The 58,615-nt window shown below is 36.5% G+C and overlaps 4 protein-coding genes and 3 pseudogenes across 5 annotated transcripts; 4 read left to right on the plus strand and 3 right to left on the minus strand.

Moving 5' to 3' along the window:
• Positions 1–11,241: 11,241 nt before the first annotated feature.
• On the plus strand, positions 11,242–12,072 carry LOC137738704 (uncharacterized). Its single transcript, XM_068478178.2, has 3 exons — positions 11,242–11,386; positions 11,487–11,555; positions 11,788–12,072. Exons 1-3 carry the CDS (start codon positions 11,330–11,332, stop codon positions 11,866–11,868), a joined length of 207 nt encoding a protein of 68 aa, XP_068334279.1. The 5' UTR covers positions 11,242–11,329; the 3' UTR covers positions 11,869–12,072.
• A 4,311-nt stretch (positions 12,073–16,383) lies between these two features.
• On the minus strand, positions 16,384–18,238 carry LOC137738754 (phenolic glucoside malonyltransferase 2-like; annotated as a pseudogene).
• A 7,130-nt stretch (positions 18,239–25,368) lies between these two features.
• On the minus strand, positions 25,369–26,839 carry LOC137738965 (phenolic glucoside malonyltransferase 1-like; annotated as a pseudogene).
• Positions 26,840–30,935: 4,096 nt separating this feature from the next.
• Positions 30,936–32,516, plus strand: LOC137738643 (DUF1262 family protein (DUF1262)). The gene is made up of 2 exons (XM_068478119.2): positions 30,936–31,325; positions 31,485–32,516. Exons 1-2 carry the CDS (start codon positions 31,009–31,011, stop codon positions 32,341–32,343), a joined length of 1,176 nt encoding a protein of 391 aa, XP_068334220.2. The 5' UTR covers positions 30,936–31,008; the 3' UTR covers positions 32,344–32,516.
• A 168-nt stretch (positions 32,517–32,684) lies between these two features.
• LOC137738823 (protein translation factor SUI1 homolog 1-like) lies at positions 32,685–33,386 on the minus strand (annotated as a pseudogene).
• A 1,385-nt stretch (positions 33,387–34,771) lies between these two features.
• On the plus strand, positions 34,772–37,772 carry LOC137740068 (protein FLX-like 2). Of its 2 annotated transcripts, none has more exons than XM_068479865.2 (5): positions 34,772–34,957; positions 35,174–35,765; positions 35,869–36,014; positions 36,123–36,220; positions 37,027–37,772. In XM_068479865.2, exons 2-5 carry the CDS (start codon positions 35,221–35,223, stop codon positions 37,513–37,515), a joined length of 1,278 nt encoding a protein of 425 aa, XP_068335966.2. In that variant the 5' UTR covers positions 34,772–34,957; positions 35,174–35,220; the 3' UTR covers positions 37,516–37,772. The 2 variants fall into 2 exon arrangements, with proteins under 2 accessions (XP_068335966.2, XP_068335967.2); XM_068479866.2 differs by having other exon boundaries at positions 37,030–37,772.
• An 11,763-nt stretch (positions 37,773–49,535) lies between these two features.
• On the plus strand, positions 49,536–57,071 carry LOC137739527 (protein trichome birefringence-like 19). Its single transcript, XM_068479124.2, has 3 exons — positions 49,536–49,740; positions 52,749–53,643; positions 56,067–57,071. The coding sequence occupies exons 2-3, from the start codon at positions 53,134–53,136 to the stop codon at positions 56,889–56,891; spliced, it is 1,335 nt and encodes a 444-aa protein (XP_068335225.2). The 5' UTR covers positions 49,536–49,740; positions 52,749–53,133; the 3' UTR covers positions 56,892–57,071.
• The last annotated feature ends 1,544 nt before the right edge of the window (positions 57,072–58,615 follow it).

Raw genomic sequence — 58,615 nt, forward strand, 5'->3', positions numbered from 1 at the left:
ATTTTTTTTTTTTGGTTAGATATTTTCTCAGATAGAAAGTAGGATCTTTTGTATTTTGTTTCCGAAAAATCAGGGTCTGGAAAAGTAAGTGTATTGACTTTCCAAATAAGTAGTAGGATAACCAAGAAACTTATCTCGCAATTTAGGTGGTCTTAAATTTAGTTGGATTCATCACCTGCGATCTTCATGCAATGAATATAAAAACCTAAACAACCTAATTCCATTCCTCCCTTAACAGCTTGTTCGGCAACAATTTTCAATTATATAGTGGACTAAAAACATAAAACGAAAGACTTTTTGGAAAAATTTAGAAGTGGGAGGCTTGTATGCTAACGACCATTTTTTCTTTTTTTTTTTCTAATTAAAAAGAAGCTATCACACGAGCTTTACCTTTCTCTCGGAAAATACTCAAATGCAAAGGGACGGATACACTGAAATGTTAGCGCTTGAGATTTCTCAAAATTGGTTATATATGGCAAAAATCACATGAGCTAAGTTATGAGAAGTAGAGGGATTAAGCCAACCGGCCTAACTGATTTTTATATTCAGTTATTCCTTTTCTTAACCACGTTGTTCATACTTTGTTTAATTATTGTTGTTAGATGAACATTTTGTAAATGGGTAATGTCAGGAAGATTAAATTTGGAGACAAAATTTTAAAAACTAAAGGACATGGAAGTTGATGATTGGTTGATTACTCAAACGTTGATAAACATACTTATTCTTTATTGGTGACATATCATTTAATTTACAAATTTAATCTCCAAATTTAATCTCTCTAATATTACTCTTTGTAATTAGTGATTTCATTGAGTTGCTACATAAAACGTGCGAAACAAATATTCGATGTTTATCGGCCAATGGAAGGTTGTCTAAATCCCACCCACTATATTATATTTTTACTAAGGTTATAGTGCGAAATGTGGGCTAGTTTACAAGTATTTTTAGAACGATTTTTTTTTTATTCTAAAAGCATTTGAAGTGTTTTATACAAGAAACACCAATTATGTGTTTTTTGCATGCAGAAAGTACTTCAAATGTTTTTTCAGAATTCGCGTACTTTTTTTTGCTAAGAATTGGTTTCAAAAGAAATTTCTTCAAAAATGTTTTCAGTCATTACATAAGTACTTTCAAACAAGTCTAACATCACTACAATTAAACGGGACATTTATAAATAAGAAGTTTTAAGTTTGACTCAGATGAATGACGAGTTTGATCTGTTACATTACTAACTCATTGTGTAATTTCGCCGAACCATTTTTGAAGTCATCCCGATTGAATACTGTCCTTGTATTAAAAGAAGGGTAGTGCTATTCATACTCTTTTTTACCTCCCACATATCCTTGTTAATTTTTACTTCTTAATCTTCTTCAATTCATTTGATCAAACTATCAAAATTTAAAAGGTATATATATATATAAGGTGAAAATAATTACGTGTATAGCACCACCCAAAAGAAAAAAAATAGGGTAAAGTACAAAAAACTACCTCAACTATTGGGGTCACGACAGTTTCATACCTCATCTTTTAAAATTGACAATGTCATACCTCCGTCAATTTTTCTATTAGTTTTTCTGTTAAATGCTGACGTGACAAGAGACGGGGACCATTTTCTATTAATAAATTAATAAAATATTATTAAAAACTAAAAAAAATATTTAATATTTTTTAAATATTAAAATAATAAATAAAAGTAAAATTAAAAAAAAAAGGTAAAGTACAAAAAACTACCTCAACTATTGGGGTCACGACAGTTTCATACCTCATCTTTTAAAATTGACAATGTCATACCGCATCTTACGAATTTGTGATAATATCATACCTCAGTCAATTTTTCTGTTAGTTTTTCTGTTAAGTGCTAACATGGCTTGATTCGGGACCTACTTTCTTTTAAAAAATTATTAAAAACTAAAAAACAATTATTTAATTTTTTTAAATATTAAAATAATAATAAAAAGCAAAAAAAAAAAAAACAAAACCCTCATTTCGTCCCTCCCCTCCCCTCTCCTCCCTCCTCTCTCCTCTCCCCATCTTCATCTTCTTCCCCCACTTGCAAATCCCAACAAAAAAAAAAAAAAAAAAAAATCCAATTTGTCTTCCCCCCACACCTACACTCTTCTCCCTCCTGCAACCCAGAAAAAAAAAAAGAAAACAAAACCTAGATCCCGTCGGCGGGAAGATGGGTGAGTAGAGAAGGTGGAGGATGGGTGCGGAAGATGATGTAGAGAATGGATGAAAGTGGTGGATTTGGGGTTTGATGGGTTTTCAATTTTTTTTTCCTTCTTTTGTTCTTCTTCTTCTTCTTCTTCCGCAGGGGAGTTGATGGTTTAAAAAAAAAAAAAAATTTCCTTCCTCCTTTTTTTCCTCTTCTTCTTCTTCTTCCTCCTTCTCCTTCTTCTTCTTCTGCAGGGGGTGTTGATGGGTTTTCAAATTAGTTTTTATTTTTTCTTCCTCTTCTTCTTCTTCCTCCTTCTCTTTCTCCCTTCTTCTTCTTCCGCGCCGACAGGGGGAATTGTTTTTTTTTTACTTCCTCCTTTTTTTCCTCTTCTTCTTCTTCTTCCTCCTCTTCCTCCTCCTTCTCCTTCTTGTTCTTCCGCAGGGGGGGGCGTTGTTGGGTTTTCAAAATTTTTTTATTTTTTTTATTTTTTTGGGTTTGCAGGTGGGTGTAAGAAAATGAAGATGGGGAGAAGAGAGAGGAGGGGGGAGGGGGAGGGGAGGGGAGGGACGAACTGATGGTTTTTTTTTTTTCTCTGCTTTTTATTATTATTTTAATATTTAAAAAATATTAAATAATTGTTTTTTAGTTTTTAATAATTTTTTAATAGAAAGTATGTCCCGAATCAAGTCACGTGAGCACTCAACAAAAAAACTAACAGAAAAATTGACAGAGGTATGACATTGTCACAAATTCGTAAGATGCGGTATGACATTGTCAATTTTAAAAGATGAGGTATGAAACTATCGTGACCCCAATAGTTGAGGTAGTTTTTTGTACTTTACCCTTTTTTTTTTAATTTTACTTTTATTTATTATTTTAATATTTAAAAAATATTAAATATTTTTTTTAGTTTTTAATAATTTTTTATTAATTTTTTAATAGAAAGTGGTCCCTGTCTCTTGTCACGTCAGTATTTAACAGAAAAATTGACGGAGGTATGACATTGTCACAAATTCGTAAGATGCGGTATAACATTGTCAATTTTAAAAGATGAGGTATGAAACTGTCGTGACCCCAATAATTGAGGTAATTTTTTGTACTTTACCCAAAAAAAAATTATGAACAACATATTCTGTGCCGTTCATGTATAATGATGTTAATAACAGATTAAAAATCATACACCACCAAAACATAAGAGGATCCAGCTTTTAGTACTGTCTCTGAATTCTCTCTGTCATATGCAACTCAAGAAAATGACTGCCACTGATAGTCCTTCTCTCCCACCATGAGAGTCTTTCTCTCCACCCCCGTGAGAAGCCTTTTTAGTCTGAGTGCTGAGCCTTCTTGAGATGAAACCTTCTTCAGACTTCATCTCCTACACCGCCGGCCCTTGCCAAGCCCTGGATCGGTGGCTCTCGGGTTTAGTTCTCCCAGCAATCTTTCCGCTAATCATCACCAATTTGTGCTTTAATTTTCCAAATCCTATGCCATCAATTCCAATTTCTTTTCACCATCTTTCCCATCCTCCACCTCCTTGGCCTTCCTCAAACCCATTTGATTTCAGATCTGTAGCTACTTACCTTAAACGCGTTCTGACGTGATTATCTCGGGATGTGCGTAGAGTTCCGGTGCAGGTGATCACATGACCACCTCTCACGGATTGGGAAGTGCGTTTTGCTTCAGCTCGGGTGTTTACACCACCACCTCCCATGGATTTGTCTTTGACGGCTCTGTTGCCTTCGATGACTCTGTTGCTGATGAGTTCTCTCACCAGATTCCTTTGGTTCACTAATGATCCGTCATCTATGGTGCTTTGTGAAGGTTGTTGGAGTCGTCGTTCCATCATTTTTGTGGAAGTTTGGCTGGATTTTTGGCATCTGTTGGACGGATGTATTCCGGCGATGCATCGACAACGGTCGAAGGGAATCTAGGGTTTTCTGTTTCTTTTGCTGTTTTTGGGCTCAAACTTTTGGTTTGAGCTTTCTTTTGGGCGGCCATATTTTCCTTTGGACTTTTCTTGTAATTGAACCTCGTCCGTTGTAAATTTTAGTGTGTTTAGGTAATGTTTCTACCGCTTTTATCAAAAAAAAAAAAAGAAAATGACTGCCTCTATTTCAGCTTACTTTTAATAAAAAATGATGGCCACTGTTTCGGTAATATTTCTACCGCTTTTCTTGTAATCGAACCTCGTCCGTTGTTCTTATTTTTTAAGTTTTTATTATTTTATTAATATATTTTTATTAATTTTAAATATCCACGTGATGTCTTGTAATTATTTACGTGGATACTACGTCATCAGTTGACGGCAAACTTAATAGCAACCTTAACGAGTGTATGAAAGTGTCCTAAAATTATAATTTTATGTACCACTCTGAGATTAAAAAAACTTCATATATCAAATGTTAAAAATCAAAAAATTTTAAAATAGTAAATTGAGATTGAGCCCACTTTTTTATATCAATATTGTTATTGTTTATGAACCTAATATAATAAGTTTCTACTCTTATCTTATCCAACCATTTTTTATTGATTGTTTAGTCTTGTATCATAATTAAAGCTCCGCAGCATGAGAAACACACTATCAACATATTGTTAGTTTAGTGACTCCTACATTATTGGGCAATGAGGAAACATCCACGTCTCATCACACCTTTATCTCTCTCGCACGTTGGAGAGGGTAGTGTCGAAGTTTCAAAGACGTTTTAGTGGATTATTACTACTCACGTTATTATTGTTCTAACTTAATTATCCGCATAATTTGATAATTATTAAGTTCTACTATGAAAAATCTTTGATACAATTAGAATCAAAACCATTCAAATATTAAAAGAGATTTAACTTCATAAGATTTCCGATGCTAAAGATATACTTCAACAAGTGAAAAACGAGAGTGAAACAGCTGTGAATCACAAATAAGAGCTTCGTGCAGTATATGAAGAGACAATACCGTACTCTCATGCTTGTTTGTAATTTAGTATAGCAGAGAATGGAGTCTAAGACCTAGAATTAAACTAACTTAACTAACTTGAAGTGGCCTGATGAGTCAATATTATATTATATATTTCACCATATTCTTAGTATAATTTGATAATCATTCTGGTAGAATTTTGATACTTTGCTTTATATTTTCAATATAGGACATTCGACTTCCTCTGGAGCAAAACGTGACCAAACGGACGAATTTTGGAGTGATTCAAATTGGAGGATGTTCGTGTGTCCCTTAGCTTGTTCGTGTCAAAATCTCAGTAATTTCTATCGAGCAGTTATTTTCTGGAGATTAAATGAAGGAGCAGTGTGTATTGCTGAAAAATGACGTTTCTGGGCTTAAACTGCGTTTTTGGAGTTCAAGATGACCTCAAATGGGTTTGTGGCCTTCGGGAGAAGTGTTCAGAATAGTCGAAACTATAAATCCAACTGTTTTGGGCCAGTTTTGGAGTTGATATGGGTCCAAAACGTGGCTGTGTAGATTTCTGAGCGAATATACCAAGTTAATTTAGGATTATGTTTCTTATTTTATTTTAATTTATTTAGTTCCCTAGTCTTATTCTAAGACCTAGGGTTTCTGGAGAGGGTAGAACGCATGAAACTTTTGGAGAGAAGATTTTGGGCAAAGTTTAGAGATTTTCAGATTTTATTCTACAAGGTGTTTTCATTCTTTTTTCTATTTCAATAAAGACTATGATTTTTAGTATGAATATGTGTAACTAATTCTTTTTGCTAGGGTGAGGCCATGATCCTTAGCAAGAATATGTATTCTCTTTTTAATTTGCTTATGAATTTATGCATGCAAGTTTTGGATTGTTAATCACTGTGCTTTAAACTATCTATTTGTCTTAGTGATTCGTGGCCATTAGGATATTTAGAAAAGTTATTTGATGCAATTTTGGCGGAAGGTTGTCTTTAAAATTGACTAAGGCTTCTTGTGGTTAATATGTGTAACCTCTTAGGATGGATGACACATTTTAAGGGTTATATGGTTTTCTTAATAGGTTTTCATAAAACTTAATAAGTCTTGCATGTTCACATTCGATCTGGACACCACGGACGGGTTGCATGTTAGATATATTTTCTATATTGGAGGTTCCAAGTAGGATATACTCTAGGAAAACCTAACCTTCAAAATATGCATGTATGGTTCGTAAGTAATTTAGAAGAGCTACATAGGATTGTTAGGGTGATGGTGGAACCCTAGCACTTTCTCACACTACTACAATATAGGCTATCACCAGCGGACCAAAAACCGACAAGAAACCCCGATTTCTGTCGGAAATTTGGCAAAAATCCGACATAAAACACTGCAATGTCGGATTGGAATAGCGACGTCATTGCTACCGTCACTAAAGGGCTTCAGCGTCGCTTTGTTCGCTTAATCCACCACTACGCAGCGTCGGTTTAAAGCGACGCTGATGTTAACGTCGGTTTAAAGCGACGCTAGTCAACAATTAACTAAATAAAATATGCAAACTAGTGACAGTTTAAAGCGACGTTAGAGAACAATTAAATAAATAAAATATGCAAACTAGTGACGATTTAAAGCGACACCACCTTTGATAATAATAATTTAAAAAAAAGTCGAAATCTGTTTCTGTATTCGTTCTCAAATAATTATAACTCAAAAAAATTATATAATCGAAATAATAAATTTCAATTTTAGGCCAAAACAAACAATAATAAAAATAATTCAAAAGAAAAATAGTGCCATAATATACAAATGTTTTACATTTAACATTCCATATAATTTACAAAAATTCATCCTCCATGCTTTCCTGTGCTTGCCTTTGTCGAAGACCACATATTTTGTAGCTCCATAGTGCCATATATAATACTAGCAACTCCATGCTGCCATGCTTGCCATCAGATCAGTGCTCCAATACTTTACTACTTCAACATTAAGGCTCTAATCTCTATAGATTAAACTCAGGTTTTATACCTTTAAAAAATTATGGATCTGCGATTTCCAGTGTCCTTGCTCTTCAGATCCAACATGCATAAATACAAAAAAAACAATTAAAAACCAAGAAACAAAAATAAATTTTCAATTTAAGCATAAAACTATTTAGAATACAAAATAGAAACTAAAATTAATAATCATAATAATTTAAAAATGAACCACCTTCAAGCTCTTCCTCCTCGAATTGGAGTTCTTCAGAATGTTGATCTTCAAACTGGTGATCCAAAGCAAACGGGGAAGGAGTTGAGGAAAAAATGAAAAGGAGGAAGAAGGGGACGCACATGAAATGGGGAAGGAGAAGAAGAAAGTCTGAAATTGGGAGAGAAATGAAAGCACGGTTGAAATGGGAAAGAGAGGGGTTTAAATATGGGTACTTAGTTTGCGTCCGTTAAAACCGATGCAAACGTCTGACACTTTTTTTGAAATTCACATAGTGTCGCTTTAATGAAACTCGCGTCGCTTTAATGAAACTAGCGTCGCTTTAAACCGACACAAACTTCTGACAATTTTTGAAATTCACATAGCGTCGCTTTAATGAAACTAGCGTCGCTTTTAACCGACGCCAACTTCTGACACACTTTTTGAAATTCACATAGCGTCGCTTTAATGACACTAGCGTCGGTTAAAACCGACACTAAGTCTCTCCATCCATTCAAACAAGCGGGAAATTTCCCGCCTAATATTTCAAATACTATAATTTTATATATATTAATTTTATAACCCTAAAAATTACTATAATAATTATATATATTAATGTAACAATTTTATACCCCTAAAAACTATAATAATTATATATATATATATATATATTAAATTAAATTTTAAAAATTGGTGACCGTTGGATCAGTTTCAATATACATACCATTCAATTTCTTTAAGTGTTATACATACAAAATAAATAAATTTAAATCTACTTAATAAATATATATATATATATATATATATATATATATATACACACATCATTGAACTTGATGGGATACAAATTCTATGGAACTTTTCGATGGTTATAAAACGAAAAACTAATTTAAATCAATATGTCGCTTAAAAGCGACACTGGGTTTCAAAATATTTAAAAAAACTAATTTAAAGCGACATTGGATTTCAAAATATTTTAAAAAATAATTTAGTGTCGGTTATAAGCGACACTCATATAAGGGTAGGTTTTTGGGTGTGCAAAGCACCATTTTTGCACAAGTCAAACCACCTGGTTTTTTCTTCTAAAAAAGAAAACATATATTCCGTATAATACCTCCTGGTCCCAAAATAAGATCTCTTCAATTAATTGGAAGGATACTTTTGAGAATTTGTATTACACAAGAGCAAAAAAATAATAAAAGTTGAGGGCCATATTTGTGCGCTATACAGCACACACACTCCACACTCTGTCCATCAATTGATAGTGAAATTAGTTTGATGGTTGAGATCGTTGAAATTAGTTTCGGAGAATTCATATCCCATCAAAAAAATAGATTGACTAACACTTAGAGTTTATTTATACTTTCATTAAGTATAACATAAGATTTTGTGGTATCCACTTGTGTAAATATTTTAATTTGAAGATCGAATTCATTCATTCTATTCATAAAGGGTCAATGAGTGTAGCTGTAAAAAAATCATCAAAATCGGAGTTAAAATAACCGTTAAATCGTGATTTTTCGTTTATAACCGTCGAAAAGCTTTGTCCCGTTACTTGATCTCTGAATGTTTGTTTTTTGTGATTTTTTGCTGATATGATCTCGAAGCATATGCAAACAAGTTTGACGGTTGGGATTGTTGAAATTAGTTTCGGAGAATTCGTATCCCATCAAAACAATAGATTGACTAACACTTAGAGTTTATTTATACTTTCATTAAGTATAACATAAGATTTTGTGGTATCCACTTGTGTAAATATTTTAAATTGAAGATTGAATTCATTCATTCTATTCATATAGGGTCAAGGAATGTAGCTGTAAAAAATCATCAAAATCGGAGTTAAAATAACCGTTAAATCGTGATTTTTCGTTTATAACCGTCGAAAAGCTTTGTCTCGTTACTTGATCTCTGAATGTTTGTTTTTTGTGATTTTTTGCTGATGTGATCTTGAAGCATATGCAAACAAGTTTGACGGTTGGGATCGTTGAAATTAGTTTCGGAGAATTCGTATCCCATCAAAACAATAGATTGACTAATACTTAGAGTTTATTTATACTTTCATTAAGTATAACATAAGATTTTGTGGTATCTACTTGTGTAAATATTTTAATTTGAAGATCGAATTCATTCATTGTATTCATATAGGGTCAAGGAGTGTAGTTGTAAAAAATCATCAAAATCGGAGTTAAAATAACCGTTAAATCATGATTTTTCGTTTATAACCGTCGAAAAGCTTTGTCTCGTTACTTGATCTCTGAATGTTTGTTTTTTATGATTTTTTGCTGACGTGATCTCGAAGCATATGCAAACAAGTTTGACGGTTGGGATCGTTGAAATTAGTTTCGGAGAATTCGTATCCCATCAAAACAATAGATTGACTAACACTTAGAGTTTATTTATACTTTCATTAAGTATAACATAAGATTTTGTGGTATCCACTTGTGTAAATATTTTAAATTGAAGATCAAATTCATTCATTCTATTCATATAGGGTCAAGGAATGTAGCTGTAAAAAATCATCAAAATCGGAGTTAAAATAACCGTTAAATCGTGATTTTTCGTTTATAACCGTCGAAAAGCTTTGTCCCGTTACTTGATCTCTGAATGTTTTTTTTTTGTGATTTTTTGCTGATGTGATCTCAAAGCATATGCAAACAAGTTTGACGGTTGTGATCGTTGAAATTAGTTTCGGAGAATTCGTATCCCATCAAAACAATAGATTGACTAACACTTAGAGTTTATTTATACTTTCATTAAGTATAACATAAGATTTTGTGGTATCCACTTGTGTAAATATTTTAATTTGAAGATCGAATCCATTCATTGTATTCATATAGGGTCAGGAGTGTAGCTGTAAAAAATCATCAAAATCGGAGTTAAAATAACCGTTAAATCGTGATTTTTCGTTTATAACTGTCGGAATTAGTTTCATAGAATTCGTATCCAATCAAGTTCAATGGTGTGTGTGTATATATATATATATATTAAGTAGATTTAAATTTATTTATTTTGTATGTATAACACTTAAGAAATTGAATTGTATGTATATTTAAGCCAATCCAATGATCACCAATTTTTTAAAATTTAATTTAATATATATATATATATATATAAAATTATTATAGTTTTTAGGGATATAAAATTTAATTTAATATATATATAATTTAATATATATATATATATATATACACACACTTTATGTCGCTTAAAAGCGACACTAGTATTTAAAAATTATTAAAATAATGTTTACGTCGGTTTAAAAGCGACATAAACATTTAATAACGCTTATAAGCGACAGTAAATCCGACGTCATGTTCAGTTAGTGTCGCAACTGCCTAATCCGCTACTATATTAGATTAAAGCGACACCACCCTCCGACACTATAGCCCCCTTTTGTAGTAGTGTCACTTTGAATTCTAAAAATTGTTTCCTTTATCTTTCTTTAAAGTTGTGGTTTTTAAGTAATCTTTTTAATTAAATTCGTTTTTCTTAATTTAGGTCATTAAATCACCTCTTTCAAAAACTTTGTTTTAATTAATTCGTTGAGAATTGATTCGCTTTGATCTCTTTAAATTAATTCTTGTGGAGAACGACCTTGCTTGAGCCAATTATACTACAATAACCTTGTTTCTCTTGCAAGTATTTTATGTGTTTTTAATCCTTTTGCACAGGTGGTAAAAATCCTATCATGGCCTACTCTCTTGTTTTTGCCATGAGTAATTAAACTGTGCATGGAAATGTGACATTTTATTTTTACTCTGTAAGCTGCCTAGATTCTAGTTCAAAGTCGATAAATTAGGCCACAATTTAGCCTGTCTGCAAACAACCCTCTCTAAATTCGTAACTAATTAGCTTTGTCATGAGAGAATGACTCAAACCCTAATCAAAGGCAGCCCTGGTCTTTAGGCTTGAGTCTAAACTTTGCTCAACATGTGTCGAGCAATGAATGGAACTGAAAAAGCTATAAAATCCCCGTCACTAACCTCAACATTTCATCATCATAAGGAAGTTGTAAGCATTTTTCAGCTGCCTCATATTTTCTTGTGTGTGTTTGTGTAGAAAGAGAATTATACTTTATCAAGATGAACCAATCCCAGAACATGAGCCAACAAGCTGGCCAGGCCAAGGGCCAAGCTCAGGTGAGTCTAAAAGCATCTGACTAGAAAAGCACTTTGGTTAAAAGTTTGTTGGTCGTTTAGATGGTTGATGATCATGTGCTTTTTCAATTTTGATATACAGGAAAAGGCCAGTGGCATGATGGACCAAATGAGCAATGCTGCCCAATCTGCCAAGGAATCAGCCCAAGGGGTTTGAACTTCTTGTTCCTTTTGTTAATTCTACGTACATTACATCCGTTCTTTGCCAAGGAATGATTTTGTACCAATAACATGTCAATGTGCTATATTATTGACATGTTATGTGCAATGATATCAACGCCTTAACAATACTGTATCGACAATCCGTCATTTAATAAAGAATCATCGTCTACACTTATTATGCGTTGCACATGCATGTTGTAATTACATGTATGTTTTTGCAGGCTGGTCAGCAAATGATGGAGAAGGCACAGGGAGCAGCTGACTCCGTCAAGGATGCAGTTGGAGCCAACAAAAGAAGCTAAGGTGATGAGAGATCTCATCCGTCTGATTCCTCCAAAATTTTGTGTTCCTGTTTTTGTTTTGTGATTCTTTTTTTTTTTTTTTTGGGGTTGATCTTTTACTTAAACTTGCCATTTGAAGCAGGAACAAGGTCTGATCATGATCATGTAATCGCTTATTGTTCATTGAACATTACGCTAATAATTTCAATTATATTTGTTTGTTAATTTTTTTTTTTATGCCAAATGAAATCAGAAGCCATTTCTACTTAATTGCAAATCACAATACGACACATACAAAAACAATTCAACTGAGAGTATGCTCCTTTTGTGTCCCTGTGTTTTGTTTTGTGATGGTTTGTTATTGGGTTGATGTTTCTTAGACTTGACATTTGAAGCAAAAACAAGGTCTGACCATGTATGCTAATAATTTCAATGATTTTTCTCCATCACCAGTGTTTCTTCAAAGTGTTTGTTCATTTTTCTTATGACAAATGAAATCGAAAACCATTTTTATTAATCTGCAAATCACAGTACATACAAAATAAACCGAGAAAAAAAGAAGAAGAAGAAACTTGTGTTGAAACAAACTTTAGTAGCATACAACTACATATGGCTTAACTTTTCTTCAAGACCTTCAGCAAATAGATAAGCAAAAGCGCAAATAGATAAGCAAAAGCCTCCATATAACGTTTTTCCAAAACCAACCCAACCTTAACTACACCATCGCCATTCTTGCTCTTTTGATAAGATTTCGCCCGTGTTCCGTCTATCGAAAACTACCTCGTGCTTCGCTGCATCCTAAAACTCAAACCGGGGTGAACCGGCGGTGGTAATTGTTCTATCAATACTAGGCTGCAGTAGTGTATTCAAGATTCTTGAGACGCAAGTCTCTGCACCCTCCAAAAGGGTCTTGTCCAAACTTCTTATTTTGCATTCAAGGCCACTAACAGTCTAAGAAATTATTTGTTTTCTGCACCCTCCAAAAGGGTCTTATCCAAACTTTTTTATTTTGCATTCAAGGCCAGTAACAGTCCAAGAAATTATTTATTTTCTGCACCGTCCAAAAGGGTCTTGTCCAAACCTTTTAAATTGCATTCAAGGCCACTAACAGTCCATCTTCTCCCAGTAGGAATTTTGTTTTCGCAACTACTCCATGTCCATCCAGATACATTTTGTGAGGATCCTAGAGATTCACACATCATATATTATGCGATCAGAAATTATTTAACTTTTTTTATTTAAAATTAAACACAAATAGTATCTGACGAAAACTGGCGGCACGATATATGATGAACGATTAAGATATGGAGATCCCTATGATTCTCACAAAATGGATTCGGAGATGATCCTCTTCCTGCAAACATAAGCGTAACGGCTATATTTTTGATTGTGCGGTCCGATTTAACGGTTGAAATCGACACTATAAATACCTATGTATTTTTGGTTGATCCAATGGTACAAGTTCAATCGTTTTTTTTTTAGTTTTATATTTATATATTTATTAAATCTAACGGCTAAGATCATATATGATCAAATCTAACAATAAAAAAAAAGATCTAATGTCCCAAATTTAAATTCAATGGCTATAATAATTAAAAAAAATTATTTAACTCAAAATTCATTCAAAAACTCTATAAATACCTATGTATTTGTTCAAACATCCACACAAAACTCAAATTTCTCCTATAATTCTTCCAATTTTTCTTTCTACCATCTTCCAAAATCATTTCTATTGATCATGGTTTATTAGTGATCCAATTTAGTGATTTTTCCATAGTGCTTCATGAGTTTCATATGTCGATTTAGTGATTTTTCAATATTTATCGAAATTTAAATATTTAAGGTTAAAATGTGCATAAAATTATTTTTTGATAGTCTATATTTTTTTAAAGTTAATTTTAAAAAAATAGCCTAAATTTATTTTCTAATAATTTGGGCTAAAATTTTAGGCCAGAAGAGTTGGAGCAGAAAAGTTGTTTCTGAATTAAAACCTAAATTTTACTTCAACGGTTGGAGATGGTCTAACAGAGGTGTGTAGGGATCGATACTTGGAACCAAAAATCGAAACTGAAACATGAACAAAATTAGACTGCATTGAACGATACGGTTTTGCCATTTTGAAACGATTCCATTTCGAAACCGAATCGCAGTCTGAAAAAAGGTTTATTCGATTTTGAACATATGAAACCGCACCGCAAAACTTAAAAGGGTTTTTTTCTTTGGTTTTTATATTTGCGGAGCTTTTAATTTGGTCCTTGGGATTTTTTCTGGATTTGATCTTGTTGTTCCAGGGTTACAGCTCCGACCCTCGAATTAGTATTGCTTGCTGTTTTTCTTGTTTGAGTATTTATATGTAAGTGGTACCATATTGTAAGCAGTTCAATGAAACTCATTAGTCATAACTATATTAACTAGGTACTACGATTACAATACATTCAATTCATGCCGAGTATAATACCGCACATAACAGAAATTTATCACAAGAACACCTACTTGTATTCAACGCCATGGATGATATGCAAGTTAGTCTTCTTCTCCCATTACTCAATAGCTCCCTTACTATATGAATAAGTCTCAATAATACTTAGGGTTTTTTCACGTATGGGGGCATAGACTATAGCTTCATATATACACTGCTAGGGTTACACAACTAGCCTATTAACAGTTATATATCCTTATCATCTTAATATTGAATGAGTCCTATCATGATTCAATATCTTTGCATTTAATCCTTATCAGGATTCTTTAAGTTAGTTGCATGGAGCTAAGACTCCGTAGTCCTCATGAATTAAAGATTAACTATACCACTTGTATTATAAATAGCTCGAGAATAAAGTTAAATGTCATCCAAGTAATATCAACTAACACTCTTTGTCGTTCACTAGAACTTTACACATATGTCCACCGGCCTTAGGCTCTTCTGCGTAGTGAAGAAAACTCTGTAAAGTCATGTAATTATTGTTGCTTTTGTAGTTTTTGTTTAGAACTTTTCCAGATTATGAATCCCTTTGAGATTGCAGTGAAGCCACTAAATCACGACGTCTTTGGTTTAAACTGGTGTACAGTTTGGAATATTATTTGGATTTCAGTGGCAATTTGAACCCTTTGGATCGTATTAATGGTTAAAACATTTAGTTTGCAAATTTGAAACTGAAACTAAAATAATTTAAAACCGAATCAAAGCAAACCAAAATGGTTTCGGTTTTACGCAAAACCACACTGAACCAATCCAAACTATGCCCACCCCTACAGGGCGGCTTACTAACACATGAGTCTCACATCTGTTAAAGAAACATACAAATGATGATATAAATATATATTAAGAGCGTATGTTCATTTTTTTGAAATATTATGCTCAAAGGGTAATGCTAAGACCATCTCCAAAGGAGATGTCAAATATGCCAAATATGATTAAAAGATATTTAGGTGTTCTCAATGGATATGTCATATATGATGTGACATGTGAGTCATTTGACTCCTTACTTTCTAACTGTCTTTTTTGACAACAAACAAAGAAGAAGTCAAATATATTTAATTGATTTTTTTAATACATGGATCCAATTAACAACCAATAGAATAAAAAACTACAATTAATTTTGATTATTTTTTATTAGTTAATATAACTCTAGGCCCAATAAAATAATAAATAAATATTTAACACATTCATTGGAAAATAAGAGAATTTAGCATTTGTATTCAATTTGCCACATCAGTTATCAAATAAAATTTTGACATATTATATTTGACATCTTCTTTGGAGATGCACTAAGGGAGATCAAATTTTTAAATCAAATTTTCTAAACAAAATGATGTGACTGTTGCTGATTGAATTATTAGTTAAGTATTGATTAATGTGTTTATTTCCTATTGATAACATATCATTTGATTTAAAAATTTAATTTTTTTAGCATTATTCTATGCTCAAATGCTAATTATTCTATTTACTATCCTTATCCTTATGAGTTCACTGCTAATGGCTCGGTGTCTAAATCAGGTCAGGTCCTCTTGGTCCACCGCCAATGACAAAGACGACGATCTGGGATTCCAATTCGGTGCCTCCTCATACGCTGTCTTCTTTGTCTGGCAATGGTTTCAACAAGGTGGCAAAGCCTTGTGGAACCATTTTTGTGATTGGACCTCCGTCTACTCGGGTGGCAATGGTTTCAACAACGTGGCAAAGCCTTATTGAACCATTTTTGTGATTGGACCTCCGTCTACTCCGGTAATGGGTGGCTGCTTGGTTCAGAGAACATTACGCTAATAATTCCAATTTTATTTTTCTCTGGCACCAATGTTTCAGAGTGTTTGTTCAAATTTTTATTATTTTAATTAATGCCAAATGAAATCTGAAACCGTTAATCACAATTTGATGCATACAAAAACAACTCAATTGAGAGCATGCTCCTTTTGTGTCCCTGTGTTTTGTTTTGCAATTCTTTGTTTTTGGGTTGATGTTTCTTAAACTCGACATTTGAAGCAAGAACAAGGTTTAACCGTGTATGCTTATAATTTCAATGATTTTTCTCCAGCAGCATATCAGTGTTTCTTCAGAGTGCGTGTTCATTTTTTTTTTTTTTATATTCCAAATGAAATCAAAAACCATTTTTATTAATCTGCAAATCACACAAAATAAACCGAGAAAAATCACAGTACAACACACAAAATAAACCTAGAAAAATCACAGTATGACACACAAAGCTTTAGTAGTATGCTACTACATACGGCTTAATTTTTCTCCAAGACCTTCAGCAAATAGATAAGCAAAAGCCTCCATGTAACGGTTTTGCAAAACCAACCCAACCTCAACCGCACCATCGCCATTCTTGCTCTTTTGATAAGATATCGCCCCTGTTCCATCTATCGAAACTATCTCGTGCTTCGTTGGTCTTCCCCATCCAAATCTGCAGCATCATAAAACTCAAACTGGGGTGAACCAGCGGTGGTAATTGTTCTATCAGTACTAGGCTGCAGTAGTGTATTCAAGATTCTTGAGACCCAAGTCTCTGCACCCTCCAAAAGGGTCTTGTCTAAACTTTTTATAACTTCACTAATAGCATTCAAGGCCACTAACAGTCCATCTTCTCCCAATAGGTCTTTTGTTTTCGCAACTACACTATGTCCTGCGATGCAATTCCCGAAATAGGTTGGTGGTAGGGGAGGGTCTAAGCGCGACCGGCAGTCCACGTGAAGGATGAATACTACTTTCTCTGTCTTGATCTCTTCAGCCCTAACTAAGCAAACCCATGTATAGGCGCATGTTAGCAAATTTGTCGACAAATGCAATAGTTTTGAATGATCACCTTGTTCCTTCTTCTTTGTCTTCATAGTCCTCATCACTGACCGCCTTAACATTTCGATTTTAGCTCCTGTGAACTCGAAGGTGCCCCGAATTCCGTCTCCTGTACTTCCAACCTCCAAAAGCATTAAGCTTCTATTGTTTGGACCACCCGGTCTTAACCACTCGTTTGAGAAGATTGCTTGGAGCCCGGCAGAGTCCTTAATGACCTTTCTGTTGTAAGTTGGCAAGGGTGGCGGTCCTCCTCCTTCTCTTCCTCTATGTTTGCATAAGTGACCCCAAAATTTGAAAAACGAAAATGCAGATAAGCCATCAAAGACAGCCTTGTGCATGGCTGATCCAATCGAAAAACCGCCATTGGGAAAGACGGTTATTTGCAATGCCAGCACAGCAGCTTTGTCATGAGACACTGCCAATTGGGGTACAAGAGGATGGTATTCTTTGGCTTCAATGTCAAAGTTGTTGGTTGAAATTAGACGGTGGAAATCAGCATCAGACTCGGCGATTGTGAGCAAAATTGCATCGCCTTTGACATAACTGAGAAGGGGTATGGGGGAGTCTGGAGGCCAGGTGAGGTTTCCTGCTAGAGGTACAAAGTGTTGGAGGGTGGCAGAAAGCGAGGTTTTAAGTTTCGGAAATATGGAATCGAAGAAGTGTGATGGGTCGAAAGAGGGCATGTTGTAGAAGGAAAGGAATTGAGGCGGTGGGAACCTTAGCCAGCGGAGGTCAAAGAATGTTAGAGGAAGAGACACATCATCCGGGTGGGCGGAGTCCAGCGGCGAGCTTGGTTTGGGAGCTACCCTGCAAACCTCAATAACTTTGACTGAGCCTGGTTTTGCCATCGGAGATGGAAAAGAAAGCTGGACCCCAGAAACCGTGAGCTGAACAGAAAATTTTCACACGGTTGGTTTCAGTTTCAAAATCGAAAATTTTAGAAGAAACCGAAGAAGAGAGACGGATTGGGATGGGCAGGAGAAAAGAGTGAATGAGGGTGAGATGATCTGCACAAGAAAGGAAGAAGACGGAGTTTGGTTGTGCAAATTGTAAGTGTGGATGAGATATTTACTTGACATATGGCGGGACATATTTTTTCGAACTGGATATTTACTGAAAAGACTATGAGATCCCATCTTTCTAGTAATTTTGTTTGGGTAATGCATCCATGCTATGTGGCCCAACAATACAGTGACATGTCACTCCAAAACAACTACGGTTTTACTATTCCACCAATCCAGAACCCTTCTTCTCCATCACATCGCCCAGCAGCTTTTCCTTGTGCATTGTCAAATCTTTCCCTTTGTGTAAAACGAGAGTGTAACATATTAGTAGACATGGGTCATTCTCAGCGGCCAAACAGAAGAGTGGCATTTCTACTTTATTACAAATCACACATATAAAATTAGAAGAAAGAAGACACTTGCGTTGAGACCAACTATATATTGCTTCAAATACCTTCAAATCCTTTAGCAAATAGAGAAGCAAAACACCACCATCACCGTTCCTGTTATCTTCAAAACAAACTACCGGTGTTGGTATTCAAAGTTTGCTAACTCAAGACCAGGATATATGGGTGATAAGTTTACGAACTATATCACACCTCTCACTCGCTTTCACTCTCTACGAAGTTGGACAAACAAAAAGAAAAGAAGCAGCAAGCTTCTTGGAAAAACACACTCTAATAAATTAAACAGTTTACAAACTGATTTGTTGAATTGAAAGATAGAATTGGAGTATTTTAAAGCCTTTCGGAGAAGGCTTACTTATACAAGCAGAAAGAACAATAAACAATACAAAATAAAGACCGGCAGCCTTAGCCATCTCCAATCTATTCGGTCAAAGGATTATAAAGCTAAAAATAATTCGAAATGACACGAAAATCGTTTTCAATTGAAGGTTAGGCCAAATGATACGTGGGCTCCACCGGGCTAAAAATGGAAAAAACAGGCCAACCGGCCGGCCCAAACGTTTGAATGCAACGGCTACTTGATGTCAGCATGACGCCAGCTAGCAACGGCTAGCTGACGCTATGTTACCGTTGCATTTGAATATATATATATATATATATATATATTTTTTTTTTTTTTTTTTTAAAATTCTAATTTCTTCCTATAAATACCTAAACCATGTCGCCATGCAGATAAGAATCCTATCTAAAATGAAAAATTTGGAATTATAACCATTTTAAAGAACACTTATTGAAATATATCCTAGTTTTTTTAATTCTTATAAATTTAACCAAAATTGATGTTAGAAGACAAAATTACTCCTAGACTAAAACTTTCCCTTCCACCTAATATTGTGTTTTTTTTTTTGCTCTGAACGTCATCCCTATTATTGAACTATCGGGATCCAAGCACCAACACACAACTTTGTTATCTCTACTCAAAAGCAATTGAGCTAAGAGATCAACACACCAATCATTTTACCTAAACAAATGCCACTTTTTTCTTACCACAAACCATGTAGTTAATGTCTTAATTGTACGAGTTTCACGATTGCTACCCGAGTGGTAGGTGGATCATTGGGTTCTATTGGGTATCGGCAGCCGGCCAATCTTTAGAGCTCTACTGTTTTGTGCTCTCTCTCATCCGCTTGTATAAAAATCCAGGGTAAAGTGGTAATTATGGCAATGTGGCTTTGTCTGCAGGCTATGCATAAATTTCCCGCGTTTTGATGTTTTTTTTTTTTTGTTTCTTGTTTTTTGTGTCGCACTTGCATGCACCATTGGTATCGCAGCTTCCAGCTATCTTCCGTGCATTATTGCACTTTCATATGCTGTCACGCATCTTTTTCCCTCTCACTTCCTCTATTAAAAGAATGAATAGTATATTGCAGGGTTATGGAAAGTGATGGACTGAATAGTTTTCGTATATCACATTGATAAACTTTACGGTTAAATATATACACCATTGGTCAAACAATTAACACTACATCAATGTCTTCGAAAATCGTTTCCCACTTTTGGTGGAATTTGACATAGACCATATTAGGTAAATATATTACAGAATATATTACATGGTATTTTTTAATACTCCCCCTCAAGAAGAGTGAATATTATAAACTCCCAACTGGTCGCGTAGTGTAGCAAATTGATCTTTTCCAAAGGCTTTTGTAAATAAATCTGCTAATTGGAAATGTGTAGGTACATGTGAGGGAATAATCATTCTAGCTTGTAGTTTTTCTTGAACGATGTGACAATCAATTTCAATATGCTTCGTTCGCTCGTGAAAAACAAGATTAGCTGCAATATACATGGCAGCTTGATTGTCACAAAATAATGATGTGGGAGCCTTTTGCGGAACCTTAAAATCTTGTAATATATAGCGTAGCCAAGTTAACTCTAAACATGTGTTGGCCATAGCTCGATATTCGGCTTCTGCAGATGATCGAGAAACATTGTCTTGTTTCTTGGATTTCCATGAGATGAGAGAATTTCCAAGAAAAATACAATATCTTGTAACTGACCTTCTTGTGGTACGATCACAAAAAGCCTTTGACTCAAGATTGTCAGAGACAGGGAATAACAAACCTTGGCCAGGAGTACCTTTGATGTACCTGAGAATTCGTAAAGCTGCATCTCAATGAGGTTTGCGAGGTTCATGCATGAATTGACTCAATGTGCGAACTGAAAAGACTATGTCAGGTCTAGTGACAGTAAGATAAATCAATCGTCCGACTAGTCTTCTGTACTTGGTGTGATCATCTAACAATGCTCCATCAGTGAGAGTGAGTTTCAAATTTTGTTCCATTGGAAACTTGTCTGAGCATGCTCCCGTAAGTCCAGAATCTTGCAAAATGTCTAGTGCATATTTTCTCTGAGACATGAAAATGCCTTACTTAGAACGAGAAAATTCAATGCCCAAAAAATATTTCAAATCACCAAGATCTTTAATGCAGAAGCGTGTGAGAAGAAATGTTTTGAGGCGTTTCATCTCTTGAAGATCATTTCCTGTAAGAAGTATGTCATCTACATAGATAAGAATTGCAGTAAATAAAGTCCCTTGAGCCTTGGTAAAAAGAGAATAATCAGCTTTTGACTGTTGATAACATGCTTTCTGAATGGTGAGGGAAAAAGTCGAAAACCAGTTTCTAGAGGCCTCCATGAGCCCATATATAGATTTGTTAAGCCGACATACAATATTCTCTCTCTGTCGGCGAAGACCTGGAGGTGGTTCCATGAAAACAACCTCGTGCAAATCACCATGCAGAAAAGAGTTACGAACATCCAGTTGGTGAATGAACCAATGACAGGCACTGGCAACAGCAAGAAGACAACAAAGAGTGGTGAGTTTGGGGGTAGGAGAAAATGTTGCTGATAATCAACGACCTCAATTTAAGTGTATCCTTTTGCAACAAGACGAACCTTGTAGCTCTCAATGGTGCCATCAAAGTTGTATTTGATTTCATAGACCTATTTGCAGCCAATGGTTTATGTCCTGCAGGTAAGGGAACCATGGTCCATGTATTGTTTTGCTGCAAAGCTGTTAATTCTGTATGCATGGCATGTCGCCAATTAAAATATATTACATGATATTTCTTAATATCCTCAGTCCCAGATTCTGCGACAGCAAACTTTATTTACCAAATATAGAGTAGTCATTAAACTGATTCAACCACGCACCTACCAACCCACACCCGCGAGGAAGACGACTGACTTAGCAGAATGGCGAGCTGTGTATACTGGAAAGAAAGAGAAGCTCAATCTCATGGAATTATATAAAGGTTGAAAATGGAAGTCGGAAGCGGAAGAGACAGAGGAAATGAGAGATATTAGACATAACAGAGAAGCTCAATCAGAATTCAGAAATGGGAAGAAGGGAGGAACTTAGAAGGTTTTAGCATTATGGTAATTTAGTCTTTGGAACATAAATTTTGGTTAGTTTTATAAGAATTAGAAAAAGTAGGTCATATTTCAATACGTGTTCTCTGAAATGGCTATATTTCTAAATTTCTCATCTAAAATTTGTACAACCAATTACATCTGGACACGTGTCACTCGAAATCCTATTCTCAAAATTATTGAGATTACATCTTGACAAGAAATCTGGAGAGTTACTCACGTTAGCGACACGTGTCACTCAAAATCCTATCCAAAAAATTATTTAGATTATAGAACGATTAGAAATCTGGAGACTTATTCATTTGGCGATAAGTGACACTCAAAATATGTCTGAAAACCTTATTTTAATATGATAGTTTAATTTAAGTAACCATATTAATTCAATTAAAATAATAAATTATGTTTGGTCTATGGTCCCTTGGCCCCCTCGGTTAGAAATGATATAAAATATAGTTTGATACTGTTCATTAAAATATAATTTCTTGAAAGATTAGAGGACTAAAAGGAGTCTTCTGGCCCTCCTTTAATTGAAAATGGCCTTGGTATGCCAGTCTAAATCACAAAGTAACCACATGCCCAACTTGTACTGTGAGAAAGCTGTTCGTGTTGTGCTGAACCACAAGCCTGCACAACTACCATTACTTTGGAGGTTGAATTTTCCTTGTGGATCATGAAAATCGTATGCCACAGCAGCACGGGAAGTCACTGTTGTGGTCCAAACTAAACGTGCACCATCATGTTGAAAAATTAAAACACACGACAATGTATGACTTACTAAGAAAAGCATCATAGTAGAATCCCAGGAATAGTTAACGGGACATCAAATTATTGTTAATCATATTGAAACCGTTCTCAGGTTGGCGAGACTTCAAATCGAAGGTGCGGATACACAAAAATATGTATTGAGAATATGGCCTTTTAAACTAAAATCACAAGAACAGGTTCCAATCAAAGCACGGTAGTGTTGAGTTTCAGACACTTGAAATCGAATTCGGGGTTTAAATACTTTTTGACATTCGGACACATTCCCAACAAAAATACACAAAAATGAGACCGGCAATACCCATCATTCGTTTAAAGAAAACAAAACACTACATCCTATTGGCCATAGTACGATATTAAAGCATGAATGTTTATTAGGTATGAATCATTTCAAACTATATTTTACATTAGTGTCCTTAGAGATATGTCAATTAAAATATGTCATACATTAGTGCATGAATGCTTTAAAAGGTTCGATTATAAGAAATTCTACTTATAATTTGTACTATAAATGAGCAACACAACGATAGATATCCGAACCTTTTTAGGAGCTTAGTTTGGAGTGCTTCTAGATAAAGGCACTAGCCTATGCTTAGGCATGGTTTGGTACTGAGGTGATTCTAAAAAAAGCTGGTATCAAAAAAAGCTGGGAGTTGTTTTTGTGTTTGGTAAACATTCAACTTCAGCTTTTTTTCACAGTTTTGGGTGAAAAAAAGCCAAAAACAAGAAGCTACAAAACCCAGCTTTGAAAAACTGGTTTTTTTTCACATCTGTTTTACATAAAAGTTTACCAAACACTATAATATTGCTTTTTTTTTTTCTTTCAAAAGTACTTTTACAAAAAAGTTTACCAAACACTCTGCTACTTTATTTCACAGCTGCTTATTCTCACAGCACAGCAGAAGCAGCTTTTTTTCAAAGCACAACAATACCAAACCAGCCCTTATTGTAATCATCCAAGTAGGCAAGCAAGAGAGAAGTAAGAAGAGAAGCAAAGTAAGCAAGTAGCTAGCAAGAATCAAGAAGTGAGTTTCACTCTTAGTATGAGGGTGAGAATCAAATAAGAGTGTGAGTGTTCTAGAGTTTGTCTCTAGACAGTGAGAGTGTGTCATAACTTCTAAAATTGTGTATTTGAGAGTTTTTTTATTTTTTTTATTTTTGTAAGTGTAATACAAATAATTTGTTACTTGTTTTCACTGTCCAACACTTATAGTAGACTTGTGCACACTAATTTTTCTCAACAATTGGTATTAGAGTGGTACAATCAGAAACTGGCTCTAGTGAAGTTTTTGAGAATTGTGAGAAGTTTAGTACTTCGCAAGATTGTTGACTAATCTTTTTCGGCTTATCGAAGTTTTGCTGGGATGATGGGTGACCTTCAAGTTGTTGGAGGAATCAAGAAGCTTAACAACAAAAATTACAACACGTGGGCGACATGCTTGGAGTCTTACCTACAAGGCCAAGATCTTTAGGAGGTTGTCGGCGGCAATGAAGTTACGAAGCTGCAATAAGGCACCAATGAGTCACAACACTCTGTGGAAGTGGAAGATCAAAGCAGGAAAGGCCATGTTTGTGTATTCCTTTTTGTTGTCTCTGTTTTTTTAGGAGTAAGGTTTATGACCCCCCTGACTAGGTGTAATTTTTTTCATTATCAATAAAATTTCCCTCGCACTGTCGAGGTTTCTAAAAAAAAAATAATACAAAAGTTGGAGCACCTAGGAAAAGCTTCAACACCGAAAGAAGCATAGGACACCTTCGCCACACTCTTTTAAAAAAGAAATGATACGAGACTACAACTTCTCAAGAACAAGCTGTTATCGGTGGCTCAAAGGGACATCACGATTGCTCAATATTTCCACAAGGTAAAGTCTATATGTCGTGAAATTTCTAAGTTAGATCCTATTGCAACCATTTTTGAATCCAGGATAAAAAGAATATTTTTCAATGGGTTGAGACCGAATACCAAGGCTTTGTTGCCACTGTGCAAGGATGGCCGATCCATTTATCACTTGTTGAGTTTGAAAATTTGTTTGTTGATCAAGAAGCTTTGACTAAGCAAGTGGAGGGGTCTCGTCAAAAGGTAAGGAGGAAGCACTATACACTAATAAAAGTAAAAGCAGCTTCAAGAAGCATGTTGTTAGTGGACCTAAAAGAAATATGATGAGGTGAAATGTCATCAAGGAGGAGGAAGTTCTTAGGTAGGGGGAGTTCCAAAATATCATGGCAACCATGGTCAGTACCAGAATAATAAATGGCTTGAGCGCAAGTACTACAACTATGGAAAGAAGGGTCACATGGCGAAATATTTTTAATTTCAAATATTGATACTCAAAACAATTCAATTGATAGTATGTTCCTTTTGTGTTTTGTTTTTATTTTATGATTCTTTGTTTTTTGGTTGATCTTTCTTAAACTCGACATTCGAAGCAAGAACAAGGTCTAATCATGTATGCTAATACTTTCAATGATTTTTCTCCAGCATCAGTGTTTCTTCAGAGTGTTATTTTTATTTTTATTTTTGATAAATAAAATCAACAACCATTTTTATTTATCTGCAAATCACAGTACATACAAAATAAACCGAGAAATAAAGAAGAAGAAGAAACTTGTGTTGAAACAAACTTTAGTAGCATGCAATTACATACGACTTAACTTTTCTTCAAGACCTTCAGCAAATAGAGAAGCAAAAGCTTCCATGTAACGTTTTTCCAAAACCAACCCAACCTCAACTCCACCATCACCGTTCTTGCTCTTTTGAAAAGATATCGCCCTTGTCCCATCTATCGAAACCACCTCTTGCTTCGTTGGTCTCCCCTATCCGAAATCCGTTGCATCGCAGAACTCAAACCGGGGTGAACGGGTAGTGGCAATTATTCAATCAGTACAAGGCTGCAGTACTACATTGAAGATTCTTGAGACCCAAGTCTCTGCCCTCACCAAAAGGGTCTTATCCAAACTTTTTATCACTTCACTAATTGCATTCAAGGACACTAATAGTCCATCTTCTCCCAATAGGCGTTTTGTTTCAACAACAGCTCGATGTCTTGCGAGGAAATTCCTGAAATAGGTTGGCAATAACGGAGGGTCTAATCATGAATAATACTTTCTCTGTCTTGATCTCCTCAGCCCTGACTAAGCAAACCAATGTATAGGCGCATGTTAGCAAATATGTCGACAAATGCAGTAGTTTTGAATTATCAGCTTGTTCCTTCTTCTTTGCCATCATGGTCCTCATCACTAACCGCCTTAACATTTCGATTTTCGTGCATGTGAATTTGAAGGTGCCTCGAATTCCATCTCTTGGACCTCTAGCCTCCAAAAACATTAAGCTTCTATTGTTTGGACCACCAATCTTAACCACTCGTTTAAGTAGATTGCTTGGAGCCCAAAAGGGTCCTTTATGACTTTTCTGTTGTGACTTGGCATAGGTGGCAGTCCTTCTCCTTCTCCATGTTTGCAAAAGTGACCCCAAAATTTGAAAAACTAGATGGCAGATAAGCCATCACAGGCGGCATGGTGCATGGCTGATCCAATCGAAAAGTTGTCTTTGGGAAAGACGGTTATTTGCAATGCCAACACAGCAGCTTTGTCATGAGATACTACCAATTGGGGCATAAGAGGATGGTATTCTTTGGCTTTAATGTCAAAGTTGTTGCTCGAAATTAGACGGTGGAAATCAACATCAGACTCGTCGATAGTGAGCGAAATTGCGTCGGCTTTGATATAACTGAGAAAGGGTTTGGGGGAGTCTAGAGGCCAGATGAGGTTTCCCATTAGAGGTACAAAGTGTTGGAGGGTGGCAGATAGCGAGGTTTTGAGTTTCAGAAGTACAGAATCAAAGAAGTGTGATGTGTCGAATGAAGGCATGTTGTAGAAGAAAAGGTGTTGAGGGGGTAGGATTTTTAGCCAGCGGAGGTTAAAGAATGTTAGAGGAAGAGACAGATCCTCTTGGGGGCGGAGTTCGGTGGCTACTCTACGAACCTCAACAACTTTGATTGAGCCTGGTTTTGCCATCGGAGATGGAAAAAGAAAGCTGGACCCCAAAAATTGGGAGCTGAACCGAAATTTTATACACGGTTGGGTGCAATTTCAAATCCACCACGCATCTCCTGAAAAGAGATGGAGGAGGAAGAGAGAGAGAGAGGCACGAAGAAAGAGTAACATCCTCTTGACTAACTTTTTTCTCATACTAAATTACAAGTTATATTTATAGAGAACACTTAAGAAACACTACCTCGGATGGACTAGGCTCAATTCCTAAACTAACAAGCAAAACCCAAATACTAAAATAAACATAAGTACTAATATTTTCCAATACTTGGAACCGAAAACCAAAACTAAAACACGAACAAAATTAGACCGCACTGAACAATTCGGTTTTGCCATTTTGAAACGGTTTTAGTTTGAAACCGAACTGCATTTTGAAAAAAGGTTTAATTTCAGTTTTAAACATATGAAACCGCACCGAAATTGGACCCCACCGCAAAACTTAAAAGGGTTTTTTCTTTGGTTTTTATATTTGTGGAGCTTTTAATTTGGTCATTGGGGTTTTTTCTGGATTTGATCTGGTTGTTCCAGGCTTGCAGCTCCAACCCTCGAATTAGTATGGCTTGCTGTTTTCTTTTTTGAGTACTTTTATGTAAGTGGTACCATATTGTAAGCAGTTCAATGAAACTCATTAGTCAGAATCAACTAGCTACTAGGATTACAATACATTTAATTCATGCCGAGTATAATACCGCTCATAATAGAAATTTATCACAAGAACACCTACTTGTATTCGACGCCATAGATGAGATGTAAGTCAGTCTTTTACTCCCACTACTCAATAGCTCCCTTACTGAATGAATAGGTGTCAGTAATACTTAGGGTTTTTTCACGTATGGGAGTAGGGACTATAACTTCATATATATACTGCTAGGGTTACACAACCAACCTATTAACAGTCGTATATCCTTATCATCTTAATAATGAATGAGTCTTATCATGATTCAATATCTTTGCATTCAATCCTTATCAGGATTTCCTTAAGTTAGTTGCACGGAGTTAAGACTCCGTAGTCCTCACGAAGTAAACATTAACTATACCACTTGTATTACAAATAACTCGAGAATCAAGTTAACTATCATCCAAGTAATATCAACCAACACTCATTTGTCATTCACTAGAACTTTACACATATGTCCACCGGCCTTAGGCAAGAAAACTCTGTAAAGTCATGTAATTAATGTTGCTTTTGCAGTTTTTGTTTAGAACTTTTCCAAATTATGAATCCCTTTGAGATTGCAGTGAAGCCGCTGAATCACGACAGATCTGGTTTAAACTGGTGTACCGTGTACAGTTTGGAATATTATTTGGATTTCAATGGCAATTTGAATCCCTTTGGATTGGATTGTATTAATGGCATAAAACATTTAGTTTGCAACTTTTGAAACCAAAACTAAAATCATTTAAAACCTAATCAAAGCAAATCAAAATGGTTTCGGTTTTATGTAAAACCGCACCGAACCAATCCAAACCGTACCCAGCCCAACAAGTGCGGCTTACTAACACGAGACATACAAATGATGATATAAATATATAATAAGAGTATATTTTCATTTTTTGAAATATTATGCTAAGAGGGTAATGTTAAGGGAGACCAAATTTTGTAAACCAAATGATGTGGTTGTTGATGATTAGATTATTACTTAAGTGTTTATTAATAATGTGCCACAACATTTGATTTAAAAATTTAACCCCCCTAGCATTATACTATGCTCAGATACTCACTATTCTATTTCCTATCGTTACGAGTTCACTGCTAATGGCTCGGTGTCTAAATCAGGTCGGGCCTCGTAGTCCACCGCCAATGACAAAGACGACGTTCTCGGATTCCGATTCGGTGCCTCCTCATTCGCCGTCTTCTTCGTCTGGCAATGGTTTCAACAACGTCGCAAAGCCTTGTCCAACCATTTTTGTGATTGGGCCTCCGTCTACTCTGTAATGGGTGGCTGCTTCGTTCTCTTGGGTAATTGATTTATTAATCATTTTTTTAATTAGGATTAGAGCTTTGGATTGATAGGAAATGGTATTTCTTAACTGCTTTTTGTTAATTTTTGAAGCTCTGGTTGTATTTGGAGAGACCAATTTGCTTTATTTTATCTTTAGTTTTAGAAAAAAAAAAACGACTCCAAGCCAATAAGGTCCCGGCTAGGTGGAACGTCGTACAGCTTACTCTTCTTTGTTTTTAGGACTCGAACTGTAACCTTTCGGTCACAAATAATCAACTTTTCTATTGCGCCAAGGCTCATCCTATTTATCTTTAGGTTAAGTTATGCTAGAATTTCTGTTAAATTGTGATGATTGCTGAAATATTAATTTGCTTGCCCAAATATTACCTCAAATTTTCAGAACATTTTCGAACCTCAATATATTTAGAGCTAACTTGTTAGTAGTGAATACCATGCCATATCCAATTTTTCAGTCAGGGTGTGTGGAAAATTTTGTAACGGTGCTTCTTCTAGTATATTTGGTTGCAGGGGTGAGAACTTCTGGTGGTTCTGGTCTTTAGCAAAATTGGACTGCAACGAAAGCGGGAGGAAATAAACAAACCGAAAGCTCTTTTACTTTGTTCCTTGTACATTGCCAAATCTTTCCTTTAGTGTATAGCATATTAGTAGACATGGGTCATTCTCAGCAGCCAAAAAGGAGAGTGGCATATTTGTGTTGATTGATGGTGTGGGAGACGTGTCAATACAAAGGTTTGGATTTAAGACTCCTCTTCAGGCAGCCAAAGTACCCAATTTGGACGCCATTGCATCCGCTGGAGTTAACGGCCTGATGGACACTGTTGAAGTTGGTTAGGGTTGTGGAAGCGATACAGCTCACCTTTCTCTATTGGGTTATGACCCTAGGGTTTATTATCGAGGCCGAGTCGCGTTTGAGTCCATGGGTGCTGGTTTGGCAATGTCGCCTGATGATATTGCATTTAAGGTGAGGATTTTATGTGTTTCTTTGTGAAATGGTATCGATGTTATAATCGTTTTCACATCATGATCCCGGATGAGCTGTTTCAAAACTTTCAACATTTCCTTCGGTTCTGTTATTTCTGGAAGACCAGGCTGTTCCCCGTAATACTCATTGCTATTTTGTTTGTTCTTTACTCTAATTTTGCAACCTTTGATGAAAAAACTGGAATAGTCATCAGTAGGAGGGCAGACAGACTTTGAGGAAGAACGGCCCATACTGTGTGCAGCACTTGATGGAATGAAGCTGCCATCTTTTCCCGAATATGAAGTCAGAGTCAGTTGCAAAAGTTCATTATAAATGCCGTTTGCTTCTTGTTTATGCGCTTCTATAAATGCACCTCCGTTATGCGAAAGTGGATTATGTATCTAAATCATCGAAGACCTTAACGCTTTCTAATGCTTATCCTTGAAATTTTTATTATGCAGTAGATTCAGACTGACAAAGAATCATTTGTTACAGGTATGCAACGGAACATAGACGCGGAGTGGTTGTAAAAGGACCGAGGCTAAGTGGGAATATATCAGGAACAGACCCATTGAAGGACAACCGTTTACTTTTGCAAGCTGAAGGTCTAGACGGCACTGACGAGGCAAGGCACACAGCTAAAGTTGTTAACGAGTTATCCAAGGAAATATCACGTATTCTTGTTGCTCAGCCACTGAATGCAAAGCGGGCAGCTGAAGGGAAGAACATAGCTAATCTCGTCCTTAATTTTACAAGGTTGCGGTATTCGGATTGAGGTTTGTTGTCTCAAACCTTACTTGATTTATCCAAGGAAATATAACCTTGAGCCTAAGAGAGATGTTGGTCTTACAAGACCTCAACCCCTATAATCTTGTGGAAAATATGCATTTGGTCCTCACATGTCCTCATATGAAGACCTTAGGAGAGCAGAACTCGACTAGTTGTACCTACCATTTCATTTTAGGGTCAATATCAGCAATCCATCGATAAACCTAGAAACTAAATTGTGAAAATCATGACCCTTACAATAAGTTGGTCCCAAAGTTTTTCCTTTTTGACTCCTTTCATCTCTGCAAGTATCGAAAGCACCAAAATTTAAAGTGAGTTGTATGAAAAATATGTCACAAAAGAAAGTGGATTATAAAGTTTCTTTCTTTTACTTTAATTTTCTTTACTTAATATTATCAAATAATCTCTTACACACCATCCACTTCTTTTCTTAATTCATAAGAAAAAAAGTCGATTAAATTTGAAAACCTACACTCGTGATTCACACCCATACGCAAAGATGTATGTGACAAGGCCTCTTTCCATGTACAGGAAATCGCCAAGCACCCTTTCCCTTCATCCACCCGATGCTCCACATTCAGGTTTCTTGGTGATTACAGATGAAGATGCAGAAGCACACGACGCGTCTTGCTGGGGCCTATGCAAGCGCAGAAAGGTATCGAAACTGCCGTTCCCACAGGACAAGATACTGACCATAGTTTACACGTCGGAGTTCCAAGAGGCAACGAAGACTAAGGTCTGGTTCATCCCTGTTCTTGATCAGCCTCTATCGTCTCATTGCTACTATGTCATCAAAGCAAGTGGCAGGCACAAAGGGTATGCTTAGGTTTCACAATTATAATTGGTTTTCCTCTTTATTTGAGTGATATACTGCGTGGGGATTCGAACTTCGGATCAGAGAGAGAGCACGCTGCTCTAGCGTAGAAAATATTTGTTTGTTAAGTGGAAGATAAATTATTTTGTATGATCTTGCAGGAAAGCTTACAGATGTGCTAGAGAGAGGGACATCGTGAAGTGCTGCTTTAACGACTTCTTGGGAGACAAGAAACCAAGGGTTTTAAATTTTAGAGACATATACCAACAAGTTAAGATTCATCGCTTCGAAGGTGGTGGGTTTTTCGCAAGGGCTGTAGCTCCCGACGGCGTTCCCCCAAAATTCCTCAATAAAAAAGGATGGAAAGTTCGCAGCTCGACTATGTATCGTTCACAACTAGGTGAAGCTTTAGGCCTTGACGCCTCGCTCCGTTCACGTCTTCCGGACTTCAATTTTACCGTCTTTCAAAAGCGCTCGCGTACTAGCACTGTGGGGAGCTGGTACTGTCCATTTGTGTTTGTAAGAGAGAGAGCAACCATAAGACAGCTGATGAAGAAATCGAAGTACTACAGGGTGACTTTGGAGCAATGGTGGGAAGAGATATATTCTTGTGGGAACGTTAACCGTGAAGGGAACGTTGTGAACGTGAGCGTAGATGTGCAAAGGGAAGTGGCTATGGTATCTGCCATGCAAGCCGTGAAGGATGATAGGAACGGACGAACAGGGTTCACCTGGTACAAAGCCCATAACCCATACAGCAAGAAAGTGGTGAGTGTAGGTTTGAGCTCGGCAATTGTTCAGAATATGAGATGGGTTTTGGAGGCAGGAGGGTGGGTAAGTGGGGGTGATGAAATGGATGTGAGAGTAGAGAAGGCAGAAGAGATTACAAGTGCAACTCGGTGGAGGAAGTTTGGGTGTTATGTGTTGGTGGAGAGCTTCTCTTTGAAGAGAATGGATGGAAGCTTTGTATGGAGATCCGATTTTAGGCACACGGATAAGATTCGATGTAAATGGGAATAAGGTTTCCATTAAGATTCTCCGCCAATGAACAAAAAAACGGTGGATCCTCATATGTATTCTCTTTACTGTTCCTCTGTAGCAACGGTGTATCCTCGCATGTATTCGCTTTACGGTTCATATGAAGGATGTAAATTTCCAATGCTATGAAGTACGAAGTTACGAGATTTTGAAAATCAAGAATATAATTCGTCATACATTCCATAACTGCGACGAATTACACAGGTTTTAGAAAATTATAACAAACTGAAAACACAGTGTGCATATCAAACTCAGACGAAATAACATTCAAATAGCAAGTTCCAAAGGTAGATGGAATTGTGGAGAGACTTGGACGCAGCAGCTTAGAAACCATGAATCTTGATATGGTCCTGCACAATGCCAGCCTGTAGTACTTGAAACGACCAACCAAGCAGATCGATAATCTTATCATTCTAACCTATATAACGTTTAACATCAATGTTATGTATGGAAGAGTGACTACCTGGACTAGGAAGGTAGATGCATTCTTTCGTTTATCACGGTTGTCAGGCTTTTTCTACCGTTTCTTTGCTGTATACGAATGTGTACATACTCTTCTGTCCCAGCACCTGAATCCTCAGAATTTGCCTCAGCAAAAGGATCTAAAACAGGTATAGTGCATAAATCAGACACCCGATGACCTCACCAAACCAAACATTTAGTTTCTCAAAAGTACCAATTTAGGTCAGTTTGGTTCGGTTTCTTTGGCGGATCATGCTAGTCGGGCTGCTGAAAAGCCCTTGTTGACTAAGGCATTGATTTGGATAAAAACCAATGCATCCACACCAGCATTTCAATCACCATTTCACGGTGCAAAAACCAGAAAACTGAACCGGTGTCCAACATGTTCACAAAATTGATAACAAAACCAAACCATTTAGTGTCACAAAACAACTTCGTGTCAGTTTGGCTTGGTTTTTTAAGGTGGATGGGATACGTTGGGATACTTATACAACGAAAACGTAAACATACAGAAAAGGCAAAAGGGCGTAGGCAGTAGGAATTTGTACGTCGAGCTCAAACATGAACCTTGGCTATTCACTAAGAAGGCCTTGCAACCAGAATTCTTATACCTGGATCACACAGAAGGTAAATATCAAATTATCATCCCTCACAAAAATACCTCAAACTTTTCTTAGTATATGTATCCGGATCTGATTAAATTAGACGGAAATTAAAACTTCAAAAGTCTTCCAGTATTGTTTTCAATAAAGTAGCAGACTTGATCAACCTTGACATGTATATTTTAAATTACTCTAACTTATGTAGACGGAAATTCCATGTTTAAGTGCAAAGGGTGAGATAGCACGCAATTTGGTATTGTTTTTTCACCAAAAGCTGCTTAAACAGTAAAAAAATGTGATGAAAATTAAATATCCTGCTTATTTTAAAGCAATAGCCTTCAGAAGCAGTTTTTAAAAACAGCTTGTAGGTTGCTTTTTAAGCCTACTTTAATAAAAAACGGAGTTGAGCAGAGTTGAGTCATTAATGAATATTTTTAATTCCTATAATACGCTTATTATTATTATTATTATTATTATTATTATTATTATTATTATAAACGATATTATCTACCTAAGGGAAGAGGGGTTGTCTTAGCCTCACAATAGGGTAACAATAATATGGTCCAAATTTAGCTTTGGCAATAATCAAACCTAAAACCTCTCACCTACAAGTGAAGAGGAATATAACTAGACCGTAATACTAAGTGATCATTATGGGCACATTTAATCCTTGGAGAATAAAATGACCACCACCACCTATCATTACAAACCCTAACTACCTCTTACACCACAACCACAGCCACCATTGCCATTGTCGCCTCCCCTACCACCATTGTCATCTCTTCAGCCCAACCACCACACCTCTTTATTGGCACAACCACCGTTGTCGTCATCATCGCCTACACTATCATGTCCACATCATTATACACAATTATATCACTTTTATATTAAATGTACCAAAAGCTTTCACCCCTTTTCATACTTACAACACTTTCAAAAATACAATTTATCAAACGCTCAACTACTTCATTTTGCAGTTGATTATTCTTGAAGCACATCATAAACAGTTTTTAGTAAAAACACAGCAATCCCAAACTGGCTCTTAGTCAATGGCCTACTTCACATTTGGCTGAGAACTAAAATTTTATATAGGGTGATATGATATTTGCACACCTTTTTTTACCTCCCACCCATTTTTATTAATTTTTGCGCATTGCTCTTCTTCTATTCATTCGATCTGACTGCCAAAAAGAAGTAAAAATGGATACGTGAATGACACCATGCTTTGTATATATTTGGAATCATTTGAAGCCCATTGGGCTATGGTATTACAATTTTGGGATGAATAATTGGGCCCTTCAAATTAGGGCAGGCTTTTTATTTTGTTTTATTTTAATTTTTTTGTTGGTCAAGTGTCCGGAAAAAAAATTGCAAAGGAGTTCATCTTCTCCTTTTCCTTCATTTCTTTCTGTCATTGCTTTCGTAAAACCAAACATCCCTCTCTACTCTCTCACTAGGGCAGAGCACCAGAGCACGAAAGGCACCTTAAATTTCGCCACAGAAGACCAACTTTTCTGTCAACCATTGATCAAGTAAGTATCACTTTCCCACTGGTTTGCATTTTCTTTCCCCAGATTTTCTCGGAAACCAAACACTTTTAGGTCTGATTCAGAAACTTAACTTTGGGCGTGACATTGAACTGATTCGAAATCAAAATCGAAAACGGAAAGAAACCCAATTTGCAACCCAAATTTATAATTTCAAAGCAATCTGTTTGTGATTCTCATTGTGTGGTTTTGATTGTGCAGAAAAAGTTTGTATATTGTTAGGGAAGTTAGGGTGAATTGGGGAAAAAATGGGAAGCAAAGGTCGAATCCCGCCTTCTCACATGCGTCGGCCGCTTCCTGGACCCGACCCGTTTGGCCCGGGCATACGGCCGCCCCATGGCGCCTATCCTCCGTTTGATATGTTGCCTCCTCCACAAGTTATGGAGCAGAAGCTGGCTGCACAACATGTGGAGATGCAGAGGCTTGTGGTGGAGAATCAGAGGCTCGCCGCCACCCACGGAAGCCTGAGGCAAGAGCTGGCCGGTGCCCAACATGAATTGCAGATATTACATGCCCAGATAGGAGCTATCAAGTCTGAGAGAGAACAGCAGATGAGGAGCCTTGTGGATAGTATAGCCAAGATGGAAGCTGACCTAAAGTCAGCCGAACCTGTTAAGGCGGAGCTACAGAAGGCTCGAGCCGAGGCCCAGAGCTTGGTTGTTTCAAGGCAAGAACTGATTGCCAAAGTGCAACAACTTGGGCAGGATCTTCAGAGGGCTCATGCGGATGTGCAGCAGATTCCAGCTTTAGTTGCACAGCTTGATGGACTGAGGCAGGAATATCAGCTCTGCAGGTTCGTGCTTATGTTCTATTTTTTCATTCAAACTATATTGCTTATTGTGTATTTTTAGTTATGAAAAACTGACCGTCATTTTCTGTTGGTTTGGATTGTGCAGGGATACATATGACTATGAAAAGAGATTATACAGCAACCACCTTGAATCACTTCAGTGCATGGAGAAGAACTATGTTACCATGGCTAGGGAGGTGGAAAAGCTCCGAGCAGAGTTACTGAATAATTCTAATGTTGATCGGAGAACTGGTAAATCTACTTCCTTTTGTATTCAAGGTCATTTGGATACCCTTGTTTATTGTTTACCTTGATCTTTAAATACGTTGTGGATGGCTTATCTTTGGCAATGAAATGTAGGTGCCACATATTATGGAACCCCGGGAAATAATGAGAACGAGGCTACTGGGCAGGCTTTAGGACAAAATGGTTTTGAAGATAGCTATGGTGTTCAACAGGTATGCCATCTTCCACATCTTGACTTTTGTTAGGCTTTCATCTTATTTCTTTTCCTTTTCTCCTTCAAATTCTAGATTATGGTACCATGCCGGGTTGTCAAAGTCCTGGTTGTTTCAGCTCGGATTGGCTGATTGCAATAGTATATTGTGCTTTGGTGACATCATTGGCTAGTTGTCCACACAATTTAACTCAAGACTATTTTCTTGAACACTTATAAAAATAGTTTATCATTGTCAATAACACTGAAGCCCTTCTAAAAATACTTCAAGGTTGGTTTTTCATTTTCTGAATCATTGGTGGATGCTAGAATTGTTACAGGGGTCATTGAAAATCTTTTATTTGTGCTTGCATTTTCCACTAAAGGTGTTCCTGGCCAGAGAGTAAATTAATGTTAAATGTATCTGTAGACTATAGGAAAAGAATATGTTGGTAGGTGACAATCATACTGTGTTTTACCACTCCCTTACTATTGGAACACTAAGACAACTTCAAATTAGTCGCAAAAACCAAATATAAAAATTCAGTTCTGTACATCCATTGCCTTAGCTATCTCAAAGCCAAACTGATAAGTTTTGGTTTGGAATCTTCAGTTGCACGTAACATGAGTAAAATTAGTAGATCATAAAAATGATCAAGAAGGTATGGCCTATAAGACGTTGTTGAGTATTGCTGCTGAGAAACTCTTGGAAGTTGTGCTGTCCTGCTAAAAATGTTTTGTTTTCAGTTGAAAAATAATTTCCTCACTGCCTCTAGAGTGATGATAGATAATGAAAACTTATGCACTGTTACACTGTATTCTGTATAGCAGGGACGTGCCACCTTCCCTCCTGCTACGGCTGCGGCTGTTGCTGGCGCTGGCGGTGCTGCCACCGTCAAGACCCCTCCATTAGTTGGAGCTCAATCTGGACCTCCTGGAAGGACTGTTTATGACGCACCAAGAGGGCCTGGTTATGATCCTTCGGGTGGACCTGCTCATGATGCACAGAGAGGACCTGCTTATGATCCACAAAGAGGATCTGCTTATGATCCACAGAGAGGACCTGCTTATGACGCACAGAGACCTGGATATGATATACAGAGATCAGGTTACGAAATGCAAAGAGTGCCTGGTTATGATCCAACCCGGGGTGTCAACTATGATGCACAGTCTAGAGCTGCTGCTGGCGGTCCTCAAGGACATGTGCCCACAGGCAATGTGCCTTATGGTTCTGCAACACCACCTACTCGCGGGGGAACTGGGTATGAGGCACCACCACCTCGAGGACTGGGAGGGGGAAACCCTGTTCGAAGATGAGCTCAAGTCATCGAACCAAAAGATCCTCGCAGAAATAGTGTAGTAGTTAGGATGTCCAAAATTTGTCAAAACTTCCTCTGAATCTCCAATCATCTGCTACCTTGAATAACGTGTTTTTTTTTTGGGCCATTCTGGTCTTCCGCTACTTTTTACGATTGTATATGGTTGGAAAAATATTCTGTTATTACTTGTGATACAGGCAACCGGACACGGTTTGTAATTGATGTTCAAATGAGAAAAAAATTGTTTGCAGTCCAGTCCTTCCAGTTTCCACAATTAAATTGGACCGAGAAGAAGGAGAATCTCGTGAGTCATCCTAGCCAAGCCAATCTTGTGACAACAAACGAGCCCTAGACTAGGCGTTTTATATTACGAGAAATTTTTAGTTGTGACGGAAACACAAGTGGTATATCACGTGTTTTAATAGGAATGGTGGAAAATTTTATATTTTAAGTTATTAACTCTGTAGCACACATATTCGACCATTTGTATAGTGACACATGGTGTACCATCCCGTGTACCGGTCACACTGAAAAATCTCTCCTATATTACCATATAGATGGATAACTAAACAGAAAATCTAAAAGCAATTTATTTATAGTTTTTTATCCAACATGGTCGGTGGAGATTGACATAACTTCTTACTTTTATCCCAACAAAGAAAATCGGTGGAAGTGGTTCATGAATTTGTCTACTTTAAATCATTTTGGTTCTTCCCTAAATATATTTGTTAAATTGTCACATGAACAACCACGTAACCCCTCTTTAAGGGGTAGTTTTGTCAAACCAACCCCTCCACTTAACGAAGATATTAATAGATTTTTCGCAAAATGACCAAAATGATCTACGGTGGACAAACGTAGAGACCATTTCTATCGATTTTTATTATCAGGAACCAAATTGAACGCCAATCTTATAAACCTAAAAACCTTTGTTATATATTCCCCCTCATTTCTTTCTCACATGCTCATAGCCATGGGCGGATCTACTAAGGGACCAGGGTGGTCTCGAGCCATCTGGAAGCTTGGATAAATGGCTGTGAGAACCTCCTAGGACCACCCAAGTCTGGGCAATGGTGGAGAAGAGAGATGCATCCATGGTTGCGTTGTGCAAAACTAGAGGAAGAAGAAAGCATTTTTTTTTTTTTTTTTTTAAATGACTTGACCAAAACAACGTCATTTTGAATCAAGTCATTAAAAAAAAATTAAAAACCCACGTGATAGCACTCACCATCTTTTATTAAAAAGTCATACAATTTGAAATTTAATAAAAGCTCATGGCTTTTCATTAGTCTGCTTTCAATCAAATTCAACTTTATCAATTATAATATACCTAATTGCATGCCGCTCCTGTTCCTCACATCACCCAATCCAGCGAAGGACATCAACAGCAATTTCAGAATTTCTGTAAGTTTTCTAGTTTAGTGTTAGTTCATACTTATTTATTGTTAATTTGTTATGATTTTTTGTTTTAGGGTTTTTTTTTTTAAAGAATACTAATTAAAAACAAAAGGCTGAACAGTGAATACATATATGTAAGGGTCCTTGATAATGGTTTTTGGTAAGGGTCTTTGATAAAAAGTCAGACAATCACACATTAACAAGTTTTAAACTAAGTTCAACCTTATTCATTGTTAATTTCTTAGGATTTTTTTATATCTATTTTAGTGTTAGTTCATCCATATTTATTGTTGATTCGTTAGGATTTTTTTATATTACTTGGATTGTGTTACAATATTTTTTTTTGTCGAAGATTGTGTTACCGTGTTAGTTCATACATATTTTTTTAGTTTCGTCAATTGATATAGATTTTATTATTAATTGATATGTGTAGAAATTAGAAGTATGGAACAATATTACAAGCGAAAATCATTATTGATTAGTTTGGACAAAGATTATAAATGAAAAGTTGTAGTTTGTCATTTATTTTTCAATGTTATTTTCGTTTTTTTTTTAAATTTTTATATTAGGACCACTCTATATTAAAATCCTAAATCCGTCACTACTCATAGCCCATCCTTTATATATATTTATATATGTTCCAACTACAGAAATTTGGAAACCAAAAACACAAAATTTGATCAAACATTTTCCAGAGTGTGACGTTTCTTTCTATCAAGTTCCTGTTTTATTTTATCACTTTTATGATCCATATTGATTTGTGGTCCTATGATTCATTCATTCACCAATCAGAAAAAGAAAAAGAAAAACAAAACTTTTCGGAACCCCTTTTCTGTGTAATATGTGGACAACTTTGGCCCCGTACGTAGTGGGAAAATAACGTGGAGTTGCTTTTCAGAAAATAATAATGTTCGACGCCATTGAAACGTACAATGCATGCATATGATGTCCACCATAAAATTAAATTCTTCTGCAAACAATTGGCCACGTCAAGATGGGACGACATCACTTTCGGTCTCTTGTCTTCTATCCTTCGTCTCATTCTATGAACTATATCCACATGTTGTGTTCTTCTTAATCTTAATCACTTGTATTATTATTAGACTAGCAGGTTATATATGCAGAAAGAGGCATGTGGTTTAATATCTTAGTAAATTTGATGTTAAGTTTTTATTCATGCGTCTCAGATTCGAAACTCCTCTTTATAATAGTATTGATCACTTCCCCCTCCCCTTGATAATAACATATATGTAGAAAAGAGAATGAACAAATTATACCAAACTTTACCAAACACTAAAGCTTTTTATCATGTGGCTCCATGTTGGAGATGATGTAAATAATAACATGTGATTTCTTCCACATTGTGTTGTGTACATATAATCATATAGTGGGTTGTAGAAGAAGATGCACAAAATGCATGAAGATTAAAAAAGGTCATACAAAATGCATGGAAGGAAATTGCTCAATTTTAACTACCCTTCATACATTATCCCACAATTGAAATTTATAGTGGATACATTAAAAACCATGCTAATTTTCACATGAATTCTTACTTTTATTTTTTATTTTTTTTCGTCTTTGTGCTTTTGGGGATTTAGTAAAATACCAGCAGACCTAAGTCTAACCAAATTGGCTAATGTATCCTTGCTTCATCCATTATGCACTTTTTCAAAATGTTAATTCATGTTCAACGATTGTTACTGAATCCATGAAATGAGAAAGGAAAGAAAAACTAAATTGGCAATTTACCCACTAGAAATATAATTGGTCTACTAACATGATTTTACTATCTATAATCACTAAAAAAAAAAAAACAAAAAAAACTCACAAGGTTCATCAAAGAGTGGAATATGGATGCATAATGCTTTAGTTGCTTGTGTATATAAAAAGGAAAAGAAAAAATGGTGGGATAGTAATACTCTCTCTAAAGGTTGTAATCTTGGAAGAATTCGCACCTCGTATTCTTGATATGCATGGCAATGTTCTATATATGGTTGTGAGAGACTGTTTGTGTCTCTGTATGTGTGTTTGTGTGTGTGTGTGTGAGTGGAGAGAGAGAGAGAGAGAGAGAGAGAGAGAGAGAGAGGACAAATTATCCAAAACAAGGAGAGAAGACCCCAATGATCCTCTTTTACTCTATTACATGAGGAGGGTAAATTACCCAAAACAAGAGAGAATTAAAGCATATTACCTTTGGTTTTTCTATTACATACAATACATACAATCAAAAAGCAAAAGTTTTGGACTTGGAAGAATCTGCGACCTTCAAAGTCTTTTCAATGAGCTTTCTGGCCTTCTTGCTCCTTATTTCAACTCTCATGCTCTCACTCTTTTCAATCTTGTCGTAAGGTTTCTTACTCACCTTCAAAGACCTCAACTTGGATTTCAAGTTCACCACCAACCTATCCAGTCCTAACATCATCACATCTCCACTGAACCTGCAGATTTCAAACCCAATCCAAGCTAGAACCCAGCTAAGGGAATCGAAATCCGAGATGGAGAAAGTAACATAACCTGTCTTGTGGCAAAGGAAAATTATGAAAGGCTGAGACTTGGGAGTGAAAATTTAAAGAAAAGTTTGAGGCCTTGGATATAGTTAGAGAGACATAGCTAACAAAGAGAGGAGTTGATGAAGACGAGAGAGTCTGGAAGTAACAAGGTGAGAGAGATAATACGAATGAATTAAAACGGTCGGAAACTTGGAAGTCACACAATTTAAGCGTTTATAGAGAACTTGGTAGGCTTACCCCGCAATACTTATGAGCCTTATACGCTTATAACTCCCCCTTCTGACTTATGTCAAAGTAGTGCCCACTTTTTTTTTACAAGTGGTTTTGTCATATCAGTCCACTCTTTCGAGGGTCATGAAGGCTCATAAAGGCATTTTAGCCTCTCATTGATCACTTTTTGGATAACATCTTATTAGATATGAAAAAAATTATTATGCGGTACTTAAATACAGATCACATAATATAATCTGTTTATGTATGCAACTGGTTGTATACAACTATATATTTCTTATTGCTATACAATTGATGATACATAAATTCTTTTCCACTTTTCAGGTGGTATTTAAATATGTTTGATTAGTCACTTTTTATATTTATTTTTGTCAAACGATAGATTATGATAGATTATATGTTAGATTAGTCACTGACAGAATTCAAACCCACACTGTCATACAAAGACTCAACACCTTTCCACCACTGTGGTAAATGGTCATTTGCGTTGACTTGGTTTTTATTGTTTATCTTAGTTTTGGGACGTTTAAGTAATTTAAGTGGATTCATTTAAATTTTAAGAAAATTAATGAAAATGACTTGAAAACTTTTACTTTTAACAATAAGGACAAAATAAAGGGTAAATTGAATAATACCAGGTTTAACTTTTTAGTATAAAAATGTGGTTTTTCATTAAAATAAATAGTACCGCATATTTTTCGTTAACCTCCCTTTAATTTTAGGTTGCATTTAGTATGCAGGAAATAAAGCATGGGAATGGGAAATCACTTTCATTCCCATGTTTACTGAAACAGGCTTGGGAACAATTGTAATAAATGCCGGAAAATGAGGTGGGAAAATGAAACCCATCAAGGATCCGCTTTTCCACCTTCTTTTCCCACCATTTATTGCAAATGTTTAACATTGAATAAACGTGATATAAGTTTAATTTTGTGAGTCATTATTTGGTTTAGTTCACTCTGTTGGTTCATTCACTGATTATCTATGTAAGATCCCACATCGTTCAGGGAAGTGATCTTTATATGTATATTCTCATCCCTACCTAGCACGAGGCCTTTTGGGAGTTCACTGGCTTCGGATTCCATTGGAACTCCAAAGTTAAGCGAGTAGCGCGCGAGAGTAATCCCATGATAGGTGACCCACTGGGAAGTTTGCGTGTGAGTTTCCAGAAACAAAACCGTGAGGGCATGGTCGGGCCCCAAAGCGGACAATATTGTGCTACGGTGGTGGAGCAAGCCCGGGATGTGGTGGACCCTGGGCCTGGATGTGACAATCCACATCAGTTTTTTTATTATCTTTTATTAAATTGTGATAAATGTTATCCCCTATTTATAGGTTTATCTTTTTCTTAATTTTTGGATTAAATATAACTTCGATGGTGCGTGGGATGAACTCGAAGGCTTCGTCAAAATATCCAGACTCATTTTGCCCCTTTGAATAGAGGATATATCAAAATCTGTAGTTTCCCACCATTTACATTACAATCTCAATCAGAAGCACTTCCAGAAGACATTGCTTCCTTCACCAATCATAACCCCAGTAAGATGGCTATATATGAAATTCTTCTCGGTGAAAGGAGGGGAACACCCTTGCATCGTGGTTGATCTATTTCCTGAACCGAACCGAAATCCTAAAAAACTCTTGAAAATCCCGAAATTCGGGAATACCGAAATTTTGGGTCGGTTTTGGGTTTTGAAATCTCGTCCCGAAAGTGATTGGTTCGGGATTCGGGCTTTGGATTTCGATTCGGGATCCTGACCCAAACCAGCTCTATTAGATAGTCAAATTTTTTAAGTTTGAAAACCACCAGATGTAATCTCTGATATTATTTTTTAGGATAGTATTCAACATTAATTTTGGTGGGGGACGTGTTGGAAATGTGCCCTAAAACCAATCATATGATGATACTTTATGGACATTTCACATGTTAAACTAATCTAGTTTAATATTAAGGGCAAACATTATTGTTTGAGCCGTCTCATATAAATGTTATATACTTAAACGATAAGTCCAAGGAATATGTGATTGGGAGAATGCGATCTAAAGAAGTTAGATTCATGAGACCATTCTTTCGTAGACACATCCTAAACGTTCCTGATCATAGGATTGCCAATTGGGCATTGACAGTCCGTTAAGATCAGTACGTGCTGTGTCTTCTCTCAGGGAGAGTGACTAGTCTCGAGTCATTGGTGTGAGTGACACCAAGACAAGCATGTAGGTGCTCAATAGAGAATGAGTTCACTGAACACGATCAACGAGGAGTTCTCATATTCATGTCACATGAGAACTCATGGTTGGGATAATGCAAAGTAGTCATTTGACCTGAGGCATCACAGCTGTCTTGTGGTTAGGTACTTGATCTTTGATTATGTCAAAAGTCACTCTATCAGGGTGTCCATGGCATCGTCGGGGTTAAGCCACTTAGCCATGGAGGCAAGTGAATACGCAACAAGGGATCTCTAACCTTCAAACTGTTTGAGGGAGAATACTCTATGATATGATTTAGAATCTCTGGCCAGAGTATGAATGAGATGTTGGAATGCGTTCCAGATCACATTCAAGGTAATCATATAAGTACAAGATTCACATTGGATAGTAGACATGAATAAACTATCAAACCAAACAATGTGGTCAAGAGTATTGTATTAGAGAAAGATTGTATTGCATTTGTAATCCTAAACTGAATAGGTTCTCCACCTCTTCTGATTAGCTTGGGTAACCATGATATGCTGCTAGGTGTCACTCATGGTTTGTGGAAGCCCTAAACGTGTATAAACACTAAAGGGAGAATTGAAAGTAAGTTTCAATTCACAATCGATTTGAAAGAGTTTGAATCGCCCACTGCCTCGCTAAAAGGAACCTAATGGATCGTACACCGTGTAAGGTAGAGATTGAAGATTCAACGGAGATGAGTAAGAATAATTAAATGGTTTAATTATTTATGGCAAGGATTAATTAATATGATTATTAATCAAACGAATAAGTTCGTTAAAAGACCTCGGGATAGTTTTGGACCTTAAGGCCCAATGGGCTTCGAACGTCAAGTCCATTGACTTAAGTTGTGTGACAACTTAATGAATAATGATTCACAAAGGCCCAAATAGCCCAATAAATCCCATATGGCCGGCCATGTTAGAGAAGGAGTGGTTTTGGACTTATTTACAAGTTTGCCACTCAAATGAATTAAGGAATAAGTATGACTTTATAGCCAAAATTCATTAAGGGTTTCTTTTGGGGAAAAGATGAGAACACAAACCTCTCTTTGCTCTCAAAGAGGCCGGCCACCCTAGAGGAAAATAGCTAGCAATCTTACTTCCTCTAGGTCACTCATTTCTTCTATAATATGCCTTGGTGTGGAGACTTAGAGGTTCTCAATTTTGGGAACTTGGAGAAACCTTTTCATCCATCCAAATCCATGGATCTAAGATGCAAGGAATGAAGGCCCTCTCTTTGGGTGATTAGCCTTTGCTTATGCAAAGAGGAATCTACAAAGGTATTGATTTCTCAACTCACTTTGTTTTGAGTTGAGTCTTGGTTCACCTATCTACTAGGCTTTGAAGTTCATGGGTTAAGTTTTGTTTTTGAGTGCATATAAACATAATTCCGCCTTTTAATTGTTAATTGCATGTTGTTGATGTTGCTCAAATGAACTTGTTTTTCACAAATCTTTATTCAGGACGCTCTTTTTCTCTTTGACCGGGTTGAAATCTCCGGTAAGGATTTTATGGAGGCCCATTGTTAGCACTCTATCCTATTTGTTTGTACATATTTCTCCATCTTTAATGAATATCGTACACGTTCTGAAAAGAAAATAATATATTTTTTCTCCTTTTTCTTGCTCCTAATTTGTATCTCAATTTTTTCTTCTACCCTTCATCACAAGTTAAATGTGTTAACTAATCTAGTTGAAGGTACTATAAATATATATATATATATATATATATATATATATATATATCATCATATATAGATAAAATTTCTTTGAACTATTTTCATGGATAATAAGCAGATTGATTTTTATTTATTTTCGTAGATACTTATGTCACATCCCGACCCGGGCGGGACCACTTCCCGGGCCCGACTCCACTACCGTAGCACGATATTGTCCGCTTTGGGCTTACCATTCCCTCACGGTTTTGTTTTTGGGAACTCACGAGCAACTTCCCAGTGGGTCACCCATCATGGGATTGCTCAAGCCTTTTCTCGCTTAACTTCGGAGTTCCTATGGAACCCGAAGCCAGTGAGCTCCCAAAAGGCCTCGTGCTAGGTAGAGATGTGAATATACATTTAAGGATCACTCCCCTGGGCGATGTGGGATGTCACAATCCACCCCCCTTAGGGGCCCGACGTCCTCGTCGGCACATTTCCGGCCAGGGATTGGCTCTGATACCAAATTGTCACATCCCGGCCCGGGGCGGATCACTTCCCGGGCCCGCTCCACCACCGTAGCACGATATTGTCCGCTTTGGGCTTACCATTCCCTCACGGTTTTGTTTTTGGGAACTCACGAGCAACTTCCCAGTGGGTCACCCATCATGGGATTGCTCTAGCCTCACTCTCGCTTAACTTCGGAGTTCCTACGGAACCCGAAGCCAGTGAGCTCCCAAAAGGCCTCGTGCTAGGTAGGGATGGGAATATACATTTAAGGATCACTCCTCTGGGCAATGTGGGATGTCACAATCCACCCCCCTTAGGGGCCCGACGTCCTCGTCGGCACACCACGACCACCGGCCCGAGGCGGATCACTTCCCGGGCCCGCTCGACCACCGTAGCACGATATTGTCCGCTTTGGGCTTACCATTCCCTCACGGTTTTGTTTTTGGGAACTCACGAGCAACTTCCCAGTGGATCACCCATCATGGGATTGCTCTAGCCCTCTTCTCGCTTAACTTCGGAGTTCCTACGGAACCCGAAGCTAGTGAGCTCCCAAAAGGCCTCGTGCTAGGTAGGGATGGGAATATACATATAAGGATCACTCCCCTGGGCGATGTGGGATGTCACAATCCACCCCCCTTAGGGGCCCGACGTCCTCGTCGGCACACACGCGACCAGGGTTAGGCTCTGATACCAAATTGTCACATCCCGACCCGGGGCGGATCACTTCCCGGGTCCGCTCCACCACCGTAGCACGATATTGTCCGCTTTGGGCTTACCATTCCCTCACGGTTTTGTTTTTGGGAACTCACGAGCAACTTCCCAGTGGGTCACCCATCATGGAATTGCTCTAGCCCCTTTCTCGCTTAACTTCGGAGTTCCTACGGAACCCGAAGCCAGTGAGCTCCCAAAAGGCCTCGTGCTAGGTAGAGATGAGAATATGCATTTAAGGATCACTCCCCTGGGCGATGTGGGATGTCACAATCCACCCCCCTTAGGGGCCCGACGTCCTCGTCGGCACATTTCCGGCCAGGAATTGGCTCTGATACCAAATTGTCACATCCCGGCCCGGGGCGGATCACTTCCCGGGCCCACTCCACCACCGTAGCACGATATTGTCCGCTTTGGGCTTACCATTCCCTCACGGTTTTGTTTTTGGGAACTCACGAGCAACTTCCCAGTGGGTCACCCATCATGGGATTGCTCTAGCCCTCTTCTCGCTTAACTTCGGAGTTCCTACGGAACCCGAAGCCAGTGAGCTCCCAAAAGGCCTCGTGCTAGGTAGAGATGTGAATATACATTTAAGGATCACTCCCCTGGGCGATGTGGGATGTCACAATCCACCCCCCTTAGGGGCCCGACGTCCTCGTCGGCACATTTCCGGCCAGGGATTGGCTCTGATACCAAATTGTCACATCCCGACCCGGGCGGGACCACTTCCCGGGCCCGACTCCACTACCGTAGCACGATATTGTCCGCTTTGGGCTTACCATTCCCTCACGGTTTTGTTTTTGGGAACTCACGAGCAACTTCCCAGTGGGTCACCCATCATGGGATTGCTCAAGCCTTTTCTCGCTTAACTTCGGAGTTCCTATGGAACCCGAAGCCAGTGAGCTCCCAAAAGGCCTCGTGCTAGGTAGAGATGTGAATATACATTTAAGGATCACTCCCCTGGGCGATGTGGGATGTCACACTTATATCACATGTTAAATGTTTTGTTTATCAACCTATGATATATGTATTTTTTATATATTTTTTTTTTCTAAAAAAGGGGGTAACTGGTGGCAAACTACGATTATTCATCCTTCTGAGGGTCGGGAAGACTCACATAGGCATTTACATTTTTTAAAATTATTTTGTATGAAAGTGGTTACCTTTTCATATTTAAATATCCAAATAAAAAATTTGAGTAAAAATACATAAATCAAGAAATTTAATTAAGGTTGAAAATAGGGAAAGTAGAGTAAATCCAATAACTCAAAATTTAACCTGGATTAAAGTACCCATAAAAATAGAGGTCTCGAGTTCGATGCTCTTAGCTGGTGAGTCTGCTTGACTGTGGTCACGGGGCAGGATGAAGTTCTCCATTGCCTCTTGTGCCCAAAAGTAGTGAAAAACCGAGTTTGCCACCAGTTGTTCCCCTTTTTACAGGAAAAAAAAAACCCATAAAAGTAGCAACCTGCCTCTAGACTTTGTATCTGCTTTTCTATTTTTACCAAACATGGTTAAAAGAAAATATATTTCGGAATTCCTGAGAAAAGTCACGATAAATTATTTCCCAAAAATTCATTTTCGCATATCAAACACACAGTGTTTACAAGAACAACTAAATTCTCTGTAATACCGAAGAGTCATTTCTCTTTTCTTTCTTTTTTTGTAAGAAAAACCGTACATAAATTTTATATTTTGTATTTTATTTGTTATTGTGTCCTTTTCAGTCTTCATATTAGATAGAAGCTAGGCAATCTGAATTCTGACTTTCCTGTTGAAGTTAGTTTTTTTACATATGAGTTATACACATGATTTCGGAGGTGGCATAAATCATAGAAGTTTCCCATCTTCCTTGAAAACAAATAGGATTTGCTTGTAGTTTTACCAAATCATCATCCAATAATTTCATACGATATCAAAATATCTGATTTTTTTTCTTGTACAACTATGATTTAGCTTTATCAATTACCAATAATTGGTGGCAAGATAAGGCCATAAAAGCAGTCATAAATTTAAAGTCTTAATCCTTTTTCGGACAGAATCTAATCCCAATCTATTGCCATTGTGCTCTCTATATTTTGAGGGGCCTTTCTTTTTCTTAATCGTTTCAGTGGGGGCAAACATGATGAAATTAATTACCGTTTTAAAAAAGGAAAAAGAATTATGAAATAAGTTACTCTACGTACACATCAAATTTCTTCTCCAAATTTTGTTTTTTGAGATGAAACGAATATACAAATTTCAAAAAGGACATCTTAGATTAAATTTAAGGGATTCTGAAACAAAAAGAACCCCAAAACAAAAAACAAGGCTAACTTGACCAATCTGATAGCCACATATCAAAGCTGATATGTATGTGTGACAATTGACAAATAATGTGTTTATTTTTTCACTAATTATCAAATTATGTGAATATTTATTTCAAGTTTGGGCTCACTTTGGGTTTCGTTAATTTGTAATGAGTAACACTTTTAAAAGTATACTTACACATTATTTGATAAATAAACTTCACACAAAAGTTTTGCCTTTAGCATTACTGTTATGTAAATAGAGAAGACATATTTTTGTTGGCCAAACAACACTAGGGAGTGGTTTAGGTTTGTCCTTAAAGAATGAGATAGTATCTAAATATATATTGTCTCTAAGACAAATGGGATTGTATGATAGTGACAAACGTGTGAGGTGGTAAATTCCTTAACTTCAATATTCAAATTAAGCTAATTACTATCGTTTTATTAATGATGGAAAATGATGATGTATATATATAACTAGCTAGAGGTTGACATGCACTGTGAGGGGAACCTCAAATTTTCAGACAGCCATGCAACCACGTACTGCAAAGAGATATTAGCCTTGCATATCTAACTATCGTTCTCATAAAAAATGACCAAACTAAGCCACTTTTTCCTACGGTTACCTTTTGGGATTTACATTGCCTTGAAAACACCAGATTATCTTGAAGTTGAAGTGGAATGGTTGCATTGCATATGCCAAAAAAGGTACGAGTTCTTTGCCTCCACGGAAATTTAATGTCAATTATTAAATGGTAGATGTCATCATATAGGTCATAAGCTAGTAAAAGTGGACGTAACTTTAAGAGAGATGCGAAGGAGACTCTCAAAGTGGAACTGTTTATGAATTCTCTGTCATTTCATAGTTTAACATTATTTTTCGTGCCAATATTATAAAACGTTGTGTTAAAAAATATGAGATGACAGATAGTTTATAGAGAGTTTCAATGTTGAGAAAATCTCCTTAACATTTCTCTAATTTCAATTATCTTCTGTTTCTTATGCATCTCAATCATCAATCCAATCCACAAATTGCAAGTTGTGTGAATCCTCATAAAATCTCAAACCCCAAAATCCAGAATTACACGACCAAAACCTTTTATGTGTACTTTATGTCGCTCGGATTTCATGTTCTATATGACACTTTTGTTTCATTCCAATATTCATATTCGATTTTGGGGATAAACAAAAGTTATAAATATCCCTATAGTTGTTCACTTGATTGAAGTTAGGGTTTGTTATACCGGTTTTGACTTTTGATCACATATCAATGGTTATGTAATATGTAGGATCCAATCCATGTATATGTAGAAAGCTTTTGATTAGTACGTTAGAATGTGTTGGAAGATGGTTTTAGAAGAGGAAGGCCCAGTCATTTTTCTACTGCTACCTAGCTTAACGTTATCGTAAGAATAATGTTAAGATCAGTCGTTCAGATACAATTGATGAATAGTTAAAACATCATTAATTAATTATGAACATCATGTGCATCAACAGGTAGAAACCGCTCATACGCTTGTACACACATTCATGATCAGTAAGTTATGTAGCTACAAAATATACAACTCAAAGAGCAACCGATACAAAAACCATTTAGAAATCCATGGTTAGCATTAGCAAACCTTGGAGCTGACCCCCTGAAACAAATTAGGCTGGTAAACCTGGGTATTATAGTGGGCTGAAAACACCTTAGCTAAATGTTGGCTTAGGCTGACTTAGGCCCCAATCCAGCTTAAGAAACATTGTAAGACCAATAAGTTATTTTCAAAACGATATTTTTAACTAAACAACAATTGAAGTCACCTTAATTTTTTTTTTTTTATTTTAGTACATCAATATTTCTACTCTAGGGGAGGGGAGGTTCGGCTAAGCTACACAATGGGCACTCAATGAAAGCATTTTATGTTTTTTTTGGCCACTCAGTACTACGATCTGGTGGTATTCCTCTTTACTTAGAAATGAGAAGTCTTAAATTCGAATCTCGTGGATGATGAAGTCACCTTAATTAACCTACCGCTTGTATATTAACTAAACAATAATTTGAAGTGAATTAGCTAAACATCCAAATCATGTTCAGTCAACACTCATGATGGCATGGCAGATACATGTAACAACCATAATAAATATAAAGAAAGAAAAGAAGGAACAAATTAGAAGGATAATAATGTAGGAATTATATATGATGATTAACATAAAGAAAAATTGACTTAAATAATTTAGAGGCATGTATAATTCAAATGATGAATAATCCAAGTTAATGAAGTACTGGTGGAGCCACCAATCACAAAGTCCTGCAGAAGATTTCGTGGTGGTTATGATTATAACCCAACCTAATTTTTCAACTTAACCATACATACATACATACATACATATATATATATATATAATAAATTAATTAGCACATAACACCATGTTAATACAAGGTTAATTAGGGTCAGATCAAGTGTATATATATTCACGATGCTAATGTAATACCAACTGATTTAATGTATACATAAAAACGAAGTATACGTGTGTGTTTTGTATTTTATCCATAATTGTCTAATTAGGCAATCTAATCGTGTACATCAATGATACAATGGATCATATCATATCATTATCTCTATTATTTGGCTGAATGAAATGATGTATAAATATCGTTTTTTATTAAACAGCAAAGGCTTTCGTCGGTAAAGATGTCCGTAGCTTAGTTAAACTTTTTTGTTTTGCTGTAAAAAGCTTCATTAAGATGGTGATCCGTTGAGTAGAAATAAAAGTTTTAAGTCATATAATTTCTTTTTAATGAGGCTTAGACCAAATATGTGTGACTTTCGAGCATGCCATGGGGACAGTATGATCATCTCCCTGGGCAGGCGGCCAATAGTTTGATGCCAAGTAATTTCCCATGCACAATTAGAGAACTTTCTCAAATGATGCTAAAAACCAACCACATCATCTCTGGTCACTTTAACATTCCGATCTAAAAGTGGCAAAGATGTGAATTTTGCATACATACTATATATATAGTACACACACGCATCATATTATAACTTCTTGAACCACTGGATCTTGGATTTGTGATCACATGAGCTACAATCAACATTAATAAAATAATTTTGATGACCAAATAATGCTATTTCCAGTCTTGTAATGTAGACTAATTTGTACTTTAGCATCGACACGATATTACAACATGACACTGAAATAATAGCCATCCATCTCAAAGATTTGAATAATTTGCAATAATATATATGGGTAGAATTTGGGAATAACACACGCTTTTAACACAAATTTTGACATTCATTTTCTAGGGTCCACTTTGTAATGTATTTCAACAATTTAAATCGTCTATATTTTAGTACGTCATTGATAGATCATCCTTGCAAAACCATTACAACAAATCCAAAACCATTAAAACATTCATTTATAACAAAGAAAAATGGATGAATACAGTTCTATAAAGAAACATTAAAATTAATCAAACGATTATATGGTTTCGGATTTGGATGATTTTTGGTAGACATGATCTTTGAGGTAAAACATGAAAGATAGATCGTTGAAATACATTAAGGAGTGAATTAATCCCACAAGAACATGTGTAAAAATATGTGCCAAAAACATGTGTTCTCAATCCTAATCCTATATATATATATATATATATATATGTATTTATGTATATGTATATGTATAAACATATGTACACTTTTTCCACTAAATTACAACTACATCCTTGGCAGGTCCTCAAAGATCTGAAGTTGTAGCCTTAGGGTATTTTTTTTTTCTTGTAACTGTCGTTTTAGATTACATGTGTTTGTATATCTCGATGATTCTCTTGAGACGTGCTAGGGTCATATACTCCAAATGAAAGAGCTAGTAGATAGAAGAGATCTATGTGGTTAAGGGTAGCATCATGCACATTGTAACACAGCCACAACGATATAATATAAATAATTCGATAATAATCACTAACCAGCCTCCCTCCTTGTGATCTTTGAAACTTTCCCCACCTATATGTTTCAGTACTCTCTCATCATTTCCCACTGCCTTTAGAGAACTCTCTCTCCTCTCTCTGCGTCTCTGTCTCTCTCTGTCTCTCTCTCTCTCTCTCTCTCTCTCTCTCTAATGAAGCATCAAGCCATTGATGAGCTTCTCTTTGGGAAAATACGCCCACAAAAGGCACCAAAAAAATTTGTACTGCTAGTCTGTGCCCTACTTCTTCTTACAATCATCCCACTCTATTACCCTTCAATATGCCGCTCTTTATTTGTGTCAAAAACTATTGATTCCAACCCACTAGTCCCCTTTCCATCATCATCTGCACAGGAGGAGGATTTGCCTTCTATAACGAGCAACTTAAAGTGTGACATATTTACTGGAGAATGGGTTCCAAATCCAGAGGCTCCCTATTACACAAACAAAACATGTTGGGCAATCCATGAGCACCAAAACTGCATGAAGTATGGACGACCAGACACTGAGTTCATGAAGTGGAAGTGGAAGCCAGATGATTGTGAGCTACCCGTTTTCAACCCGGCTCAGTTCCTCGAATTGCTTAGAGGGAAGTCCATGGCATTTGTTGGAGACTCTGTGGGTAGAAACCAAATGCAATCCATGATATGCCTCCTTTCAAGGGTACGTATGCCTAGCCCTTTATTCTATATTCCTCCTTTACCATCTAATATTTGTTTGTTATTTATTGTTTAATGTTACCATGATATGGTCTTTTGGTTTTCTTAGTAAATCAACATATATATACTTAATTACTAGTTCATGCACGATTAATTATTATGTTATTCGTTGTCTCCATTTGATTTATTCAATCTGATGATAAAAAATAAAAGGTGTGTAAGAAGAGAAAAAGTGTGTATGGTTATTGTTTTCCTACTAACAAAAGTCTTGCATGTTATGGTGAGAGATTTTGTTCGACTAAATTAGTTTGCAAATTATATAATGTGTCATTAATATAAAATAAACACGTTAATCACTAATTAAGTAATAATTCAATCATCAACAACCACATCATATGATTTTTTTAAATTTTGGTATAAATAGTTAGTTTCTCTAGTATTACCCTTGAATAAATTTTTTTTCCCTTATCTACTAATTTAATAAATAGAAAGTTGAACTACTACTGCACTACAAAGACAAATCCTGTTTATTATGTAATGATTGTACAAATCTAATGTATCTCTATATACCATGAAGAATCTGTATTTTTGATAAAAGCATACACATATGTCACACACTGACAGCCAAGATTTGTCTGATAAAGCTTTTTGTGGTCCCTTCAATGAACATGCATGGTAGTTAATTATCGACTTTGAAACTTGAAAACTAAAACGAAAACGAAAGGCTTTTCAATATGCTTGAAATATATATCAGAACATCATATCTTATTATATAATTAGGGAATTTTTATTTTTTTAAATACTCCTTTAATTGTATAATAATATGTAATATTTCGCTTCGTATTATGTACACACTAAAAAATTTCTCATGAAAAAGGAGAAGTTGAGAGAAAGAATATACTTTGGGTTGGATCTTGAAATATATGAATTTGGATCATCTCCTGAGCAGATGGTCTGAATACTACTAATCAAGCAAAATGGATCGTTGGATCAAAATCCAACGGTTATAATTATAATAACTTTTAGAAGACTTCCCTATTTGTAACCGTTGAATTTTGATCCAACGGTCCATGTTGCTTGGTCCTCAGGATTTGGACTCTCTGCTCAGGAGAGGATTCAAATCCGAAATATATATATAATTTCCCATAGCAACTGGCGCTGTCGCTTCTAGATTAGTTAAATAATTTTGTCCTAATATGCACGAGACTTAGATCTTCAAGGTTAGTTGACCTAAGCCTTTTATGTTATTGAAGGATAAAGGGGATTAGGTAAAAATAATAGGAGCCTTGTTATTATTAATCACAATATCTTGTCTAGTAGCTAGGTAGATGCATGATAGGAATCTTTTCCATCCCTTGTTGTGCGAATAACTATGTCTTGTAATATTTCACATGGATTCTTAATAAAAATAAATAAAAAAATAAAAAATTTGACATGGCCAATGAAGCATCGAAACATGGAGGCTTTATATATTTTTCTTCCTAAGAATAAAAATATAAAAGCATGCATACACCGATCCGACTGGTCATGCATAAATCATCACTTAAATTGTCTAGTAAGCTATAGCACCAAAAAATCTATGCGTAGTTGTAATTTAGGTTAGTTAGGCAGTATAGCGTGTTGGCCATGTTGCACTTGTGTGCGATTTCTTCATTTAAATTAGAATAATTAAGTTTTTTTTGTTTGTTAAAGAAGTCTCAAAACACAAATGCTCTACTTCCCAAATTCATAGTTAATTGCAAAGAGCATGTAGTTTAAACGGCGTAAAACATATATTCATGTAGACAAGACCTTGTGTGGTTCGATTCTCTCCCTCTAACATCGCTTCTGTAAAAAAAAAAGCTCAGTTCAAAACAAGAATAAAAATACAAAAATGCTTTTGGGCATCCAAGATGATGTCTAATTGTCTGTGGAGCCCCATGACATATATTCGATCAGCCGAATAACCCACAGACATACTTGTGGAGACAACTGTCGTCTAAACAGATCTAGCTTCCCATGTGTTAGTCTATTACTGTGTCTTATTATATGGATTATTATTTAGTTATCTGAAACCTTGTGCATGTTGATGAACTATTATATCTGTATCCTTCACATAGCCCTCGACTTCCCTATACATAACACAAATGATTAACCCTCACCGTCTACAGAATAAATCTTTTGGTCTCAAATATAATACATTAATTACATTGGATGTAAGCAGCTGAGAGAATTTAAGTTCGAATCTTGTGAATAGGGAGTTCGATATCAATTTATTTTCAACCCTAATGTAATTAATTACGTCATATCAAAGAAAGAAGTACTTATCATGCGATGTTTTATAATCACTCACGCTAAAGCATTTCCAATTTTTGCTAAACACCACAGAAGTTAATTTTTGCTAAACACAAATCTGTACAAATAAATGTTGGTTGGTGTTTAAATTAGGTGGAATATCCAATAGATGTTTCAACTACCGAAGACCAGAGGTTCATCCGCTGGAAGTACACATCCTACAACTTCACTATGGCCACGTTTTGGACTCCACATTTGGTCAAATCCAAAGAAGCAACATACACAGACGGTCCGACCAAGACCGGCCTTTTCGAGCTCTACCTCGACGAATTTGACGAGGCATGGACAACCCAGATTAATGAATTCGACTACATCATACTTTCTGCGGGGCATTGGTTCTTCCGGCCGATGGTGTACTACGAAAATCGAAAGATTACTGGGTGCAACTATTGCCTCCTAGACAATGTACCTGACCTAGGCAAGCACTATGGCCATAGAAAGGCTTTTAGGACAGCTTTTAAGGCCATCAACAGCTTAGAAAATTATAAGGGTATAACATATGTTAGGACTTTTGCGCCGTCACATTTCGAAAATGGAATATGGAATGAAGGAGGAAATTGTTTGCGAACGAAGCCGTATAAGAGTAACGAGACACGGTTGGAGGGTTTAAATTTGGAGCTTTATATGATCCAAATTGAGGAGTATAGGAAAGCTGAAAAGGAAGGCAGAAAGAAGGGGTTGAAATACAGGCTGTTGGACACAACACAAGCAACGTTATTAAGGCCAGATGGTCATCCTAGTAGATATGGGCACTGGCCAAATGAAAATGTGACTTTGTATAACGACTGTGTGCACTGGTGCTTGCCGGGACCGATTGATACATGGAGCGATTTCTTGCTGGAGATGTTGAAGATGGAGGGTATGCGATCAGCTGAGGAGAAGAAGCACCTGATTTCAAGAGACAGAAGATCGAATTGATGGATGCAATTAACCGAAGTTGGTACGTATTTGATCAATGGATTATTCATTTGTTGCAGAGTATTTTGGTGTTAAAAGTTTGTTCAAGATGTTATTGGTGGCTACAGAATGTGACTCTATGATAAGTATTACTAAACCACCTGCGCCTTTCGTATATAAAATGATGTCGTAAACCCAAAATTGCATCAGATAAATTTGACTGTATAGGTAGAACCCTTTGCAGCCATTAAAAACTCCCTGTATAACTCCTTTGCAGACAAATCACCGCAAGCAGAAATAATCATCTTATGCAAAGCCTGACCGCACTTTAGCATGTACTTTGCTACTTCAATGTCGACTTGGTATCTATTTAAAACCCTTATAAACAGAGTCTTGAGGCGTGACACATCGATGGGAACATTCTTTGGTGGACTCCATAGATCCAAGTCTTCTTCCTCCATGCTCTTCCTTACTATAATCCTGACTAGTAAACAGCATAAAAGAAAGAAGTTAGGCCCTGCACAACGTACCTCAATACGGTGAGCTCAAAAGGAAGGAAAACGATGACAACCGAGATCAATATTGGCTTTGACGTCGGATTTCGCAGGATCGAATTTATATTCTGAAAAAAAAAATCCCCCTTGACGTTAAAGATTTCGAGCTTTGGGGCATTGATTAAAAGTTTTCACGCATTATTTTGAACATTGCATGCAAATTTCAAACATATCCTTAGTATCTTCAGTTCAGGTGCTGAAATGTTGAAAAGCAAGGGGAGGTCGTCTTGAATGTCATCATCTTTTCGATAATAAAAAAAGGACAAAGGTCCCCTTCTATTTTCAAATCTTCAAGAACAGGGCAGCACGAGAAAAGTTTACAGATTGAATCCTTATCGGGCAAATCAATTGTAATGTGGAGGAACTTGAGACTTGGGAAACACCCTGTGGTAGGAATGTTGATAATGAAATCTGATCTCTACTTCAATTTCATCAGTGTTTTACATACAAAATGGCTTTTAGGCAACTCATGTGCATATTTTATAACATCAAGATCAAGCTCAACAACTCTCCGCAGGTCAATCCAACCATTAATACTATGAGAACAGCCCTGACTACCAGACCAACAACGTAGGCATAACTTTTTTATGTGCGATAAGTCATGAAAGAAAATCTCAACGATCATAAAAAAACCGGCAATATCACTGAAATCATCGGTGCAGAAGTCTAGATTGGGAACAGAAGCCCATAGGTCCTTGCGTCCTGTAGACAGAATGGCCGTCTTCACAACACATTTTGTTGGAAGATATGAAAATATGTGAGAAATAACTGTTGAATAAGAAGAGTATCCAAGATAACTCTAATGATCCCAAGAAGAAGAAAATAGAGCACACTCTTAAAGAAAGCTCACAAAACAAACTAATTAGCAAAGCTTTTCTTATTTAGCTCTAGGCTTTGTTTTTCCTTGGATGATATACAATGCTTGAGGACTTGGGTATTTATAGCAAACCAAATGAAAGCTACACCACACACTTACTTCACCTACAACATCCACCTACTTCACCTACAACCTCCACTTACTTCACCAACCTCACACACTTACTTCACCAACCTCACACACTTACTTCACCTACAACATCCACCTACTTCACCTACAATTGACATTGATTCTCAACACTCCCCCTCAATGTCAGCTCTCATTCTTTGCACTGTGCTGAGCAGACAGCGAAAATTTTCGAGCTTGCCTGTACT

Source organism: Pyrus communis, chromosome 9 (assembly GCF_041283825.1).
Source record: "Pyrus communis isolate YQ-2024b chromosome 9, ASM4128382v1, whole genome shotgun sequence".
NCBI classification, from domain to species: Eukaryota; Viridiplantae; Streptophyta; class Magnoliopsida; order Rosales; family Rosaceae; genus Pyrus; species Pyrus communis.

What these genes read in the sequence shown, in the direction of transcription:
- LOC137739527 (XM_068479124.2), top strand. Translation starts at nt 53,134, where the DNA reads ATGAAGCATCAAGCCATTGATGAGCTTCTCTTTGGGAAAATACGCCCA. An exon ending in TGATATGCCTCCTTTCAAGG is followed by an intron (nt 53,644 to 56,066) that starts GTACGTATGCCT and finishes TGTTTAAATTAG; the next exon opens with GTGGAATATCCAATAGATGT.
- LOC137738643 (XM_068478119.2), top strand. Translation starts at nt 31,009, where the DNA reads ATGTATGTGACAAGGCCTCTTTCCATGTACAGGAAATCGCCAAGCACC. An exon ending in GCAAGTGGCAGGCACAAAGG is followed by an intron (nt 31,326 to 31,484) that starts GTATGCTTAGGT and finishes ATGATCTTGCAG; the next exon opens with GAAAGCTTACAGATGTGCTA.
- LOC137740068 (XM_068479865.2), top strand. Translation starts at nt 35,221, where the DNA reads ATGGGAAGCAAAGGTCGAATCCCGCCTTCTCACATGCGTCGGCCGCTT. An exon ending in TAATGTTGATCGGAGAACTG is followed by an intron (nt 36,015 to 36,122) that starts GTAAATCTACTT and finishes AATGAAATGTAG; the next exon opens with GTGCCACATATTATGGAACC. An exon ending in ATAGCTATGGTGTTCAACAG is followed by an intron (nt 36,221 to 37,026) that starts GTATGCCATCTT and finishes TATTCTGTATAG; the next exon opens with CAGGGACGTGCCACCTTCCC.
- LOC137738704 (XM_068478178.2), top strand. Translation starts at nt 11,330, where the DNA reads ATGAACCAATCCCAGAACATGAGCCAACAAGCTGGCCAGGCCAAGGGC. An exon ending in AGGCCAAGGGCCAAGCTCAG is followed by an intron (nt 11,387 to 11,486) that starts GTGAGTCTAAAA and finishes TTTGATATACAG; the next exon opens with GAAAAGGCCAGTGGCATGAT. An exon ending in CCAAGGAATCAGCCCAAGGG is followed by an intron (nt 11,556 to 11,787) that starts GTTTGAACTTCT and finishes ATGTTTTTGCAG; the next exon opens with GCTGGTCAGCAAATGATGGA.